The 72,089-nt window shown below is 41.8% G+C and overlaps 1 protein-coding gene across 2 annotated transcripts; it reads left to right on the top strand.

Moving 5' to 3' along the window:
• The first annotated feature begins 23,970 nt into the window (after window positions 1–23,970).
• On the top strand, window positions 23,971–47,957 carry Ywhaz (tyrosine 3-monooxygenase/tryptophan 5-monooxygenase activation protein zeta). 2 transcript variants are annotated; one of them, XM_063257629.1, is made up of 6 exons: window positions 23,971–24,142; window positions 26,394–26,698; window positions 42,064–42,187; window positions 42,685–42,848; window positions 42,927–43,022; window positions 45,933–47,957. In XM_063257629.1, the coding sequence occupies exons 2-6, from the start codon at window positions 26,405–26,407 to the stop codon at window positions 45,990–45,992; spliced, it is 738 nt and encodes a 245-aa protein (XP_063113699.1). In that variant the 5' UTR covers window positions 23,971–24,142; window positions 26,394–26,404; the 3' UTR covers window positions 45,993–47,957. The 2 variants fall into 2 exon arrangements, with proteins under 2 accessions (XP_063113699.1, XP_063113700.1); XM_063257630.1 differs by lacking the exon at window positions 23,971–24,142 and adding an exon at window positions 24,291–24,432.
• Window positions 47,958–72,089: the final 24,132 nt, after the last annotated feature.

Raw genomic sequence — 72,089 nt, 5'->3', positions numbered from 1 at the left:
TTACAAGCTGCCGCGCCATCTACTTAACACATATTTCTTTCTTAAATGCATGCAAATGTGTTTTTGAATATATGGACAGAACAGCTTTTCTCTAGGACAGAGGAGGGGAACAAAGAGGCACACAGTAAGGGAGATGGAAGAATCCAGGAAGAATGCAGGAAATCCAGCAGATTCTCTAGGCCGAGGTGTACTTCCTGGGGGCTGGCTTTCAGGGGTGGGTGGCTTTGCAAGGGTGAGGCTTGACCTCGGAAAGAACTGGTTCCCAAGGCCAGACTTGCATCCAGGCCTTTGTTTTTCCACTTGGCTAACTTGAATACTAGATAAAATTTAGGGCCCTGGAAAACCTGGAATCCTGAGTCTTTATGTCTGTTTGAACTCTTGATGTTACCATATGTAAACCTGGACTTAGTTTCTAATAAAAATAATATATGTGGCTTGCTACTTGGGTTTGGAAAATTCTATCTATGGATACAGCAATAACTGACAAGATCAAAATGTAAAGATATGGCACTTTGAGGGGAGGGAGAGTGTTGGGGATTGTAGTGCCTTAGGCACGCTAGAGAAGTGTTCTACCCATGAGCTACTCTCAGCTAAAGATGCAGAGCATTTTTTATTCCCAAGGAAGGCTCATTATACCCTTCCTATGTCAAAACACCCCATCCCACAAGAGGAAACCGTGATCAGCGAATTTTGTTTACCTTTGAACTCTACATCCCTTGCAGCATACAGTAGATACTCATTTGCATCTGTCTGGATTTATACAGTATCTCACATCTGTGAGATTCCTACAGGTTGCTGTAGACAGCAGTAGTTTGTTATCCTTTATTATTGTATATTATTCCGCTGATTTACCTGTTCTTAGTTATTGACATTTGAGTAGTATCTAGCTCAGGACTACTATGAACAAAGCTGTCTTGAACATTTGTCTAAATGTTTTTTGGTGGTTTGTATATTCATTTGCCTTGGTAGTAGGAGAAATTCCTCACTGATAAAGGAAGTACACAGTCAGCTTTTAGTAGATACTGTGGGGAACATTTTTATAGTGTTTGTACCATTATATAATCATATCACTGCTCCACACTGCTTCCTGCCTTAAAGAAAGGGGGAGAAGCAACTCAGTCATGAAACAAACACATTCCTGTAGTCACCCTACATTCTCAGGCTTCATGTACAAATCAAAAGGGCCACCAGTCACCACCAAGAATAGTTGGGACCTGTTGTTCTTTCTGCCTGGAACACTCTGTCACCAGTTATTCCCAGGACCAGTTACTTCTAGTCATCCAGATGCCTGCAAAGCCTCCTTGACCATGTAAACTAACCCTCCTCCCCAGCCCATGTCTCTCTATTGCATCATCCCGCTCTGTGTCCTTTCTGCCACTTGCCCTGTTAACCCATCAGTTTACCCATAATTTCCCCTCACTAGAAAGGGCTCTAGGGGATGTATCTTCTATACATTCACTACTATATCACACCACCCATACTTAGGGCAGTGCCTAGACATTGTGAACACTTGCAGATGATAACCAGCTTGCAAGATGCTCCTGTGCTGTGATATTCACCTTCCAATATTTGTATTTTTATGCAATTCCTTTCCACATTGAAGAGAGCTATCCCATAAAACCAATAAAATACTGCAGAGGTTACAGTGTGAGACATCTAAGATTAGGCAATAAAAATGGATGGCTTCTGCCTTTTTCTCTTGCAGATCACCTGCTATGAGTGAAACCAGGTGATGAGGACAGCCAAGCAGCTTTAGAAAGGTCCCTATGGAAAGGAACTCAGGCCTTTGGCCAGTAACTTTCATCAGCTCATCTGCCATGTGAGTGACCACCTGGAAAACAGAGCCTTCAGTCACAGTCAAACCTTCAAACAACTGCATCATGGCTGTTAGAGTTTAGATTTCAACATCTCCCTAAAGGTTTCAGAGGTGTTCAGAAGTAGAGCTTTTGAAAAGCTGTTAGATCCTGGGGTGTTACACTCATCAGTAGACTAATCAATTTATGAGTACACAGATAAATGTGTTATTAAGATGTGGAGTCTGATCAGAGACAATCCCCTGGGGCATGATAGACAGGTATATTCTTGTCCCCAGCTCCTCCTTTCTCTCTCTGCTTCCTAGCTGCCATGAGATGAGCAGCTGTCTCCGCCAGGCCTTTCTACTATGTTGTTTCTGTCTTGCAGCCAGCTGACCATGGACTGAATCTTCTGAAACCATGAGCCAAAATAAACAACTTTAAATCACGGATGTTGGATATTTTATCCTGGCAACAGGAAAGTGACTAATATGATAGCTGACATGTCACTTCAGGAGATACCTTGGACCAGAATTATTCTGCTGAACTTTTTCTAAATTCTGGACCCACAGAAACTGTGTATGTGTATGTGTGTGTGTGGGGGGGGGGTATGTTTGTTTTTATTTTAAGCTGCTAAATTCTTAAGTATTTGTGCACAGTAATATTTTTTAAAGAATTGGCACTCATTAAGTATCTGTTGAGCAAGTGAATGAATGAATGAGTGAATTAGATTAAAAGCAACATAAAACATAGCCTCACACCCTCAGTTTTAGTTTGATTAGAGGCACAATCATAATTCTTTCTTGCATGCTATAAGATATAGTTTAAGCTTATGAGTCCAAAGCAGAGTCTTCCATCTTGGAACTTCTGGAGCCAGATAATTTTTGCTTTTTGTTTGGAGATAGTAGTATTCATTGCTGAAGGATGCTGAAGGATCCTTCCTGGTCTCTGCCCCTAGATGCTAGTAGCAATCTTTCCTTTCAACAAAACTGTCACAACCAAGAATGTCCCCAGCCATGGCCACATGTGCTGGAGTATGAAATCTCTTCCACTTAAGAGTCATTCTCTGTAGTCATGATTGAAGAGAAAAATAGAAGTATTCACAATATTGAGTGGGTCCAGAACTGGCACAAAATCCTGTAAGGTTTTCAAAATATTTGATTTACAAAAATCTAATCAGTGAGGAACTATACTGTGTTGTACAAAGTATACCTATACATAAAATAACCCTGCTTATAAATAAATTGCCCAAGTTTCATATATAATTATTAGGTATAAAGAACGATGATATTTTAATATCTTTGTTACCTCTGGATTTGATGGGTGTCCAATCTTTGATTTGTTTGGGCCACGTTGATTAAAACAAACCATCATGGGCCATATATGAAATTTATGATGTAGTTAATGTATATAAATAATAAAACTTTAAAATGTTTCATTATAATATTAAAAAAGAGGGGCTGGGGATTTAGCTCAGCGGCATAAGTGCCTGCCTTGCAAGCAGGCAGTCGTGAGTTTGATCCCTGGTACCGATAAAAAGGAAAAAGACAAAAAAAAAAAAAAAAAAAAAAGAAAGAAAGCAACATAGACATAACTTAGTGGAATACTTGATGGTGTTTTTGTGAGACTAACTCATCAATGTCTGGGTCAGTGGAACTGGTTGTAATTCCCAGTTCTCAAGGTACCTGTCAGAAAATTTTGATCTAGCAAGAGATTTAGCTCATCAGGTCAAGCACTTGCTTGGTAAGTACAAGGTCCTGAGTTCGATCCCTAGTACCAAAAAAAGAGGAAATTTTGGTTTAAGTTTATTCCTCACGTGCTTCAACCTTGAAAATAGTTGTTCACAAATGTATCTACTGCCAAAAAAGCAAGGTATCTTATCTCTAGGAAGACAGGTTTTATAAAAGCCTGCTAAAGAGTCTTACTTTTCATTGAGTTGAAAGATAAACTCTATGCATCCCATTTCAAAATTTACAAGTAAATTTCAATTTCAGTTGAACACATACCAAAAAATCAAACCCTATTCTGAATTCCTTCCAGTTGTGGGGGGCCACATTACTAGCATTACAAGGCCACATGTGACCCGTGAACATGCCTGAAATAACATGTCGAAAAGGCAATTTCTCCCACTAGTCTTTCTTTGGAAGAAGAACAGAAGTTACTCTGGCTCTGGAGCAATCCAAGAAATGAGTCTGCTTAGAATGTGGCTGCATTTTCTGTTCTCTCTGCCCCAAAAGCTTTCTGAAAAGAGCCGTGTGGCTTGCTTTTGTACTCTGTTAAGGCATCTACTTAAATATCTCTTCAATCAGGAAAGCCTCCCAAGATCACCCTTTAAAAATAGCACCCTCGGGGCTGGGGATTTAGCTCAGCGGCATAAGCGCCTGTCTTGCAAGCAGGCAGTCGTGAGTTCGATCCCCGGTACCGATTAAAAAAAAAAAAAAAAAGATTAAAAAAAAAAAAAGCACCCTCTTTGACCTGGAACCCCTTGTCTTCCATATCACTTATCACCGTCTAGCTAGACAGTACATAGATGGGCCTCCACTTCCAGCGGGGTTGTGTCCCATTGTAACTGAAAATACATGTGGTCCACCTGGTCTACCCTGTATCCCAGTTTAGCAACACAGTGTTGAATATCAGCTGCAATGTTGAGGCTGCTTAGGATCATGAGAGAGTGTCAGACCACAAATTGCTAGCTGAGGAAAAGATCGAAATTGAACATGTGAATTATGAATAAAGCTACTATAAATATGTTTGCTACATGAGTATTGCTTCTGACCCTCAGACAGCTGAGGAGTCATAGGCGGGACCGCTGTGAGCCAGTGAGCTTCTGCACTCAGCTTCTCTCTGCTGACTGCTTCTACCCTACTATAATGTCAGTTTCAGAAGGGCAAGGATTTTTGCCTTATTTTCTGTTGTGTCCATGCGCCTGGAAATAGTGCCTGGGCTAAGCAAGTGCTTAATAAACATTTACTCAAATGAGCAAAAGAATGGAAGTGATGGATGGTGGGCAGGGAGGAGTCAAATATAAGGAACTCTTAATGTGCCAAGGATGGGAGGGAGACTTCTTTTTATTTTAAAAGGCCTTACTTTTTTTTTACAGTAGTTTTAAGCTCACAGGAAAATTAAGCAAGAGTACAGAGGTTTCCCATATGTCTCCTGCCTCCCCTTTACCAACATCTCCCACCGGGGTGGTAGACTGATGAGTTTACTTCGATGACCCTACACTGGTACATCATTACCACCCAAAGTCTGTAGTGTCTATTAGGGTTCATTCTTGTGTTATGCATGGTATTAATTTTGAAAAATGTACAGTATAATGTATGTGACAGACTGGAGTTTGAACTTGATTGGCTTTGAGATCTGCCCCAGGAATGGGTGAAACACACTTCTTGGTGTGTCTGCTCGTCATGGAGGCATGGTGATGGGCTCTATGTCTGGTCCCTTACTCCTTCCACTCTGGCATCTTCCCAGCCCCATGAGCTAAGCAACTTTGCTCCATCATCCCCTCCAGTTATGATGCCTCTGCCTTGGAGCCAGCCAAGTCTGTACTGAAACCAGGAGCAAACTCCTGTCCTTTAAATTGTGGGTGCTGAGTGTTGTTTCCAGTGATGAAAATACTGCTTAATACAATGCATGCACTCCCGCCAGCAAACTACAGAGTAATTTCATTGTCCTAAACATTCCCTAAAAATTCCCCGCCATTCATCTTACTTCCCAAACCCCTCCTCCCACTGAGCTTGTAATTTCCAATTTTGCCTTTTCCAGAACATCATATAATATGTAACCTTTCCTCTGGACTTCACTCAGTAATGCGCAGTACGTTTCTTCTATTTCTCTTCAAGGCTTAATAGTTATTTTTTTTTGAGCACTAAATAATGCCCCATGTTTGGATATATCAGATATTACTTGTTAATTCATCTACGGAATTCTATACCATGTATAGAAATTATGAATAAATGTACTATATATATCTATGTGCAGATTTTTGTGTGGTCATACATTTTCAACTCCTTTGGTAAATATCAGAGTGTGATTGCCAGCTTTTACAGGATAAGATTAGGTTTAGTTTTATAAGAAGCAGCCAGGCTGTCTGCAGAAGCAGCCACACCATTTCGCATTTTCATCAGTAACAAATGATTGTCCTGATGCTCTACATCCTCGTCATAATTTGGGGTTTTGCAAAGTTCTGGATTTTTGCTATTTGAATAGGTATAGGGTGACCTCTCACTGTTGTTTCAATTTACATTTTTCTCAGAACATGTGACACGAGGATCTCTTCAGATTTTTACATGCCAACTAGAGATTTTCTTTCAAGAAATGTCTATTAAGGTTTTTGGCTTCTTTTTTTTTTTTTTTTTAATGGTACTGGTGATTGAGCTCCAGGAGTTAATTCCCACCCTGCTATGGTTTCTGTCTGGATGTCTCCCCACAGCCTCATACAGTCATGGGGATAGGCTCCTAGCGTTTGTGATTGATTCATGGTCCAGTGCTGGGATCATGGGTATGACTGCTACACCCACCCTAGTGTAGGTATGGCTTACATACAATATAAGGGACAGAAAGTGTCATTTCATGCACTCCTCCTCTTTTTGCTTTTGTTGTTTTTGCTGTCTTCTACCACTATGAACTGTTGCCCTCTGCTATGCCAACCTGCCTTGGAGTCAGCTGATTAGGAACTGAAATCTCCACAAACTGTGAGCTAAACAAACCTTTCCTTCCTTAATTTTGGGTGTCACATATTTTGATCCAGCAATGAGAAAAGTAATCAATACACATTCCTTTTTGATTTTTTAATTTTGAGATAGGATTTCTTTAAATTGCCAAAGCTGGTTTCAAATTTGCAGTTCTCATGCCTCGGTCTCCTAAGTACTGAGTAGCTAGAGTTACACACATGAACCACTGCACTCATTTTAAAATTAGTTTGGACTAAACTACAGACTTTTATAGGTAAATGGATGCAACTAGAAACCATACTCATAAATGACATAAATCAGACTCACATGTATAAACACCATATTGTCTCATTAATGTAAGAAAATGAAAGTAAGTAAGATCCAAAAGTTATAATAGATGTAGTGAAAGGGAAAGAAACTATTCAAAAGGAAATCAGATTGTTTGATCAATTTTGCTTGCCTGTATCTGGTAACCTGAGTAGCTATTTTGAAGATAACAGTATGCAATATAACAACCCGTGTTAAATTCCTACTCCCTTGTTTTGAAATCCTGTATCACTATTGTTTTTGTTATTGTTGTTATTGGGCTTTTGTTATTGTTTTTCTTGTTTGACTAATTGTTTTTTGATTTTTCTGTTTTTTTCTCTTTAAAATAAAGACAATTTTTAAATAAAAACATAAAATTAGTTTGGTTGTTTTCTTACTTTGAATTGTAAGAATTCTTCATAGAATTTGGATAACAGTCCCTTATCAGATTTTTTTGTTTTTGTTAATATTGTTTCTCAGTCCATGACTTGTCTTTTCATTCTCTTAACAATGTCTTTCACAGAGCAGAGAATTTTTATTTTAACAAAGCCCAATTTATCAATTCTTTTTTCAAAGACTGTGTGTTATATCATTTCTAAAAAATCATTGTTCCAATGTGTTTTGGTACGCATGCCTGTAATTCCAACTACTTGGAAGGCTAAGCATGAGGATCCCAAGTTTGAGACAGCCTGAGCAACTTAGTGAGACCCTGTCTTAGTTACTTTCATACTGCTGGGAAACAATACCTGACACCTACAATTTAAATGAGGAGAGGTTTGTTTTGGCTCACAGTGTGTAGAAATTTCATTCCCAAGTTGCTGGCTTCAAGGCCTGGCCGCATGGCAGCAGAACTGTAGAGGAGAAACAGCTCAACCTCCAGGGGTCAAGGGAAGGGAAAGGAGAGAGACCTTTCCAGGCCACGTTCCCGGTGAGTCACTTCCTCCAGCCAGGCCTGTCTTCCCCACTTCACAGTGAACTATAAACTCTCAGTGCACCAATCCATTGATATTACACACCCCTCTGATCCAATAACCTCCCAGAAATCCCACCTCTAAATGTATGAGGCTTTGGGGGACATCTAGATCTAAACCATAACACTGTCTCAAAAAAAAAAAAAAAAAAAAAAAAAAAAAGCCTTTGCCAAATCCAAATTCATCTATATCATCTCCTATGTTGCTTTCTAAACTTTTAGAATTCTGAAAATTCTTGCACTTAAGACTATGATACTTTTTGAGTTATTTTTGTGTGAAACTTATTAAATCTGTGTCTAGACTTTTTTTTTTGCATGTGGATGTCCATTTGTTGAAAAGACTATCTTGTCTCTACTGTGCTGCCTCTGTTCTCTTGTCAAAAATCTACTGCATTTACATGGCCTTTCCTAGGGAGTGAACTTGTGTCTTTTGAGTTTTAAATCATTTGAAAATAATAGCCACTTAAATAAAAATGAGAAGAAAAACATGATCACCTCCCTCTTTTACCCAAGCGGGGACAAGAAAGCCAGCTTCATCATTTCAACTTGTTTGTACTTAGAAGTCATTGTCATAGCCTCATTTACCTTTAGTGTAAAACTGACATTCCCTCTTGTTATTGTTTGCACAACATAAAATGATGATCGTTACTTACATTAAAAGTCACTCAGCCTCTTCTAAGTCATGCTTCAGTGTTGTTGCAGGCCTTTTAAGTATTTCAAACATACACAGGAGAATCTTTATCTACAGTTTCACTTTCTATGGTTTTAGTTACTCAGTCATTAATGATCTAAGATATAAATGAAACACAATTTATAAATTTTTCAATTGGTCACCAAAATAAGTGGTATGATGAACTATGGCCCTGTCTGCTCTTTCCTGTGTAAATGCTAATCTACTATGTCCCATGTTTCCATGCAGTATTTGCTACCCACCAAATAGTCACTTAGTAGCTGTCTCTGTTATAAGATTAACTGGTGGCATTGCAGTGTGCTGCAGGACCTATGTCATTCACCTCACTTCTCTTCATAGAGACATTGCATCATCTCACTTTATCACAAGAAGAAGATGGATGAGTATAGTCCAGTAAGATATTTTGAGAGAGAGAGAGACAGAGACAGAGATATCACATTCACATTCTTACTACAGTATATTGTTGTCATTGTTATATTTTGTTATTGTTGTTGCTGATCTCTTATTCTGCCTACTACATAAATTAAATTTCATCACAGATATGCATGCATAGGAAAAAACATAATATATACAGAGATCAGTACTATTTTTAGTTCCAGCCATCCACCAGAAGTCCTGCAATGTACTCCTGTGGATAAGGGGTAGTATTATTCTACAAGAAAGAAATAGTATTATCACTATGCATCATCTACAATTATACAGAATAATTTTTTTCTTAAAATTATTTAGTTATTTTTTATGACTTTTTAATTAAGGGGAAAAATAAAAAAAATTAGCAGGATATATTATAGTAACTTTCTGATTTCCTATTAACTTGATTTGAAGTCCTGTAATACTCCCACTGTCTTGTTTTGACTGATTAGACTCTGTTCGGTTCTGTGTAATAGTATCAAGTTTGAGGGTATAGGCAACTACTTTGAAGGCAATAAGATTCACTATGATGCCCATTCTGGTTTGACTATTATCTTCTTTGGAAGTCCTGTAATGTTAACAAGGTTTAGGTTTTATTGGTCTTGTTCTCTACTGTTTTGTTCAACTTTATAATACCTAATGAGATAGACAATTCTTTTTAAGGAAGCAAGAGGCATTATGGTAACCATTGTTGATAACCTTGCACTCTGTTTGCATCATGTGCTATGTCTATCCTTGGTTTTAACTGACAGCTTTGTTTTGCCATATTTGACTTTATTCTCTTCCAAAAAAAAAAGGTAATAAGAACTAAGCAGTAATAAAACCCAAAATGTGTAAATTGTGTTGTAAAAAAGGGAGAGAAAAAAAGTGCTCTAAAGGATACAACTGCAAGTGTGTTTAGAGGTGTTAAATAGATGACCATATTAATGTTTTTGGTTGGATCATTGAACACAACTGTTGGCAGTCTCATTGTTTGAATGTCCACTTTGTATGCTTTGATACTGTGACTTGAGCAACTATCTCTAAGATGATAATATGTAATCTATTAACTGGTTATTTCTTACTTTTTTTTTTCTAGTTCTGTATTACTTGTACTCTTACACCGCTTTGTTTTGTTTTGTTTTTTCTCTTTTTCATTTTAAATAAAATTTTTTAAAGAAGAATAATTTTTTCTTGAAATAGTATGTGTACTTAACTTCATGGCTGCTTTTCAAGAAAAGTATAAATTCAAGTATTACAAAGCAAAGAGTTCAAGTGCGTTATGGAGAAATTCTGAGATGATTCAGTGGTAAAAAATTTTGTTCAAAAAATATTTTTAGGAATTCTGTGCAAAGCAAGAAATAATCCCATATAACTTCCTCTCTCCTATCCTTCACTCTATATAGGTACTGCATTTTTCAGTGACACAATTAAAAGGTAGTATGAAGCCATGATCAACAGTGAAGAATAGGACTGGATCACAAAGATCCTGAAATGCCCTTGCTTACTCAGTGCATCTGAACTCTGGGCAGGATCCATGACATGGGGACAGGAGAATGGGGAGGAGGACAAAAGTGGATGAGCAAATGAATGCGTTAGTGAAAGAAGAGATAGGAAAACTGTTTCATGACAAAGCAGAATAAGAAATGACTTCACAAGTCAGTCCATCTGTTTGAAATTGAATATGAGGGAGTAAAGTAATGCAGAAAAATATCATGTCGATAGTAATCACTTTGGGCGACTTCACGGAGCCTGAAGATTGTTTGTTTTCTGAATGCCATGAAAGTGCAGCAGACAAGTCAGTCTGATGTTCGAAAATTACAGATGGTTCAGCTCCTGCTGTGGAAAAAATAACCCCAGAGGCACAGAGGGAGCTGCCCATGGGCAGGGCTTATCAAAGCTACTCAAATAGAGAAGCAGAGGAAGTTGACAGAGGACCAGCGTGAGTCCTCATCTTTTCTCCACTGCTACAAGGAAGAAATAAACATCAGCAGCAGCATTTTCAAATTGGAGGCCGCATACCCAGATCACCTGAGAGGCTTACTGGGGTTTACTTCAAGGACCACAAAGAAGCAGAGGACAGGTTGCTTCTCAGGGCTCCAGTAGGGCTTTTGGGTCCCACTGCTATCTGGACAGCATCACAGAGCAGGAGAAAAGGCAAACACCAGCTTGGTGTCCTTCAGGGTACAGCCTTGCACATGCTTCCTTTTAGCATTTGAGTCTTCCAAAGAGCATTGAGTTGGTTCATCTTCAGTCAATAGGCGATAGTTTCAAATCAAGCCACTTCAAACCTCACTAGGTGTGGCTGGGAAGATGGTACATCCCTTAGTACAAAGGGCATAACTCATGACAACTTGTGCAAAAAGTAAGCAGGCTGCTTTCAGCAAAAGGCAGCTATCAGCATGGTGAGAAGAGGTTATATGGTGACCAAACCACACTGGTTAGTACTAGTGCTCTCCTAGGTAGAAGAGTTATCTCTGACCTCCTTTGCATATCTGCCAGTCATGGAGGGCTGACAGCCTGCACTCCCTGCTTCTTCTGGCCCCACTTCAGCCTTCAAGTCAAGGTCATGGTCTTAAGCAGTTTTCCATTGCTATAACTTAACCCCATAGGCTGGGTAATTCATAAAGAATACAGGTTTTATTTCTAAGATGGCAATATATAATCCATTAACTAGTGATTTCCTACTGTTCATTTTTTTCTTCTGTAAATCTGTATAACTTGTACCCTTTCACTGTTTTTTTTTCTTTTCTCCTTAAATAAAATAAAAAAAAAATTAAAGAAAAAAAAAAAAAAGAATACAGGTTTGCTCCAGTGCCAGGTCTAGAGGTCTAAAGTCAAGGGGCTGCATCTGATGAGGGCCTTTTTGCTGAAAGGAACTCTTCACAGAGTCCAAAGATAACACAGGGTATCACATGGCAAAAGGGATGCATTCGAGAGACAGAGCCAAGCCGGCTTTCAAAACAGACCCACTCTGCAAGGTAGTCCATTCATTCGTAACTGATAACCTGTAGGCCTAATCACCTCTGAGAGGTACCCCCTCTTAGTACCTTTAACATGAGTTTTGATGGGGGATTTAAACCATGGTTATTATGGTCTATACCTAGATGTCTCCCATCTAGATACCTAGATGTCTCCCATCTAGATACCTAGATGTCAAGAGCTCATAGGTGGGGCTTTTGGAAAGTGATTGGATTATAGGGGTTTATAGATGACTTGCTGTTGGAGGTGGGGTCTAGTCAGATGAGATGGGTCACTGGGGGTGTGACTTGGGTTTATCTCCCTCCTAATCTCCTCCATATCTCTCTGCTTCCTGCACACCATGTTGTGAGCAGCTCTCCTGCACCATGCCCCTCTGCCAACACACACTGCCTTGGAGCTAGTAAAACTCTGGACAGAAACATGAGCCAAAATAAACCTCTCTTTCTTTAAATTATGGGTGTCAGGTATTTTGTCCCAGTAATGAGAAAAATGACTAAGACAATAGCAGTCATGTGCTTCTTGGGGAGATTGTGCCCAATGGCTGAGCAGACAGTTCACAGGTGAATGTTCACTAAGTGTCCCACTCAGACCCTCTGCCCCAGCTGAGGGGCGAGCTCCCCAGACTGCAGCCCCACAGGCCCACCCTGCTCCCTCCTCTCTTTTTAGATCTCACTCACCAGTAAACCTCTTCCACTCAATCTTCTCAGTCCCTGCCCTCAGAGACCTAAGCTGCCACAGGGGCACCTGTCCCCCAACCCACTGGTCAGGACTGCTGGCATTTGGAAAGACCTTACCACATTCCCCCAGAGACAGTAGGAATCACCCCTGACTTTCACCTGGAGAGGTAAAGCCTAAAGACAAACACAAGTCATGTGCTCAGGACTACAATAATCATCTTGAAGAAAAATGAAAGATGGGTACCAACCTCCAGGGTTTGATTCAATATTGAAATTATTTTTTCCTTTGTTTTTTTTTTTCTTTCATTTTTTTCCAACAACAACTAAAATCAGTAGACTAAAACTAAACAACTAAAAGCAATAGAAGCTGGATGTGGTAATGCAGGTTTATAATTCCATCATTCTAGCAGGGTGAGGCAGGAAGCTCCCAAGGTTCAAGGCCACCCTAGGCATCTTAGTGAGACCTTGTCTGAAAATGAAAAGATCTGGGGATATGGCTCCATGCAAAGGCACTGGCTCCAATCATGAGAACCAAGTAAATAAGAGAGAAAAGAGAGACCAATAAAAGATGATGTCACAAGGGATTTTAATTTTTTGAAATTAATAAAAATTTAGTTTGAAAATTAAAATTGTAAAGAGCTCAAAGGTGAAAAGGAGGAAAAATAAAAATTTACAATACTCAAATTTCCACTTTTTTAACTAATACTCAGAGCTATATTAACAAATTCTAGTATTGATTCTCTAGTAATCCTTGGGAATTTTTTAACTGGATAGAACAACATAGACATAGTTTCTGGATCTTAGATCCCATGTAGGAGAAAATTTAGACGTGTTGAACAGATTACGTGTTATTGAAGTTATCCTGTTAAAATTTCAGTGACTTAGGTCAGTAACATCTGAATAATAGTAATAGCAATAAACATGACCGAGAGAAGGTTCAGGGCACGTTAGGGTTTGGATTGAATAAAGTTGAGAATGCCAACAAAACTGAAAGTGAGAGACAGGAGAAGTGGTGGCTGTAACATCAATGTCAGCGTTTGGCTCTGGCTTGAATTCAAGTTTTGCTCTTTTGCTAACTAAAGATTCTTGAACAGGTTACTTTCATTTTGTATGTTTATGTCTTCTCTGAAATATGGATAAACAACTCTATCCTGCTTAGGTTCATATGTAAAGCATTTGACATACAACCTAGTATACAATAAAATGATCTATAATACATTCTAAATTTGAAATTAAAAACATATCATTGTTACATTTCTAATTTTTAAGTGGTGAATTTGTCAGCTAGGATGATTGAAATATGAGAAGAGTTATTGTTCATTGGCTCTCTGAGTTAAACAGTAAGAGGTACTGTATCTATTCTTTTTGCATTTTAATGTATTTATGAGTACCTATTCATTTTACAAAATATTGGGTTTTGATGTGTATGTACATGCATGCAAATAATACACTTTGATCATACCTATCCCATTCCTAGTCCTTAGGATCACTATACTTTTCCCTTTCTTTATTCCTTTCCTGTGCTTGTCTAATAAGAGTATTTTTCCTATTTTCTTGAATTTTTTAAAAACTAAAAGCTACAGACTGAGAGAAAGCATTTGCAAACCACACATCTGACAATGGTCTATTATCTAAGTATGTTAAGATCTTTCAAAATTCAACAGTTAAAACAAAATCCAATTTGAACCTGGGTAAAAAGACATAGACAATTCATCAACTGCACCGTTGGGCATTCATTCACCCATTATGTGTGTCTTTTAATTTTAAAAAGAAAAAAATGATACACAATTTCAAAACAAATCTTGCCTACTGTAGCAGTAAAGGTGGAATATGGATTTGATCGGCTTTGGGATCCCCCTTGTGGGTGTGTCTGGATGGGTCTTGAAGGATGACTGTGGTATCTATGTCTGTTCCCTTGCCTCTTCTGCTGTGGCACTGGTCCCCATAAGTCATGAGCCAGGCAGCTTTATTACCCACACACTTCCACCATGATATTCTTGCCCTGGAGACAGCTATGCATGGACTACATTCCCAGGAAGCATGAGCCAAATTAAATCTCTCCTTTAAGATGTGGGTACCAAGCTTTGTGCCTCGGTTATAGGAAATCTATTACACTTATGTCCACTTGAAAACCAGTACAAAAATGTTTATTATAGCTTTATTATTATAGTCTCACAGTGGAAATAACCCAAATGTCCTTCAAGTGATAAATGATTAAATGAACTGAGATATGGTCATTCCACGGAACACTACAAATACAAAGGAAACAGCAGTCAAAACATGCGGCAACCTGGATGCAGCTACAGAGAATGATGAGCAAAACAAATCTCTGTAAAGCTACATACTTTGATGCCATTCACATAACTGTCCTAAAACGAAAAAATATTAGAATGGGAAACAGACTAGTGGTTGGCAAGGGTTTTGCAGAAGGCAGAAATGGGAGGGAAGAGATGTAGCCATTAAAGGACGAGAGACTCCTGGGACGAAGGGAATGCTCTGCATCTTGACAGCATCAGTGTGGAGTCTTGGGTGTAATATTGCACTATGCTTCTGCAAGAGAGCACCAGAGGGGAAACTGGGAAGAGCAGGCTTGGGATTTCTCTGCACTGTGGCACTAACAGAGAGAAGTCAGACAACTCACCACACACCATGGGATTTCACTTATACAAAATTCCATTGATATAGGAAAAGCGAAACTCAACAGGAAGAAGAAATTCTGCTCATAACAGGAAGAAAGAAAAAGTACATTGAGAAAAAAATTGTAAGTATCTACAGGCCATACTTACATTGCTTCTAAAGTTTTCAAGCCTCTGTCTTCTTGATATATCTGAACAAGAAATATGACATTTCTTAAAAAAATCAAAACCACTCAGAATCGTGCATTGATTCACATTTATTCAGTAAGCATAAATATTTAGTAAGAAACTGTGCTAGGTGCTAAATTATTAAGGCAAAGATATACTGGGAAGGAAAAAAAGGACCTCATTATGAACAATAGGTTTTAAAATCTAATTTATTGATGTGTGATTTTTTTAAATGCATCTTTTTAAAACTTCTATAGAAATGGTCTTTGCAACAAAGGATTAAATTTTGACTTTTAAAATATTAGGCTTTGAGCCAGACAGACTGCTGCATGCCTAAAACCTCAGCACTCGGGAGGCTGAAAGAAGAGGACCACCAGATGGAGGCCAGCCTGGGCTATGCAGCAAGATTCTGTCTCAAAAACAGGAAAAATAAAATAAAACAAAACATAATTTGTTATTATCCTTTAACCAGATATTTTTCAGAAATATACTTAGAGATGATATTTGCATTTTAATAATAGCCCCTTTTAAATGTATGTCTCGAGTCTGCCCCTGATCAAGCAGGTACTCAGGAGGAAACAACTTTCTACGGGGTGCACATCTGTAGCCCCAGCTCCTCAGGTGCTGAGATGGGAGGATCCTAACCTAGGTGAAGCCAGTCTGGGCAACCTACCAAGACCAGGTCTCAAAGCTTAAGGGAGAAAAGGGCTTGTGGAGGCGGGGTGGGGGGGGTGGTACTCAGGGTACAGTGCCTACCTTTTATATACAAGGCCCTGGGTTCAACACCTAGGACTAAGGAGAGGGAGGGAGGGATGGAGAAAAGAAAAAAAGGGAGCGATAAAGACAGGGATCATCTGTTTCTCTTCTTCTTTTTACTCACTCTCATCCCTAATCAAAGCTAGACCCAAGTTTTTTCAAAGGAAAAAAACAAATAAAATTTATACGACTCCTTTTAACAAGAAATATTTCTTACTATTTCCAGGTATGAGTACTTAGAACATGAATTTTATTTATTCATGTAGTGTTACTCATGTTAATACTCACACAGTAATACTCATAGTAGTGTTAGTAATCACCAAAATGCTATTTTCTTCTTTTAAAGTTCATTTACTGTGTGCATTTATTCTTTTATTCAACCAATCTTTACCATTTATCTACAAAAAGAGAGCAATCTTTTTCCCTCTCCCAAATTGTGACCCTATTGTGACCCAGAAGGATCTTTTTCATCTTTCCAATCTCAGCACCTAATATATATGCTATTTAAACAGCTTCTCAATAAATATCTCTTCAAGAATAACTAAAAGAATGTGTGGTCTTTCTGGAACCCGAACAAACAAATGATGTTCTGGTTTTTCCGAAGTCAATGACAACCACCCATGGCAGCACTGAACATTTCCCTGATATTCCAGAATCCCCTGGTGCTGATATTATTTACATCCCCTTCTATAAACAGCCCTGCGAAGTTGTAGGCAAGGATAAGAGACCAGCAGGGCCTCACACTCTCCATACAGTAGGTATCAGGGCTTCGCTGGATTTGGTCATTTATTTATTCTTGGGTCAAGTCCAGTAGCCTCATTGTCTCCCTGTCCTCTGACCCTCGTATCGGGACTTCTCTGTCAGCGGCCGAGGACTAATTGTTCTTGTCAAACCTCGACCTTTATCCCTGACCTCTCATCTTTTCCGAGACTGCCTACCTGAAATATTTTAAATTATTTATGTAGCTTGCATGCATAAACTATGGCTAGCTGAAACAGAGAAGTCACAAAAGAAAGGTGACCTCATATTATAAATGGCTTAGATAGATCTTTGGACAAATGGCAGTTTAGAGAGATGGTTCAGTACTTGTCCTTTTCCTTCATTGGTCACTTTTCAATGAATGTGTTCTCACATTTTTAAAATGTGAGATTGGCCAGGCCTGAAGCCTACCACAGAGAGTATTAGCTTAGCTGAAAAAGAAAAAATCAATGTTTACCAGGTAAGTGAGGTGTTACCTGTGTAGTTAATCATGGCAAAATCACATGTGACCAGCCCAGAAGTAGCATCTCAAGCTCCATGTGGTCGGTTTGGTTTACATTTCCTATCAGCTATCAACCTACTGAAATGTTGAAATGATGCAGCTATTCTTATGGATTTCATAACTAAAACAAGAGTGGGGAATCCTCCTAAAAAACAATTTAAACTTGTGAGCAATTGCCCCGAAGATGGACAAAGGAAGCTAAAATGCAGAAATTCTGCTGTTAGGTCCAAGAAAAATGTTCTATCAAGCCCCAGGAAAATTGCCAGAAATTCACATTATGTCTGATTCCTTTTCCAGATGCGTTTTGCTAGAAAGGGGAAATAAAACAACTTTTTCCTGATATATGTGCATTCTTATTGTATTTTAAACCCTTAATGAATTCCAAATGTTGGAGTTGCTTATTCTTGAGTATTCAGGACCGAAACACAGGCCAAGAAGGGACACGGTCTTCTGAACTTTCTACTCTTTACTCCATCATTGCGTTTCAAAAACTGAGCTGAGCACTTCTGAATTGTAAACGAGTGCACTTGGGAAAGCCTGAGCTCCCAGCAGCCTTTGCCTGCCGCCAGCATTGCCATGGGAGACCCATTCCACTCCTGATAGGGCACCGCTACTTTTTGTCATGTTTTTATAGGGGTTAGTTACCACTCTGTAGAAATGATTTTTAAGTTCAAACAAACTTTCTGGTACGACAAACCAACACCTTCACTTCTGGCCCTGTAATAACTTTCAAAAGCTGCTCCTAACAATTCATACCAAATTCAGGTCTTTATTTTTGCTTGCAAAATGTAAAAATATAATGCAGCAAAATCATTGGCTTAAGAGGTAAATATGGTACCAAGCTAAGTCTTGTTGTAACTTTTCCTTTTTCTCACTGAAATAGCTTGAGTTTTTAAAAAATAGTCAACTATAGCCAGGCCTAGTGGCTATGTATTCAAAACACTCTGAGAGGCTGAGGCAAGAGGATAACAAGTTCAAGCCCAAAAGTAGCATCTCAAAACAACAACAACAATTGTTTTTAAAAGGGCCAAGGATGTAGCTCATTTGTACTTGCCTGGGTTCAATCCCCAGTACTGGGGCGGGGTGGCGTGAACAATGTGCAAGTGTCTGGGAATGTGTCTCCATTGACTCACTGCACAGGAGCCAAATCAAGAAGCTTTCATGATCGACACCCTCCCTCTGAAAAAAGAGAGCAAAATTTCTAGTAGAAGGTTTCAAGTCCCAGATATGTAAGAGACTGAGGCAGGAGGATCACTTGAGTCCAGAAGTTTGAGACCCAACTAGGTGATATAATGAAACTCTGTCTCAAAAACAGTAACAACAAAAACTCTTTTAACACATTCACAACAGGACTGTAATTTGTATGCTTCACTGCTAAGTGGCTTAAACCACCACCAATACATGCATGATTATCCCATTGGGTAGCTTTTTATTAATTTTATTAGTTTAAAAAACTGATAAAAGTGATTAGATCTGTTTATAACAACAGTAAGCAGTACAAGCCGTCCTACAGGACAATCATGCGTGTACACTGCTGATGCAAGTTGGTGGGAACATGTTAAACTATTATTCATTTAGAATTTAAAAATCTAAACTTCACAACAGAATTATCAACAGCTAAAGAGGGCAGGTTACAAACATGATGGATAGATCCCAAGAATACAGCGCTACAGATAAGGTCAATGTGGAAACACGCTGGCAGCTGATAGTGTTCAAGTTTGTGGTTTTTCCATTCATCAGAGCTGATTAAAGAACCACAGATAGCTTGTGATTCTTGACAACATACATTACCCTCTCTGCACACAACAGGACAGTCAGTCAGGGCAGCCACTCAGGAGGTGATAAATGTGAACAGCTGCTGGGTTCCAAAAGTTAAACAAGGGAGTACACATTGTTACCCTTCTACAACTTTAGATTTATCTGTTTTTAAGAGGAAATAGAGGCAGAGGAAATGTCACCATCTGGGACTTCCTTAGATGGCATATAATAAACAACAATCACTACTGCTGGTATAGGAGCTACCAAAACTTCTACAGCAAAAGGAAACAGAAAGGATATGGATTTGACAACATCAGGGAAAAGCATATATAATGGGAGTGCAAAATATATGGTCAATGTTAAAACTTGAAAAATTATAGTGAAAGAAAGATTGTCACTAATCCCCCTTAAAATATTGATTTTGAACTCACTTATCCCATAAGTCATGCCATTTTTGAAGTACTCCTGGAAATCTACTTTCCTGGGTGTCTTTACAGGGTGTGATCAAAAACATGGTGAATATTGCTTCCAAGTGCCATCCAACAGAAAAGCCAGCTTGTACAAGCATTACAGGGTGTTCTCAACCACCTTACTTATCAGATCTGGCACTGTGCAACTCCTGGCTCTTCCCCAAAGTCAAAATGACCATGAAAAGGTAAATGCAGCTGGGTGTGGTGGTGCACACCTGCAATCTCTGCATGCAGGAGGCTGAGGCTGGGAGCTCAAAGTCAACCTGTGTTAAAAAAACCAACACCAAAAAACCCCACTTAAGTTGTGAATTGATTCAAGGCATCCAAGCAGCCACAAGAGCACAACTAAAAACACCCAAAAAAGATGACTTCCAGAACTGCTTCGTAAAATGACAAGAATGATGGGGTAAGTGCATTCAAACAAGGAGGAATACATTTTTAAAAATGTAAACATTCATTGTAACACACATGACAAAATAATGTACTACGTGAAAAGAAGAACACTTTAGAAAATATCTTTGTATCCCTAACAGGATGTGAAGACAGAAGCCATCAACCAAACAGGGACACACATACGGTGAAAAGGTCAGGAAACCAAAAATCAAAGAAGTTTAAAATGCTATTGGAGGCAGGAAAGCAAAACTGACCATGGTGATAATCAAATTAGGCATCGGTATGATGAATATTATCTCTTATTTTAGGGCAATTTCATTACCTTTCCATGAATAGTTTTAATCACAGCTTGGCTTTCTCAAAACAAAGTCACCTTTATTAGCTGGCCCTTCACCGTGCTGCACTGTAATTCACGGAGCATCTGTCTCTGTTCCTAGACTGTGAATACCTTCAAGGAACAGGCATGAATTTCCTGTTACAATTTGGATCTGAAATTTTCAAGACCTACACACTAAAGGCTTGGTCCTTAGACTACGGCACAAATGGGAGATGACAGAACCTTTAAGAGGTGGGTGAAGTGGGAAGAAGTTAGAACTTTGGTGGATGTGCCCTTGAAGAGGCTATTGTTGGGTATTTTGTCACAGTAAAAGAAAAGCTGATGAACACACTCATCTTTATCTGAAATTACTATCACATCCTCTGGCCAGTGAGGTACGTATTCCCAAATACTTGAAATAAGAGGGCATAGTCAACCTGGCTTTCTTGTTTTTGTTTTATGAATCAGAATGGAAAAGTTAATTTGATCAAAATATCATAGACCATAGAGCTTAAGTCTGGGATAGACAGTTAACAGATACGGAATTAAAACTTAAAAAAAAGAAAAAGAAAAACCAGGCTTAGACAATAGGAATGAGAATGATATCAAGTAAGTTGTAGTTAAGTACAGAGGCTATTAGAGCCAGTTACAACTACGTGAGGAAATGTTCCTTGTCTAAGGCTATTCTAGAGTCAACAGGTCAGGATACTTATACTTAACTGCAGTGTATTACAAGAATACCTTCTCTTTCTCTCACTTGTCTTTTTTCCCCCTTTTAGTTTTCCATTTTCATTTTTAAAAATCTTTATCGTGCTGTGGATTTGCTAATGACAGCAATATTATAGCACTATCTGATATAAAAAACAAACCTCAAATTTCTTGTCTTAAAAATAGAAGTTACCCTTCAGTAAACTCCAATATGATCAAAGCAGGTCCTTCAGGTTTTTAAGGACACAGGGTCTCTTGTGGGGAGCACATCACTTTGGTCATGTCCCACTAGCTAAACTCAGTCGCAGGGCCACTAACTGCAAAGGAACTTGTGCAACGGCATCCAGCTGTGGCAATGATAGGGCAGAAACAGCTTCGCTGAACACTTAGCTGCCTCTGACACCAGCTCCCGGTCATTCCAGCAACTGATAACCAAGTCACCACAGCACCACACCACTCACCTTATTTTTATCACTTAATGACAGCCTGATGGGATTAGGAATTAGTATATTCAGTTTCATAAGCTCAGGTCACATCCTTCACAAGATAAACAAAGGTTAGGTCCACTTCTGCCTGCAAAGCTGTCTGTGCTATGCCAAATTATCCACTAAAATGCTGAGATTATAGTCTGCATTTTGATTACACCTAAAAATCACACCATGACATCATCATCGAGTTCATTATTTGAGATGGTTTTCTAATCGGAGAGATGGATTTATGCTACTTCTCCTGAATTCTTTCCCACTTTTAATATGTAGCATATCCCTGAAAAGGACAGTACAACTGGTCTCCTTAGTACTAAGGAATGACATGAACATACATTTCAAGTGTTCTCCAACCTGTACACTGTTAAAAGACGTTTCAGAAAGTTTCATTTTTTCTCTACCTTTTGAATTGTGGAGATACCAACAAGATATATCCATTTAGAAATAATAGCTAAGGACTGTGCAAGGAATGTTAAACACATGTGCATATGCGATCCTGTGTCAGCTAATGAGCTACACATTTTTATTACTACTGTTTTATTGCTGTGGATACTGAGGCACAGAGTTTAAACATTTGATTGACTCAGTCACGAGTTGAGCAATGAAGAAAACAGGTCAGCCTAAGTGAAAGTCTCTGATAATTTCCCCAAGGTTCAAGTCCATAGGTTTTATTTATTGTTTTGTTTTCGCCAAAGACTCATCTTCAAAACACCCTGAGGGTTTCCAAGATACCCTATTGCTTCCCTGTGGCCTCCTTACACCTCCTGTGAAAATGATGTTTGTGAACCCTAAGGGCGCCAATTTCACTAAAAAACACTGGGTGCATAAAGTGTGAGGTAAAAACTTATGTTTCCCTAAATAAACCTGTAATTTATTTATGCAGAGAAATCCCTTAACTTTCTCTAAGTCAAAAAGCATTTCTAGATCTGTATTTCAAACACTAAATATCCATTTCCAGTGTTTAAAATATCGACCGTAGTACGTTCTCTCAAATTTCTAGTACCTACCATGAAATTGTAAAGAGCTTATTTTAAAAAGCTTTTAAAGAACTTATTTTAAAAAGCTTAAAATATTTGTCATTTTCAATGAGTTACTCCCTGAGAGAATTTGAGAAGCAAAGCAAGTTTCCAAAATATCAGAAATAAAGCCTCTGGCAAACTGATGAAAACTTGGCAAGGGCGGGGGGTAAAAACAGAAATCAAATTTGTCACCTTAACTATAGGTCTACACCACCTAGCCAGCTGTCATTGCAAATCAAAAAATAGAAATAAACAAAAATCGTCCAAATATTTTATCCACCACACAGATCGGGAAAGATGAGCACTCATTTTGTGTCTGCTGCTGAGGAACTGAATCCTCTAGAGGACTGAGGCCAAATTCCTGCCGTCCTTTGGCGGCTGCTCTGGGGAGGCTCGCAGGAGGCGCTCAGGGCGGATGTGCGGGAGCATCAAGGTGTGTAGCCATCACACCGGCAGCCCGGCTCCCAGCTCTCCGGACCCCTCCTGCCCGGGCTCAGCGGGCGAGAGCGATCCCAGCTCAGCCACTCAAAGGGGCAGGGGCAGCGGACCGCGCTGCCCGAGCTTCCTTCCGCGCCTGGGCGTAGGCCCCGCGGCTCCGCACCTGCAATTTCCGCCCTGCCCCCTCCGGCTTGCGGGGTGGGGACGCCGACGCCCTAGCCGAAAGGAGACCAGAGGGTCGGAGCTTTAGGTTTTAAATCACTGCACTATGAGGTCTCTGAGCGGCCCCCAGAGCGCCCGAGATGTTCCTCCCGCGACCCGCGCAGCACTCCGTCTTCTAACCGGAGCCCGCTCCCTCGGGAGCTGCCTCCCCGGCCAGGCGCACTACGCCGCCTGCTCGAGGACCCCGGGTCCCCGATCGTGAAGCCACAGCATCGCCCGGACACCCGCGGGCCTGACAACTTGCTCTGGCTTCTGAGCCTTAAACGGTCCAGAGCTGCCACCCCGGCAGTGCCGGGCCGCCGGCCCAGGTGAAGCCACAGGCGGGCGAGAGGCGTAGGCCCACCGCCCCGGCCCCCTCACAATGCTAGGATAGCCGCGCAGCCGGCCCCCGGCGGCCCCGGCCAGTTTCCCCCACGGAGCTCGGAGGGCGGGGCGCCGGCAGTGGGGAGGGGGATGTGCGAGGTCCCGGATGTGACTGAGCGGAGCCCCCGCGGGAGGCAGTGCCTGGCGCCGGCGCAGAAGCCGAGCAGGAGCGGAGGTGGGGGTGGGGCGGCTTCCTCCCCGCGGGCTTCGAGGAAGCGCGAGTTGGTGGTGGTGGCCGGGGAAAAAGGTGTGGGGACCCGAGGGATAGGCGAGGAGGAGGGGCAGAGGCAGAAAGGAGCACACGTCCTGCCCGGGCGCAGTCGGGAACGGGCACCCAAGTTGGGAATAGGGGCGGGCAGGCGGGCGGGGACGCGCGTTCCTCAGCTCGCTTCTAGCGCGGGCGGACTGGTGCGCGCTCTGGGGAGCGGCGGTTGCGCGGCGCCCCGAGAACTGTGGGCACCAATCAACGGTTGCCATAGCAGCGTTTGACGTCATCGTGCGTGTGGTGCCCCTGCTGCCGGGGCTGGTGATTGGAGGAAACCCCGTGTCTGCGGAGCGGCTGTAGCCTGTGAGCAGCGAGATCCAGGGACAGAGTCTCAGCCTCGCCGCCGCCGCCGCCCAGAGACCGCTGCGTCCGTCCGTCCGCCGCTACCCACCCAGGACACAGGTAAGTTCCCGGCGGACGCCAGCTCCGCCGGAGAGGGAGCCGTCGCCCCCGCGCTCCCAGCCGCGCTTGCCCTCGGCGGCGGCCCCTCCTTCGGCGGGCGCTCGCGGCCGCCCCCCGCTCAGGGCTTCCGGACCGACGCCCCGGCCCCGGTGTGAGGGGCGCCCACGCGCCGGGGCTCGGGCCTGTCGGCTCGCGCGCCGGCAGACTGGTGGGGTGGCCAAGGTCTCGGCCGCGGTCCGCCCCCGCGGCCCGCTTCCGCCCGAGGTAACGCTTCGCGGCCGGCGGCGCAGGTGAGGCCACTCTGCCCGCGCCCCCGCTCCTCTTCTCCCTCGGCGCCCCGCGCGGCTGTGGCGCAGACCCCTCCCCCACCCAAGGCGGCGGCGACCGGGATGGGGACGGAGGTGCCACCAGGTGGGGCGGGCGAGGGCCCCCCCGCGGCGCGGTCTGGGTGGGGCTGGTCGGGACCGAGGGCTCCATGGGGGCCAGGACCCGGTTTCTCAGCGGGAACGGGGCGCGGGGAGCCCGCACATCCTGCTCCGCGGGCTGGGTGTGGTCCGTCCCCTCCCCCGCTCGCTGCCCCGCTGCTGCTGTCTCCGGCCCCGCCGTGGCGGTGTTAGACCCGCGGGAGCGGCAGCTCTTGCTTCTTGCAACCCGGACGGGCGCGGGCTGCGCCTCCCTTCCGCCGTGGCGAGCCAGAATGAGCGCGGGGCAGTAGGTTGGGCTCCCTGACACTGATCCGCCATGACAAAGGAGTCGGGGACTGTGCGGAGGCACCAGCCGGGGCGGAGCCACGCAGGGGAGGTGGCTGCGGATGGCGCGCTTGGAGGTTTTGCACTTGAAAGTCACGGTCTGCGAGGTTCCGCTTCGCCCTCGCGACGCGGCGGCCGGCGAAGGGTTAATTGGGTGTGGCGAGGCTCCCGCAGTGTGCGGCGAGGCCTCCAACCCTGCCACCCCGTGAGAAACCCAGGCCACTTCCCCTTGGGTCGGAGGACTGGGGAGGGAAACCTTTGTCCTGGTTTGAAATCATTTTTCATTAGAGGCAACACTAACCAGAAAACGTTCCTGAGTTCCTAGGGGAAATTAAGTCACAGACACACGTTTTTTAGTTTACCCCTTGAAACAGTACACCTTATACAGTACGCCTTGCTGATTTCTTGTTTCCGTGGTCCGGACTCCTTAATTTGGTTGGGGAAAGAAAACGAGATTTCCCTGGGAAAGGTAATCAATTCCCATGATAAAAGATTCTTCTGTCCACTTTGTAATTTAGTAGAATGGTTCAGACTGTATATTTTTCCTTAAAATCTTATTTTGTGGACAAATTTTATGGCTTGGTAGCATCTTTCCCTGTGGTAACGTCTTACGGAGGGGTGCCTTTGAAGAAAAAATGTAGAGGTACATTAAAGTCTGGGAACCTTAAGAGGAAAGAAAATTATGGGGGAGACACGGGAAAAGGCAACCTGAGTAACCCACAGGTTGTGACTACTGCCCAGAGAAATAAAAATGTACGTTAAACTTGACATTGAAACACTCAAAACTTCCAGTGTGACATGTTAGTTGTCACAGTCAAGGATATTCTGGGACACAAGGATATTTTGTAAGTAAATGTGCATATAACAAGACAAGGGGGTTAGGTACTGATCCTTCGTGGTTTTATATTCATATTTAAAGTCCCGATTCAGTGATCTTCCCTAGAAAGTTGTCATACCATGATCAGCTGGCAGATGTAAAGATTTAATAATAGATTTGGGATGGGGATAATACCAATTAAAGTTTAACGACAAGACTAAATATGAAAATTAAAAGATATGCATGCACCAGACCGACATTCAGAATGCTGAAAGTGTGGTAAAAATTTTAATATTGTGGGTTTTGTGGGCATTTTTGTATTGATGGGTCAGAAGCTGCTTAAATTTGGCTCATTTGGTGATACTGGAAACAAGCTAAGGTCTTGAGCAGGTAGGAGCTTGGTTTTTAAGGTAACCCTTTTGCCCAGATGTGCTTTGAAAACCTTTCAGGGATATTAGGATCTTCAAAAGAGATGAGCTAATCCAATTTTAATTAAATCTTATATTGATATGCTGGTTTTTCTTACTCTTACTATCTTTTTATGAAGCTGCATTTCCTCTTACGAAGAATCTTTCACATGCCATGAATCTTGGGGCATTTGTACGATTATTAACCCACAAGTATGATTTAGGATGTGTATTTTAATGAGAAAAAATTTCTAAGTATTCCTTTTTTCTCCCCACAGAACATCCAGGCATGGATAAAAACGAGCTGGTACAGAAGGCCAAACTGGCCGAGCAGGCTGAGCGATATGATGACATGGCAGCCTGCATGAAGTCTGTAACTGAGCAAGGCGCTGAATTATCTAACGAGGAGAGGAATCTTCTCTCCGTTGCTTATAAAAATGTTGTAGGAGCCCGTAGGTCATCTTGGAGGGTTGTCTCAAGTATTGAGCAAAAGACGGAAGGTGCTGAGAAAAAGCAGCAGATGGCTCGAGAATACAGAGAGAAAATTGAGACTGAGCTAAGGGATATCTGCAACGATGTACTGGTGAGAATCGAGCTTTACTATATAGGAGTGCTACCATGAGTGTCAGATTTTTCTTTGATTTTTCTTTTCATTTTTAAGAAAATCAAATGTTTATTTAGAAGCTTTCAGGGTGATGTTTAAAAGATTTTGAAATAATTGTAATTTATATAAAATAAATGCAATAATGATTTTTACATAGTTTTGCAAAACAGTCCATTTGGTAATCTATTTTCTAGTTGAAACAAAAAACTGGGTTATATTGCCATTCTGATTGTGGTTAGAGTATTTGTAGTACTAGAGCTGATTGCTTAAACATCCCTTTGTGAGTGTGGGAATTTTACACATCTTGTATTATGTGTGGAGTGTAACAGGAGACTCATTGTAGACACAGGGAACCTTCTCTGGATTAGCCACTGTTACGCTGATGCAATGAGTCAGCTATGTGGAAAGCTCTGGTCCCTCAGTTGCTGCTTTCTCTTGGTTTAAATGTTGAAAGTCAGCTTTGAATACTGAGAACCATGGGGAAAGGCTATGACTAACTCAAACTTGATTTTCTAGGTTCAAAAGTAGTGCCTGCTGTATTGAAACTGTATCTCTTTAAAGCTTAAAAAAATTGAACATCTTGGTTGGTTTTCAATGTCTTTCAAATAAAAAATCGAGAATATTCTAGTAGAAAACCCAACCAGTTAACATAATGTTTCAGGCAGATGAGTACTAGTTCTTTGCGGGGAGCTAGGAATTTTCGGGATAAAACCACAAGTGGGTTTACGAAATAATGGCACTTGCAGAACTTAATGTTACACCATGTCTGTCAGTATGGCAGGGCTCTGCTATGCAAAAATGGAGAGTATCCTACTTTCTAAAGACAGGCTGCAGAATCTGATCAGTATGGAAATGCAGGTGCGGTATATATGTTTTGTTCATAGAAAAACTACTGAAATGAGTGACGTGGGACATTTTCTTCAGACCATTTTCAAAGATTCTTTTTTTTATTCTCATTTAAAATGGGCTCACATTCCCAGTGTCTCTGTGGTATCTGTCTTGGGTGCAACAAAAAGTTGTAATTATTTGAATTATGACAATTTATTTCTGATAACATTGTACTTTTATTGAGTCTGACATTTTACGATTTGCTAAGGTAGTTGAGAGTATTTGAATTTTGAAAAACAAATTTATTTTTTTGAGACAGGTGTTACTGTGTAATTCAGGCTAGCCTTAAACTCCCAGTGATCCTAATGTCTCAGCCCCCCAACTGCTAGGATTACAGATGTTTATCACCACGCCCAGCTGTGGCTTTTTTTTTTTTTTTTTTTTAATCTGTTTGAGGACTGGGTCTCCATACTTAGTTCAGGCTGACCTTGAGCTCACTTTATAGCTCAGGCTGGTCTCAGACTCTCAGTGATTCTCTTGCCCCAGCTCCAATGCTGAGATTATGTGTGTGCCACCATGCCCAGTTAATTTTTTTTAATAAAATTGGGGGGGGTGGTTTTGGTTTTTTGCAAGATTAATAAGGAGGTCCATGTTTGTTCATTAGTAGTCAGGTATACCTTTTTTAGAGTAGGACCAGGTTCTAGTGAAGTCTAAATGAAATTTTCACTTTAAAAGTTTGGCTTGTAAATGATTTAGAGACTACAGAGTGGTAAGCCTGTTACCTTTCCGCAGTTCATAATATTGTGAATACTCAAGTACTGGGTAAAAGCAGGAAGGGCTTCTTTGGAGAAAGAAAAACAGAATTAGGTTGTCAATGCTGCTAATTTTCTAAAGCCTTTTTTTTCTGTCTGGGAATATTCATTGTTTATAGATCTTTTGATTCTTTGCAAGTGGACTTTCTCACCATGTTTTCCAATGAGATCATACTGACAGAAACATTTTGCATAAAATTTTTCTCCTTTCTAGTAAAATGCTACATTATGTAAACAGAGTGGATACTCTTGAAGAAAAAAAATTCTTCAACTATTGTACTTGATGAAAGTGTGTACTTTATAAATAAGTATAATACTTTCACAGAATTAATGTACCTGGTTAGTAGCATCAGTGATAAACTGGATTGCATTATTTTGATACCCGTATCATAATGACTAAGAAAATACCCTCTTTGCTGGAGTAGAAAACAAATAAACAAAAGTAGCCTAATTGCTAGAGTTCCAGTTTTTCCAAAGATGTCTTTAGTAACTCATTTTGATATGTTATCAGTTGTTCATGCTGCTTCAGAACAGATTCTTTCCTTGTAGGAAGGAGTTGGAGAGCATTACTGTTATTGTAGGGGATGCTCAGTGGAGTAGTCTTCACAGTGTGGACTTTGTTGTATCCAAAAGAGCTTGAGACTGGGGTAGGGTTTTTTTTGTTTTTTTTTTTTTTAAGTTAATTTGAAATTGAATTATTTGAATTAACACGGTCACCCTTCTTGCCAGGTGCTTAGGACAAATGGGGTCTTGGTTGGGAGAAACTCATCACTACACCTAATACTTCTGTATGAATCGAAGATGCAGTCAAAATTGGGTAATTTTTGTTTTGCCAATAATAATGAAGTGAACAAAAATGAGGGGATATATACAAGAAAGCTTTATTCAGATCAAAAGGCATATTGTTTAAAAAGAGCTCAAAATTTTGATTCAACCACAGTTTTATGTTGTGGTATCTCTGAGAAAACTGAGCTCAATAAAATTTTAGGAATAATACCCACTACACAGGATTGTTGTGAAGAGTGAGAGTCTGGGACTGCACCTAGATAACCTTATTTTGGGTTCTGTGTTCATAACAAGTGATGAGCATGCATGTAATAGTGTAGGGATCTCATGCAGAAATCCATGTGAATGAGATTTAAATGATCCAGGAAGTGTGTTTCTGGGGCAGAGTCAGTTTCACCTGTCAGACTTTCAAATGTTTCATTTAAAGTTTTGAAAGCCACTGATGCAAGGCAAGTACTGGCTTCCTGTGCTTATAAATGGCCTAGGAGAGGAAGCTGTATAAAGTCTGTCTTCATCTGACTATAGTAGTGACTCAGTTAACTTGACTGAGGTGTGTTTTATTTGCCTGGGAATTTTAAGGTGTGGTTGCTGAGCACTGATCAATCTCCTGCCCGCAGAACTGTACTACTCTAAGTAGGAACAAGAACAGATAGGAAACCAGGCAACTTTTGGGTGTTCCCTACTCTGAATTCAAGCAGTATGTTTCTTGGGCCTTTTAAACTGCTATACGAGGTTTTTAAGCTGAAAATCACTACTCACCCTTCTAGAAGAATTTTGCAGTGATACACGCTAAATTCCAAAGAACCTACATGATGAAGACACCTACAGGGCCTTCCAGGAAGGAATAGATTGAAGAGTACCTTTTTGGTAATTAATTTCAGTACTCTTAATAAGAGTACTCAGGTATTTTGTAAAGTTGGAGGACTGAGAAATATGGAGTGGAAATGATAGAAACAAAAGATGAACACAAAGGTAGGTGTTCTTTGTTTGGTGTGGAGAAAAATTACAACTGGATCAAGAGCAACAGATTAACCTCACATACTAAGCCATATTTGCAAGAGAATCAAGTCTTGCCAATGAGTGACACAGATGACCTGGAGATGCTCCGTAATGGGATGAGTTGTGAAAATAGTTACAAGTTAACTAAGAGAAAAAGAGGATTTGTGACTGAAATTAGAATGAAAAATCTGAAAAAACTCCAAGATATAGGAAGAATCTATTCATTATAAAATAATTATTTCCGATTAATTTGTCCAAGACATTCTTTTTAGCTCTAGCATACATATTTGAATTAGGAAAGTGGGGAATAAGCCATCTTGGGGTTGCAGTAGCTAACAGTTTCTACCTTTTGATTTCTTTTTTTTTTTTTTTTTTTTTTGTCTTTTTCCTTTTTATCAGTACCGGGGATCGAACTCACGACTGCCTGCTTGCAAGGCAGGCGCTTATGCCGCTGAGCTAAATCCCCAGCCCCTTACCTTTTGATTTCTTTCGTTTAAAGAGCAGTTTACCATTCAAAGAGATCTTTATTGTACCTCAAACTTCCCAGTTGGTTAATTTAACAAGTTTGAGATCATTTTTAATGGTAAACATTAATTTTAAAGTAAAACATGTATATTTACTTGCCTGTTTTTCATATGAGACTTTCCACATCTTTTTATAATCTAATTAGTTGACACTTAAGTAATTACCACCAATTGTCATGGAATAGTTTTGAAAACCAACAGACTTTTAGTAAGCGTGTAATTGTGTTTAGAAGCTGAAAGTTGTTCTTGAGGATGTCTGGAAACCCTGATAGCCTGGAGCACACAGCTCCAAATTGTGGGGATCAGTATTTTCCTAGGAATAAAAACCCTATCATAAACCAGAATTACCAGTGAAATGGAATTTGTAAATCTAGCAAATTAAGTGAAGTTTCTATGTGAGAGTTGTTAGATTCCAGAGAACATCAGAAAGGGGCAACTTTACATTAAAACTTTTTTCAGTAATTTTGCAGATGAGACTAGAAGAGATGGATACAGGTCGAAGGTCCTACTATCTGCTATAAAAGTGAAGATTAGAGACTAAAGATCATGGAAAATACTTTTTTTTTTTTTTTTTTTTTTTGGTCTTTTTCATTTTTATCGGTACCAGGGATCGAACTCACGACTGCCTGCTTGTAAGGCAGGCGCTTATGCCGCTGAGCTAAATCCCCAGCCCCGGAAAATACTTTTAAATAAAATAAACGACCCCAACTTTGGCCTCATAGATATAAGGCTGGTAAATATGTAAAAATAGTTCTGTTTAATATAGAAATTTAGAACCTATTATAGCAGAATATGTTCTCAGTGCCCTCCATCAGTTCATCAGTCATGGTTTACCATTTTTACAGAATTGGGGTTGATTTCTGGAGCATATAAGTTTTTGCTCCCAAAATAGCACATATATGCTGTAGAGTAGGTGAGGCAGAGTCAAGTAGTGCTGCTTCTGGTATCAACTAAGATAAACATATAGTCCATTGAAATTCTAATAAGGCCTTTAAAAGTTACTCTAGAATTCCTTGGATCCCTATTTCATTCTCTTTCCCATGGCTCATGCCTCGCATTGAGGACATACTGTTCAAGTTGTTAGGGGACTTGGGACTGGTGTCATTTTCATTGTGTTCAAAGTCAGAATTTGTCTTCTTGAAACTACCCATTTGTTGTTGGGTTTTTTGGTGGTTTTGTTTCGTGTGCTGGGGATTGAACTCACAACCTTGCACTTGCCAGGCAGGTGCTTATGCAGCTAAGTCCCCAGCCTCCATTTGTTGTTGGGTCGCTCACTTGCAGTTGCTACCTTTATTGTTCTTTTGCAGTTCTGTGTTTCATAGATGTCTTCCTGTAATCTGTGTAAAACACTGCTGTTCATCGTTTGCAGTTTCTGCACAGCCATATTAGCTCTAGCTTAGTCTTCTCTCTGTCCCTGCTGCAAATCTTTGCTAATTCTCATTTTTATGCTCTGAGGGTTGCAGCTTCATCATCTTGGTACAGAACTTCATTTTTCCTTGATACCTAAGTCATATTCAATTTTAGGTAACTTGCTTCATTCCTTCATTCTCCTTGAAAAATGGGGCCATTGATATTTGTACACTGAAGGAGTATGATATTTACATTTGATATTTTTAGGTGGTACAAACTTGAATCTGGCCTGGAAGAATGCCATGCTGAACCAGCATAACTCAGCCGTTTGTATTTTACTAGCTGCATTTCTATCCAAGGGTCATTCTCCAGTCCTCTTAATGCTCTGTATCGCATTTTAATTTATAGCAAGTGCCCAATGTATGTACTTTAAGAATTGCATTTATTTGGCTTGTTTGTCAAGTTGGGACATTAAAGTTTGGAGCTGGCTATCTTTTCAGCAATAGTAGCCACACATTTCTTAACAAATGGCTGGGCAGAGGTTGCCCAGAAAACAAAGACATTGAAAAGCATTCAGCCAATACTGTTAAACCCATCAATGTTCCCTACCATCGAAGACCTAAAGATACAGAGGTGTGTATGTGTGGAGGGAGTGGAAATCTTAATTTTCAAAACAGGCCTTAGGATCTGATGTTCTCAAGGCACCCAGTAGTAATTGACATTTCTCATTAATTATAAATGCTTTTCTGAAAGAAACCTGCTTCTTGATCACAGTCCTATGAAACTGTCAACTTTTTTACATACCTCCTCCCCTTAAAATTTTACAAATAACCATTGTCCATGTTTTGGACAATGGTTATACTGGACAGTAGTTATACTGTATTCAATTCAAATTCACCTCAGAGTACATTATTTAAAAAGTGATTCTGTAGGGCTGGGGATTTAGCTCAGCGGCATAAGCACCTGCCTTGCAAGCAGGGGGTCGTGAGTTCAATCCCCAGTACTGATAAAAAGGAAAAAGACACACACACACACACACACACACACACACACAAATTATCAAATCGTTAAACTGTTTTATGGGAATAAAATTATAGGGAAGTGTTGTACAGATTTAACAGTGAAACTTTATTTAATGTTTAATTGACTATCTGTAATTTATTAGCTCTGTGCCATAAAAAACATAACATAAAAGCCCCTGCTTTTAATTATAGACAGCATAGAAAAGAAAAAAAACCACAAATAATAGAAATTGATGGGGTGTCCTGGGTATTATGGTAGAACTTGGAAAAACTGCTCTTTAGCCTTCTTTTAAAAGCATCCGATAGTCTCCTTAGAGAATTTATACATACTTTGCATGTGCAGCTTTCAATTTGCAGTGTTTTAAACAAAACTTTGTGATAGAAATAATGAGAAACAGCCAGATTTGCCCAAGCTGTGGCATTGCTGGCCTCCTGGGCCCCACTGAGTGAAGAGGAAGAATGTTGACCGTGCCACTTACTGTTCGCTCAGTTCTTTTTGGTACTTCTTGCCATTTTGCTTATTTTTAAGGGTTACATTTTAGGTTTGTTTGTACCTATTTGAACAGGCAATTCCCTGAACTTGGCAGTTTTTAGTTCCACTCATCCACCCGGTTGGTTTTTCAAAAAAAAAAAAACACTGCATTTCTAGCAGCTCTAAGTTTTGCACAGATACCTTAATTTTGAGCAGAAATACTAACATTTTGGGGGTAGCATTAATAACTATTAATGGGATAGTATACTTCCGTTGTATGAGATTTCTTACTGATTTTAAGTATTTACATGGTAAGATTTTGCCTCTTCATTGTTGGAAAATGAATTCGATTACACAATTAGTGGAAATCCTCTTATCCTTCTGTCTTCTGTCATTGAAGTTAACCAGCTAGGTGTCTCTGTGATCTTCAAGATAGCGCACTTAAAATTCCACTCTGGTCAGTCAGACATTTCTTAGAAAGTTGTCTTTAAAGTCAAAATGCATGCAAACATTTGCTAATTCTTGGCACCACCTGATGTCATTACATTTTGATGGAGTATTTTTCTAATCCATTGGTTGGAAGCAGCTGAGGAATATCCAAGTAAGAGAAAAATGGAAAATTGCTCCAGCCACAAGGGGGAGTAAGAGACTAATTTTCACAGTCATAGGCTCTACTGCAAAATGTAATGGATTTGCTTTCATTTTAGAATTTTAACAGATGTAGAAATGGTACATTGTAGTTTTACAGAATAAAGTAAAATATTTTGAGGAAGGTATCTATTCATGAAAGAATGGTACAAGACCAGAAATCTGAACTCCATTGTGATTGAGAATTATAATGAAATTGTTTCCTATATTTTGGAAAAGAGGATGCTTTGTTTTTAATGAATGACATTTGTGGAACACAGTATTTTATAAGTTTATATGAAATTGAGTAAAGAATTACTGAATTAAGAGTTGAAAGAACATCTCAATGGCATTTTCATTTCATGTTTTTAACCCCATATGTAATACCACCTTATTGAAATGTTAACTATTCTAAGATATATGGTTATAGGAATAGGGATTTTTCAATAGTCAAGAAGTAACTACTACTTGAATTTTATAAAGACAAGGGCTTCTGTTTTAGACTATATCTTCAGAGTTTTATACTGATGAAAATAATGAAAATCAAGGTTGAGGGCTCTTATTCCCCGGGTTCTTGCTACCTACCATTAGCCTCAGGTTGGGAGGTGTGTACTCTGTATAAAAGGAGGCATTTCTGTACCCTGATGTCTTGTGTTCCTGTGGAACAAGCCATGGTAGTACAATCTAAGAAGAATGGGTTATGAAGGATTGGGTTTTTTTTCCTCTAACGTGTTTTGCAGCAGTCTTTGTGAAGCTAAAAATTATAACCCTTAGGAAGACACTCTTAAGGCATATAATGACAGCCTTTTCTCTACCTTTCCTAATTTGCTTAACACATGTATCATTTTCTATGCCATTTCCCTAAGGTTACTCCTCAGAATTTGTTGTTAAATGATTGGCAATATTAAATAGTCATTTGGGGCTGGGTGTAGTGGCATATACCTGTAACTCCTGGAGGCTAAAGCGGGAACATTGCTGGGAGTTTGGGGTGGCCTGAACTATATAGTGAGATACATAGTTGGTAAACTCTCACATAGCCTGTAAATCTACTTAAATTTCACAGATTATCCTCAGTGGTTTCGAGATATAGTGTAAATTTTCTTTTTGTCCCTTAATACGGGTCAGTTTTTCAGTCTTTGCCTTTCATGTCAGCTCTTCATCAAGACTGCTGGCCAGTTATTTTGTGGATTGTGCCTTTGCCAGGTTTGAACTATAAAAGTTGTGTTTTAGGCAGTAGTTTCCAGAACTGATAACTGTGTTCTTGATTAAATCGTATTGGGATGCAAATGATAATATCCATTATTTAGTAATACATTATACTCTTGAATTTAAACAGCAGTATTGAGGATTTCTGAAAACATTAGGTGTTATAAAGTATCCATTGAGTTGTTTAATGTAGACACCCTAGCCCCTCATGGTGGTACAAGCCTGTAACCCTAGCACCTGGGAAGGAGGCCAACATGGGATCATGGGCAAGTTTGTGGCTAGCCTGGGCTACATAGTGAGCTTAAGCCCAGCTTGAAGTACAAAGTGAGACCTTGTCACAAAAAAAGACACCCTACAGTTACAGTTACTTAGTCAAAAGTTAGGTACTAATTGTATTTTTGGTTAAGTGCTTTCCAAATAGGTTGTCACTTAATAAATGAGGTCATTTCTCTAGAGAGGAAAATATAACTTGTAATTTTTCTTTGAAACACATTTTTTGTTACTTTCTTGTACTTTAGTTGGCAGGCTCAAATCCTAGCACTTGGTCCCTAATGGTTTAATTTGAAGTATATAGTGGCAGGTGGCCATTTTTTAGCACTGAAGTAAACATAAACTACTTCAAATTAGGTACGTGTTCTTACTGATTTTTTTTTTTTAAGTTTATTCTAAGTTTTCTTAGTCCGTAAAGTCTCAGACTCCCTTTGACTCCCTCTTAGAAAGGCAGGATGGGAGGCATTGTGACCATGAATACTCACACTGGCTTGAACCACTGGTGGCCACCCAGCCTCGTGACATACAAATTAAGGCCCTGTCATGAGCATGGACACGTTAAACACCGTCTAAAGGATAGTTATGGGATAGGAAGTGGTTAAAGCATTTGAGACCCTTTCTTGGAACAAAATAGGAGGGAGTTTAATGCTATATAGTGAAATAAAAGAAGGATAAAGGCTGTCTTAATTGCATCTTAGAATTTCTCATCATATCTCTTACGTTAGCTATACCAGTAGCATATCTCTTGACTTCCAAGTAAGTTTATTCACTTCACAGAAGTTTCCAGTCCTCTCAAGTGGGATTGTCTTTGGTCTATTCCTCCTTTAAAGTTACTGTATACAGAGTATTCCAGGGACCCCATAAGCCTGATAGGTACTTAGCCTGCTGATCCTGTTTGTGAATCGTGTGTTTTAAGTGCCCAAACATGTTTCTTTTAAATGAGTGATTTCTGAACATGTTTTTCTCTTGAAAAAACAAAAATACTCTTTAGGAAAATACCTCTTACCTTAACATCGTATTGGCCTAGTAATTTTCTGTCATGTTTGAACTGTTCAGAAGTTTGTAAAGTGATAAACTTTTAATTACTATTTTGGAAAACTAGGCTTCATGGTGCTAAGCTAATTTCCTTTTGTACACTTAAGATTGTTCTAAGTAACATTTGTTTTGTTGAAGCTGTTCGAATTAGGCATACATTGTAAGTAAGTCAGTTAGGATTTAATGTTTCAGTGCTTAAAATGGGTATAGCGGAGGGAGCCTGTGGCACAAATGAGAGGGTGGGGATCACTTGGGCTCACAAATTAAACATGGGCATGGGTGACAGTGAAATCTCATCTCAGAATCAAAGCAGGCAAACAAAGAGTGCTGTATGTAACCCAGGTGTGGTGGCACACAGCTAATCCTAGCACTTCTGGAAGCAGAGTTAGAAACAGGAGGATTGCAAATTCTCACCCACTGGGCAGTTTAGTGGCTTTGTAAGAACCTGTCTCAATTTAAAATTGAGTGGGCTGGAGATGTAGTACAATGTAGATAGCCTTGTTCGATCCCCAGTAGTGCGCCCTGCACCCACCCCCCAAAGAGAAGTGTGTGAAAAGTTAAAGGTGCCAAGCCACAAAATTTTAGATTACACTGTGTGTATAATTTAAGTTAGGATACAGAGTGAAAAAGCTACTGTGACCTCATTCCACCTCATTTGGGATAATCTGTTAATCTTTTGTGCTTTTGGTAGTTTCCATGGCAAGCAAGCCACTGCATCCTTAAATAGGATCGTATCCTCTTACCCTTCTGTAAGTTGGTACCTACACACACACTTCGATACAGATCTGTGCTTCATTCCATGGTGGCATCTGTGTCGCATTCTATTTGTGGTATAGCGTAATGTAGTCTCTTACTGACAGAAATCAGAGGATGTGTTTTTTCTCTGTTGGACCTAAAAATTACACACTAGGCACCAGGATATAGGCAAAATAGATGAAACTGAATAGTTTGTAGGAGTTAGCTTTAAGGAGAACTGAGTTTTGTGAGGGATTTAGGGATTTAATTTCAATTTTTTCCAGCTGTATTGACAAGTTTATATATTTTATCTATAAACATAGCACAGGGGCTGTTAGCTCAGCGGCATAAGCGCCTGCCTTGCAAGCAGGCAGTTGTGAGTTCGATCCCCGGTACCAATAAAAAGGAAAAAGACAAAAAAAAAAAAAAACCAACATAGCACAGATTAGTAATCTTGTGTGTGATTAGTAATTTTGTGTGTGATTTATTTATTTTTGTGCTGGGAGTTGAACTTGCTCTCGTGCTTGTGAGTGAGGCACTGTGCTGCTGAGCTGTGTCCCTGGCACCGTACAGGTTACTTTAAAAGAACAGCTTTGAAAAGTGGTACGCAGAGCCTAATATGGTGGCACAAACCTGTAATTCCAGCACTTGGGAGGCTGAGGCGGGAGGATCACTTGAACTGCATAGTGAAACCCTGTCTCAAAAAGACCAAAAAAAAAAAAAGAAAAAAAAAATGCAGGCCCCTGAGAAATCTTTCGAGCGGCTCCCTGAAGTCGCAGTTTTCATGACAATATTAATTATTATTGACCTATTATGTTCTGACTTTAGTCATGATATAGCAGTGAAAATTGCTACTTCTATAGCACTAATCAAGGCAGTGGTTCAAATAGTACCTAGTAAACATCATATCCTTCACCTGTGCACTCACAGTTGAGAACATGTTCTAGTGTCCTTGGAACTGTAAAATTGTAACAGTCCTTACATCTTTTTTTGTGAGGCAAAATGGAACACAGTTTTCCCTCTGCCCATAGGGATTTGGTTCCCTGGACCTTTCCTCCGTGGCCACTGATGCTCAAATCCCATAGATAAATGATAGTACTATTTGCATGTAATCTTCATATTTTCTCATATACTTTTAGATAATTAGTAAATGCTTACAATTCCTAATAAAATGTAAATGCTGTTATAAGTAGTTATGCTGTATTGTTGGAGAATCATAAGGTGTGTATGTGTGTTACACAGACAGTTTATTTTTTCAAGTATTTTAGTCATGGGTGGAATGAATAGTTATGAAACACATGGATATGTAAGTCTACCTTTGCAATGGAGGTCTCCATGAAGAATGCCGTGATTTTTTTGAATAGCGCACTGAACTAATTGCTTGTTTTAAAAGTGATGCATTTCACAGGTTTATTCAGGTGGCACCTGCACTAATACCTAGTGACATTTCTGTGTTCCTGTGTAACATGGCTTGCTTAAACTTACAGGCGGACTGATGCTTTACCTGTGTACCCAGTGAGCTGGCTCATGGTGGCCGTGGGCAGGCACAGAACTTGAGCCTTTGTAAAGCCTTTTTTAATGGCTGTGCTCTGCTGAGTTTATAAACGGTGAAGCTCAACAGCTTCCTTCTGCACCTATCTCTGGTAAACCTGGATAGAACAGGCTTCCTAGGTCCCTAGTGTTTTTAATAATACTTTGTAGCGTCTTCGCAGGACCAAGGCTACCTCAGGCCCGGTGGCCAACTCTGAAGTGGTGGCTTTTGTTTATAGAGTGTTCTTTTCATTGGAAAGAACTGTAGCCAATACAGATTTACTCACACAGGTATTTGGCATGTCTTAAAAATTAATGACATAAGGAAGATAAATGGTTGGTATGAGCATAAAAGAGATCTTGAACAAATATGAAGCATTTGTTATTAGTTTCTGATTTTTCTTAGAAAGTACCTGTTCAGAGAGAAATCAGTACTATGGTTGAGCTCAAAATAAAATAGTATTTATTTTAAATGAGAAAATTAGTGCTATAGGAAAGGAGTCTCAGAAGTAAGGCAGTTTCTGAGTGAGCTGAACTGGTTGTGGTGTTTTAAAAGTTACTGTAGTGTACCCATTTCCTTATGGTAATTTGATTAACTTAAACAGTACTTAAAGTACGGTGGTTCAGATTTTTTTTCCTTCCCTAAAGCTTACGCTTCTTTCTTGCGTGTCAGGCTGTATTATTCGAAGTGCTTTCTAAACTGTCTGCTGGTAGCCCTCTCTCTCACGAGCACCCTGCAGCCGTTGCACACATTGCAGAGTGGCTTGGCTTTTAGTCAGTAAACAGCCTAGACCTCATTTTATAGTTGAAGTTGTGGCCCTTGACATGCTGAACTGAACATAATACCATACCCACCATTCTTTTCCTTTTAAATTTGGGTTCTCGATCTTTCATAATACTGTTGTAGTGAACAAACTTTTACAATTTCTGGTTTCACAGGATATTAGGAAATGCATTTTGAAACTGGCTATCATTCCTTTTCTGTTTTTTACTTTGCTCAGCTCCATCTTTTCCCATTTTGCTATACTGGTGCTTTTTGATAACGTGTTGCTTCCTTTTGTTCCTTTTAATCTTGGTGTTTACATTTGCTTTTCTCCTGGCTTCTGAATCTGGATAATTAGCTTTCATTACTCTTTGATCCATTTGACAAGATATAACACTTTGTCTCTTTTGTTGTAAATTAACTTGGTGAACTCTATTTCCCTTGAAGAGTTGAAAAAGACTACATCTGATTTTTTAATTTGACTAAAGTGACCCTCTTATTTCTCCTTACACCTCTAAAGAGAACTCGGCTGCTTAAGCAGATGACTGATACCTATTTTGAACAGCTCATAAGTTGTCTCATTGAGCAAAATTCTTTCATCTTCCTAGGTTTAACCAATCTTCGGGAGCCATTTGTGTCCTGCCAGCGCCCATCTTCATGGCACTTGCTAGCGCTTCAGCGTTCTTACTCTTGGTAGTCTGCAGATTGTCAGTGCATTTCTAAAGAACCAGTATATTCTAGACTTGGTCACATTAGACTTAGTCTACATCCTTTTCTTAACTTGCATTCCTAGTTGTATTACGGTATCTTGGGGTTACATCATCCTCTTCTGTAGACATACCTGCCTATTCAGGCAGAAAAATGTAGCATAATATTAGTAATACTAGTCATACTGCCTAGTTGCAGGTTTGCCTTTACAAGCTAGCACTAAGTTTGAGCACATTACATTGTTGGGTTCCACTGTGTTGTGTACCCATTATGCCTGAAGGAGAATGGATTATAAGGGACAAGGCACCAAAGTGAGGGATAATCACAATTTGGGGATGGGGATACAGAACAATCAAACCACAAAAAATAATAAAAAGTGCTGGTAGTGATAATGTTTCAGTTACATAGAAAAATAGCAGGGTCCTTGTCCATTTATCAACAGCTATGTAACAAATCATTCAAAACTGTAGTTTATTCCTTTAATCTGTGGCTTGGCTGAACTATAATTCAAGTGACATTTGTGGACATAGTACCTAAAGAAGTTAAATTTTCAGGTGTATCCTTAAAATTTAACATTTTAAGTGATTCATTAAGTAATTTACATTACTTAATAGCCATATAAGTAGATATAAACTATAAGTGTTTGTCTAATTTTGGTACTGTCGTTTTTTTTCCCCTTAACTAAAAAGAAAACACTAATTTATTGAACTGTCTCTCAGATACAATTATATGCCTTAAATCAGGAGGATAATTTTTAGTATGTTAGAATTAAAGTAAGCTTAAATTTCTAATAACTTTATAATGACATTTTAGTTTTTCCTGTTTGTAATTTGCAAATGTGTCTTACCAGGTAAAAATCATTTTGATTAACTTTTAGAGGACTGCTATTTACATCCATAAATTTTATAATCCTTTCACAGTCTTGGAAAATAAAGCTTTTGTTTTGAGGTATTTTATCTATTCTAAATGTGTTATTATAAATGAAGTTCATTTTGTTCAGCTTCATTTTGTTGTGCTTGCTACACCTAATTCCTGCAGCATGAATTAGTTACATTATTGTTTTCTGCTGTAGTCATTCTCTAGAGTCCCAGAAGGTTCATCTTGTAGCTTCTTTCCTTTTCTTTTCTTTTTTCTGTACCAGGGATTGAACTCACAGCCTTGTGCCTGAGAAGCACTGTGCCACTGAGCTTTATTGCTGGCCTGTAGTTTCTTTCAGGTCATAATTACAGTACCTATATAGAAAATTTGCCTGCTATTTGGTAAATGTTCTTACTGTGAACTGTCTTGCTTAGTGTTCCAAAACCAGCATGTGAACAAACATGGGGACCTATATTCACTTGTGTCACCCTTAAACAACTGAATACTCGTTTCAATTTTCTTTAAACTACTGCTGCCCCAAAACATGCCACTGACTTTTTGATTTTTCGAGACAGAGTCTCACTATGCAATTCAGGCTGGGCTCAAACTTGCAATGATCCTGTTTCCTCAGCCTCCCTCAGTCGGGATTGCAGGTGTGCACCACCGTGCCATGGTCAGCATTCCGCTAACTTACACTACAATGCATGAGTGTTGCTTTTTCAATGATGTTATTGGCAATGACTGACTAGTATGTGCTTAGGAAATGTAGTTACTTTTGTAAATGTTTTATGCTTATTACATCTTTGTTTTCTTCCTAAGTCTCTTTTGGAAAAGTTCTTGATCCCCAATGCTTCACAAGCAGAGAGCAAAGTCTTTTATTTGAAAATGAAGGGAGACTACTACCGTTACTTGGCCGAAGTTGCTGCTGGAGATGATAAGAAAGGTGAGCTGCTTTTGTTCTAAACCTGTTCGCTGAAATTGTGTAAAATATCACAGTGTGAAAATTGTGTGTGTGTGTGTGTGTGTGTGTGTGTGTGTAATTGCTAAGAGCATTGAATAACAAGCAACAAGCAGTGGTGCTTTGTGTGGTCATGATACTGCCTAATGCTGGTATTCAAAAATATCTGCTTTCTAATCAGTTTTGTGTACTAGGATGTTTCCTCATGGTTTTATGAAACTAGCTATAGCATACTACTTTTAATAAGTAGTATAAGCTGCTTACTAAAAATACAACAGTAATGGGATTATGAAGTGTTTTTTCATCTGGACCATTGGCTACTGTGATGTTCCAAGACACACTGGGTTTTTTGGGTTTTGTTTCTTACTCAGGGATGTTACGGCTTACAGTTCAAAAGACACATGGGGTATTAAATAAAATTTGGTTTGAGGAATAAAGGTAAAGTGCAGATTTAGCATGTTTGGGTATGTTCTATTATCCAGGCATTGTGGATCAGTCACAACAAGCATACCAAGAAGCTTTTGAAATCAGCAAAAAGGAAATGCAACCAACGCATCCTATCAGATTGGGTCTGGCCCTTAACTTCTCCGTGTTCTATTACGAGATTCTCAACTCTCCAGAGAAAGCCTGTTCTCTGGCAAAGACAGTATGTATCTTACCTGTTACATAGAAATTCAGCAGTCTTACCCATTGAACACTGAAATGTACTTTTTTAAAATCACAGGCTTTTGATGAAGCCATTGCTGAACTTGATACATTAAGTGAAGAGTCATACAAGGACAGCACGCTAATAATGCAGTTACTGAGAGACAACTTGACAGTAAGTACTGGGCAGAGCTATTAGTGATTAATACTGCTTTACACATTGTTTTACTGCAAGGAATATTTCTGGTCTTCTAAAAATTAAACATATACCATCTGTTAAAACTATATGAAGAAAGCTATGTTACAGAAACTATAATGTGAGCATTGTATTGAACACTTTAATGTTACACATTTATTTTGAAAATTCAAATTACCAAAATTATCGTCCATCATTTTGATATTCAGTGACAAAAGCCATTTATTTTTCGTGCCTTGGATGTTTCTCTTTAGTCACAGAGCAGATTAGTGTTTAGTGTCAAAAGAAAACCAGGGGGCTGGGGGTATAGCTCAGTGGCACAAGCACCTGCCTAGCAAATGTGAGGTTGTGAGTTTAATCCCCAGTACAAAAAAAAAAAGGATAAAAACTGAGGCTGTATTTAAATTCCTTCCAAAATGGGCTTGTATATTGAGTTGCCTCTGTGTATTTATAGAGTTGTCAGGAAATTTAGAAATTTTCAGATACTCTACAGAATCTAAGCAGAAGTAATTACATGTAGCCTTATTTTAAAAAAAAAAAAACCACAAATGACTTATAGGAAGTCATGAATGCCAAAAGAACGAGAGAAGTAAATAGTGATTCCTTAATCATAAATACTTTCTAAATCAAATCTCAGTGCTCTCGAGTTTTGAGCCTTAGGTGAAAAAATTAAGCATCAGGTGGGAGTAGACATTTGGCACTGAAATATAGTGAACTTTAAGGCTTTTTCTCTTAAATGACTTAAACTTTATAGGGTTCACTTCCAAGTTTATGGTAACTTATTTCCAAATAAAAGCTAGCATTATTTTAATAAGTGCAGTTTGGGGTTGTCTATACACTTGTGAGGGTTTTGTTGTTTTGGTTTTTTTGTTTTGGTATTTTTGAGACAGGGTTTTTTTTTTTTTTTGTCTTGTCTTTTTCCTTTTTATCGGTACTGGCAATTGAACTCGCGACCACCTGCTTGCAAGGCAGGTGCTAATGCTGCTGAGCTAAATCCCCAGCCCCTGAGACAGAGTTTTGCTGTATAGTTGAGGGTGGCCTTGAATTCATGATGATCCTGTCTTAATCTTCCCACATGCTGGGATTACAGGTGTGCTCCATCACACGTGGTGAGATTTTGCTTTTATCAAGAAAATAAGTTATGGTAAAGAATGAAAGACTTGCGCCCAGGGCCTTGTGCATGCTAGGCAGGATCTCTGAGCTATATTCTGTACCCACATGAATGAATCGTTGTGTCAAATGACAGCAGCACTTGAACTTGTTAATGGAGTTTAAGAATACTTTTCCGGTTTGAAGTGATGAAATGGCATTTTAAAAGATGGAATTTGAAACTTAGTTACTATGCTCTCTTCTGTGGAGAAGGCCTCATCCATACCTACGCCTGCTGAATTTTGGTGTCAGTATAGCCTGAAGGCCACACCGAAACAGTTGAGTTTAACAAAACAAAGATTCCCCCTTCTGATTCTTACTATATTTTTTGCTAAACCTTAAGGTCAGGTCTTATTTAGGTTGATTTGATCATTTGTGTAGTTAATTTTTTTTTTTTTTTTTTTGTCTTTTTCCTTTTTATTGGTACCGGGGATCGCGCTCACGACTGCCTGCTTTCAAGGCAGGCGCTTATGCCGCTGAGCTAAATCCCCAGCCCCTGATCATTTGTGTAGTAAAGAAACTTGACCAAAACCTAAGTCTGAACATAATAGCCAGGTTATCAATACATTACCCAAGAAAGAGAACTGTCTTGCATCAAGTGTTTATGGAACTTGTATGGAACTTCTTCCTTGAAGGTTAGAACTAGAAAAACGCATTAGAGAGAGACCATTTCAATTTCTTGCACAGCCCCTTGTTTAACTGGATCACACCAGTTACAAGAGGCTGTTTGACTACTTCCAGGACCTTGAAAGCAGTCTTATTTCCAGGCCAGAGATACTGAATTAGTGAAACCTAATACATTATGTGGGAAATTTGTGTTACAGTAAGCCATCTAAATGTTTAGATCATCTTGAGTCAATCTTTTAATAAAATATCTCTGAAAATTAGAATGATTTGGGGGGGGGGGCGGTTACCAGGGATTGACTTACAACCTTGCGCTTGCCAGGCACACACTTAGGCCACTGAGCTAAATCCCTGACAAAAATTAGAATGACTAAGACTTAAAATTTAACCAGGTTTTTGAAGTGTTGTTTTTTTTTTTTTTTTAAACCTGTTAAAAGACTAAAACATTGATTTAAAAAATACTGGAGTTCATAATCCTACCATACCCAGACAGCTTTCATTTTTACCTCTTAAAATATTTTGTTGTAGCCATTTTATTCAGCATTTATTTAGAGTCATGCAAATAGATAAATATAATGTTTTTCTAAGTTAAAGATGTCAGGGAAGCTGAATTTTACATCTTAGCTCAGAAAGCAGATGCTGACCATGCATGCTTGCCTTTCTTTACGTGGGAATCAATGTGTAAGCTCTATGCAGGAAGAATAGCCTTACTAGTTCTCAGGTAAGAGCTGAATTACATAATTCTGGTTGAGTTGCATTCAACTAACCTATTCGTATCTCTGGACAGTGGTGTTCTGGTAGTTACTGAAACTTTTCTAATTTTTTTTTTTCTAGTTTGACTTCTACTTTCTATGAGTAACTAAATTTTTAAAAAATCTATTATTTGAAGACAAATGTAACATATATTCACCATGTCTGCAAGCTGATTAGAGGAACAATAAATATGAAAGTGTTTTATATCTCAAAGCTCTTCTCAATAGTGCTGTATTTCTAAGAATTTTTTCTAATTAAAATACATGGTTATATCCTGGATCCTTGGCCTACATACGGAAGTTGATAATGATGGTTGTTTTTCCAAACTCAAACATTCTGAAAACTCTTCTCTTCTTTTACTAGTTGTGGACATCGGATACCCAAGGAGATGAAGCTGAAGCAGGAGAAGGAGGGGAAAATTAACTGGCCTTCCAACTTTTGTCTGCCTCATTCTAAAATTTACACAGTAGACCATTTGTCATCCATGCTGTCCCACAAATAGTTTTTTGTTTACGGTTTATGACAGGTTTATGTTACTTCTGTTTGAATTTCTATATTTCCCATGTGGTTTTATGTTTAATATTAGGGGAGTAGAGCCAGTTAATATTTAGTGAGTTGTTATCTGTTTTCATCTTGAGATGGCCAATATGGGGAAGTGGAATTTTTATACAAGTTACAGTTGTTCTGCATAGTACTTTTGGTACATTGTGGCTTCACAAGGGCCAGTGTTAAAACTGCTTCCATGTCTAAGCAAAGAAAACTGCCTACATATTGGTTTGTCCTGGCGGGGAGTAAAAGGGATCATTGGTTCCAGGCAGAGGTGTAGTTACTGTGGGTACTTTTAAGGTTTGAGCAACTCGCGGCTGTGGTAGACACCCCACGGGTCCTCTGTGGAGCCCCGTGTTCCCAGGAGTAAGCAGTCGCAGTGTGCACATCCCTGCTGCAGCCGCAGGGTGTTCCCTTAGACAAAGTTGTCAGCCATTTACTCTGGATAAGGGCAGAAACGGTTCACATTCCATTATTTGTAAAGTTACCTGCTGTTTGCTTTCATTATTTTTGCTACACATTTTATTTGTATTTAAATGTTTTAGGCAACCTAAGAACAAATGTAAAAGTAAAGATGCAGTAAAAATGAATTGCTTGGTATTCATTATTTCATGTGTATCAAGCATAGCAGTAAACAAAAACCCATGTATTTAACTTTTTTAGGTTTTTTCTTTTTGGTTTTTTTTTGTTTGTTTGTTTTTTTGCTTTTGTGATTTTTTTTTTTTTTTTTGATACTTGCCTAACATGCATGTGCTGTAAAAATAGTTAATGGGGAAATCACTTGAGATGATGGCTAGCTTTGTTTCATGTCTTAAGGAATCTTCATGAACAATCTAAGCATAATTGTGTTAAGAACATATGTATTAAGTTCATGTAAGTGGAATAAAAGTTTTATGAAAGGACTTTTCAACTACTTTCTCTACAGCTTTTCATGTAAATTAGCCTTTTAGTTTTGAACCTTCTCTGAAGAAAATTGTATGTTCTTGGAAATTTATCTTATTCCCTCTTGGCAGCTAATGGGCTTTTTCCAAGTTTAAAGGCAAAGTTTAATGTAACAAATAGTAGTATAAACTACCATTCTCAACCATGTCCCGTATCTCCCCTTTTCCCCTTTCCCCCTAAAATAATTGGAAAAAATTATTTTATGACAGAGGGGGAGATTGGAAAAAAATTAATGTGTTCCGTTTAAAGTTTTGGTATATGGCATTTTCTAACTTAGGAAGCCACAATGTTCTTGGCCCATCATGACATTGGGTAGCATTAACTGTAAGTTTGTGCTTCCAGATTACTTTCAGTTTTTAAGAATTTCTTAATACTCTTTATAGCTTGCCTTCAATTTTGATCCTTTATTCTTTGTCAGGTGCACAAGGTGACCTTTTTTAGCCTTCTGTCTTGTCACTAACCATTCCTATTTGGTGGCCATGTGCTTGGGAAAAGGCCGCATGATCTTTCTGGCTCCACTCGATGTCTAAGATACCTGCTTCCTTTGCTTGCATCCCACAAACTCCTTCCCTCATCCTCTTCACTGCAGCACATCTCTCCTTAGCTGATGAGGTGGTGTCTGTCTCCCTGTGCACACTCCTATCCTGAATAGTCTGTTGTTGTCCGCTTTTAAAATCCTTTCTCTCTTCTCTAATGATGGGGCTAAGTTATACCCAAAGCTCACCCTAAGAATACTTCCTCAGTACTTTACAGAAAACACCAAACAAAATTGCCGTTTTAAAAGAGGTGTATTTTTTTTTCCTTTTAGAATGTAAGCTCCTCAAGAGCAGGGACAATGTTTTCTGTATGTTCTATTGTGCCTAGTACACTGTAAATGCTCAATAAATATTGATGATGGGAGGCAGTGAGTCTTGATGATAAGGGTGAGAAACTAAAATCCCAAACACTTGTTTTGTTGCTTGTTTTATTATCTCAAAATTAAATTGGGAAATATCGGCCCTCTTGGACAATTGTCCCAAGTACTAGATTCAAATAAAAGTGCAATGGAGGTCTTGGGGTCTTTATTTCCAGGATCTCATACATTTGGGACAACATAATGCATCTTGGTTCATAGCTCTTTTACCTTAACCTATTGGTTTCTCCTGATTCAGGCCAAGGAGGTGAAATAATCAGTTTTATAGCTGAGTTCTCATTCCAGTAAATTATAAATAAAATCTGAAACTAGTCATGTTTTCCGGTTAGCTGTTTGTATGCATTTGACATCTAGTTTGGTTCTTGAAGTAGTGTAAAAAATGTTTAGCTAATTAACTACTTAGTGTTTTCTACATAGTAGTCTGGTAGATTGAGATTCCCAGTCTGAATCCCCCTTTTTGGAACTTGAATAAATTTGTAATTTATATCTCATTGTCCCAAATCAGGGTTTTAGCATGATAGTGAGGAAATTGGAGACTCTAGCAGTGCGTTTTGTGTGAGAAGTACCTGGAATTTTTCAAAAGAAAGGCCTTCAGGTTGCTCTTTGGAGTGGGGAGCAGGTTTCCAGTAGCTCTGACTTTGCGAGTTGATAGGCTTCATTTTGTAAAGATCCTGGGGAGTTGGAGGCATAAGAGAAGTGTTGTCCAGTAACTTAATTACAGGGACTCATCCATTCTTCCTGTTTTTCTGCAAAGTAGTCACCACTCTTTCCATGGTCCCCTGCGAAGGCAGACTTAGAAGCTGAAGTCTTGTCAGATCTCGAGACTAAAACATCAGGAATTCAACAGAAGTTGCAATGCGTTAGGCTGTCAGTGCGAACCAGGGTCTTGGGACATCAGTGACAGCAATCTGAGTTGGTCGCACATTCCTATAGGTCAAGAAGTGCAGAAGTGGACAGAGGTACAATCTTCAGGTGGGTGGCTGAGACTGGGCACCTGGAAAATGGCTAGATTTGGGGTTCGTTTTAGTATGAGATTTAATAAAATGCTTTTTGTGATGATAGAGTCTCACTGGTTAGTTTCCTGAGACTTTGAGGGACCTTGAGACTAGGGGGAGTATGGATTTGTAACTGCCGACAGAGACCCAAATGCTTAATCACCATTGGATCTGTTCCTAAATTCTTTGAAACTAACCAAATCATAGTCAAAAGATTTATTCCCAAAGGCAGGACTCAATGACAGTCCCAGTTACTTTCAGTAGTAGGTCTTATGTTGGGACAATTGACTGTTGGTTGACTGGCCAGCACTGTTTTGTGTGAAGCTTTTCAGAGATTGATTTGTGAAGACTTGAATGACTGCAGGTGGAAGTAATAAAGACTCAAGTCTGTGGACTGTAAAAAGGGATGGCTATGTCCTGCAAAGAAACTGCAGCTGACGGCTGACCACAAGCAGGATGTGAACCCATCTCCAGCCCGTTTTGGGGAGAAGGTCTCACCAGGTCACAAAATTGTCCAAACTGGGCTCAAACTTGATTCTGCTTCAGCCTTTCCAGAGTCCTGGGATTATAGGTGCGTACTGCCACACCCAATTTGATTCCATTTTAGATTATGTGAGTTCATATTCACATTTTTTTAAGGTTACCAGTTTTTGCTCAGAAATAGGCATTATCTTCGGCAAATTTGTCAATGAAAGAAAAGAGTGCCAAAGTCCAAGGTTTGAGCTGAAAGAACAGTTGTAAAACTAGGGATCGGTACAATCCACAAGTTTGTAAATGTTGGCTGGTCACGTTATGTATCCCCAGAAAGGCATTAAAGCTAAAAGTCACCAGAACAGGCTTTTTACCTTAGTGAATGTGGTTTAGCTGGGAAGCATACATCATTTAGGGCATTCACCACATAGGGATGAAGAAGCCTATACTGATGGAAGTTTTTGGATGAATGCTATTTGTGTAAGTGTTCCAGGATTTAAAAGCAAACTTCATAAAATGCAGGTAAGTAAAGTTGCTGTGAAACCATGAAGCTGGGTGTGGTGTGATGTGTGTATGATGCAACCCTGGAAAGGCTGAGGCCCGGATAGAAATAAGACCAAGGGGGCTGGGAATGTGGCTCAGCGGGGTGGTTCTCCAGCATATACTAAGCTCTGGGTTCAGTCCCCAGAAAAGGAAAACGTAGAAAATAAAATTGTGATCAGGGGTTTCATAGAACGAACTACTATGCCAGGAAAAGGAAAATAATGAGAGATGTGAACCAAGATCACAATGAGGTACAACTTTACTGCCATTAGATTAGTGTGGGTATAGTATGGCTATTGCAAATGTTGGAATATGTACTTGAGAGATTTTACACATTACTAGTGGGAGTTTAAACTGGTACATCGTTGTAGAAAATCATGGCAGAGGTTGGACATTCACATCCCTACAACCCAGCAGTTCTTTCCCGTGAAGATCTCTTAGGAAAGCGAAAGCTGCACTGTTTGAATTAGAGAAGAAAATAACAACCCATGTGTATCAGAAGAATGGAGTTACCTCATTTGCCTAGTGTATCTTTAGTAGTGAAAATATACTATAACCAGTTGGTTAACAGATGAACATTACTAAATGTGGAGTGAAAAGCTCCTGTTGACTACACAGCATAATCCTTACAGAATTTAAAAATGAACCAGTCTTTTGCTGAGATGCATGTGTGCGTGATTAGACCATTCTACCAAGGAAGTAAAAGGCAAACAAAAACTTAGAAGTCACCCATAGAAAAGCAAAGGAGAGGCCAGAGCCGGGGAGATGGCAGGTAAATAAGTTGCTGATAATAAGAAATGCTTTCCTCTTGAGGCTGAGCTGGTGGATTCACAAATTAAAGAGACAGATCCATGCAAGAATTATGGTAAATCCAGTTCTGGGCAGGAGAGTATGAAAAGGGAAAAAAATGCAAAAGTACAGTGTGCCAAAAACAGTCCAAGACATGTTAAAACGGTAAAAATAGCATTAGCAGAGAAAATACATGACAGGAAACATGGCAAACTAGAGGCTAAAGAACTGTCTTCCTCTGCACCCAGAGACAGTCGAAGCTTTATTTCCAATCACCAGGGAGGAGCAGAGAGCAAGGACCGGAGATGTGGGCAGAGGAGGGCTAAGCCAGGGAGACGGCAAATGCAAACGCCAAGCCGAGTGGAATGGACCTGTCTGAAACCAGCAGCAGCAGAGTCTCAAGGGCCTCTGGTGGTACACGATGGGAGATTCTGTGTGGGCCCAAGAATCCACAGCATACTGGGCAAACACCTCAGTGAGTTCTGTCTTCAGGCTCCTCCCTTAAGAACCTTTAAGGGTGTTAATTTCTCTGCCCACATCACTGAGGTAGTGATGTGTGGCCAAATATTGGTATTTTCAGTATTTTTTGCTCATGTTCCTTTGGGATTCTTTGAAAGTGCTGCATTAAAGTGAGTTGGTTTTTGTAGGGTAAAGTATACTGACTTCAGAGTTGAACATACTACTTACCCTTAAATGATCAAATAGAAATAATGGTCTTTTTTAATCTTTACAAGGATTTGCAAAAGAGGTGTCTAGAAAATCATTTTTTAATGAATTTATTCACTCGTTAGAAGATATTATAAAGGATCAAACAAGCCAAAAATATTGCACTAAATTTCTTTGGAGAAAGCTAAGTGTTTCTCCCTAACGTCTGCCACCAGTGGCAGAGAAGAGAGGATGCCCACTGAGACCAGCTCCTTAGCTAGTCTGGAAGGTAATCTGTGGAGGACGGCAGGCTGGGGGACAGAGATGGTGGCTGGCTGGCCACGCTGATGGTGGATGGAAGCCACTACATTGGTAACTGGGGAAGCAAAGGATGTGGAAGCTTTTCTAGTCACTCACAGCGAAGAGGTCCATAGCCATCTTGAACTTGGCTTAAAAGAGGGCTGCTGGTTGGATGGGGCAGAAGCTGTGAAACGCAGCAGTGGAAACCGGGGGTCAGCAGGACCTGCAGAGTTGGGGCAGAAGAGACCAGTGCCCAGTTTCCGTCAGTTCCAGTTTGGTTAGACTTCTGCTCTACCTGTGCTACAGCAAGCAGAAACACCAAGACAACACCCATGATTTGAAGGCAGATTTAACATCTGACGGGCACTGACAGGGAATCAATTGTCCCTGAAAATGTCAGGTCCTGAAGGCCCAGAGAAGGAGGTTCTTTTTTTGTCTTTTTCGGTACCAGGGATTGAACTCACGACTGCCTGCTTGCAAGGCAGGCGCTTATGCCGCTGAGCTAAATCCCCAGCCCCGGGAAGGAGGTTCTTATGGGACCTGCAAAGAGGAGGTACAGATATGGCTTTGATGTCTTTGATGGTCTCCTACAGAATGCATCACAGTGGCCAGCAGCGCATCACAGGGTCAGCCATTTCTATGTAACTGGAACTGTTACCTGGGCAACTAAAAAGTGAAAGTACACTGGCTGGGGGTGCGGAGCATTTTTTGCTACACAGCCCAGGTAGAGCAGCCAGGGAGTGAAGAATGAATGGGAGAGGGGAGAAGAGATGAGGCTGCCTGTGGGAGGGAGGGGCAGCAGGAGGAGGAACGGAGGGTGAGGCGGGTAGGAGAGAGGCTCTATCTGGCATGCAGGTCCAAGGCCTAGGACAAGAGGCCATGCTTTCATCCCACTTAGAAGACAATCTCAACCCAGAGTTTTGAGGAAAAAATTGAGGCGAAACTTGTAAGCAATAAACTGAAGGATGCTAACAAACCAGAAACCACTGGGAAGAAACTAAGACGGGGATGGGTATGAAGATGAAGAACAGAACCAAATTGACAAAAGACAAAAAGTGTTTTCATTGTTAGGTAGATGCATAGTCTGGCAGGTGATCTAATTTAGTACTAAAACCTGGGCCACACTAAGAAAACAGTCCTACTCCCTCAATCTGTTTTCATTTTGTCCCTCTAAGGATTTAAAACACCAAGCTGGGAATGGTGGCTCATGCCTGTAATCCCAGCACTTGGGAGGCTGAGGCAGGAGGATTGTTGCAAGTTCGAGACCAGCCTGAGCTACAAGTGAGCTCAAGGCCAGCCCAAGCTGCAGAGTGAGATGCTGTCTCAAAAAGAAAGAAAAAAATTCACCATAAATAATTTTACTCTTCCCAAGAAATAAGATATTTTCTACTTAAGAATGCAAAACAGTGTTTCTTTTCCCAAAGAATAAAGTCTTACTGACTTTTACTTTAAAAGAAATCCAGGGCAAGGCATGATGGCATACTACTGTAATCCAGGCAGTGGGGAGGCTGAGGCAGAAGGAGGGCTGTGAGTTTGCGGCCAGCCCAGGCTGTATAACAAGACTGACCAACCCAGACCTGCCACCAAAAAATTAATACTGACTTTTTAACACACAATGGCGTGTGACTTCTCATCAAAGGACATGCTGTATGCTCAACAGTTTTACAATTGTAGATGATTTGAGGTTAAATGCCTTTTTTGGCTGCACATTCTTATTTTTTTTTTTTCATTTTCTTGAGACAGGGTCTCCCTATGTTGCTCAGGGTGGTCTTGAAGTTGTGGCAAAATTCTTGCCTCAGCCTCCAGCATGCTAAGGCTGCAGGCATGCACCACCGCACCTGGATGATTGTATGCACTTTTAACAGCAGAAAAAAGCAGTAACTATTCTGTCAGGGTTTTTTATTATTATTATTTTTTTTTTTATCGGTACCAGGGGTCGAACTCATGACCACCCGCTTGCAAGGCAGGCACTTAAGCCACTGAGTTAAATCCCCAGCCCCAGGGATTTTTTGTTTCAAAAATTTCAGACATGGTAAAGCTGCAAAAGAGTACAAAGAGTGTTTATGTACCCTTTTACACAGATTTCCCAAATATCAATATTTTTTTTATTTTGTCTCTATAAAGAGTTTTATAAACCCTGCAAATATGAAGCCTCTTTAGCCCTACAGACTTCAGTGTTCATTTCTTTAAAGCAAGTTCTCTCATATAAATTTATAAATTTATCAAAAGCAGAAAATTTACAGCCAAGCATGGTGGCACATGACCGTGATCTCAGTACTCCAGAGGCTGAGGCAGGAGAACTGCTGGGAGTTGGAAGCCAATGTGAGTTCAAGGCCAGCCTGTACTACCTAGTGAGACCCTGCCCAAAAAAAACAGAGAGAAATATGCAGCAGCCCAATATTATTACATTTGCAGCAGTGCACTATAATTACAGGCCTTATTTAAATCCAGTTGCGTCACCTATGTCCTTTGTAGTGAAGGAAAGAGCTTCCTGGGCTCTAGTTACATTTCATTATCCTTTCTCTTCAGTCTCCTTTAACTGGGAACAATATCCTGGTCTTGTCTTTAATGATCTGGATGGTTTTGAAGAATACAGAACAATAAATTCATCAAATGTCCCTCTCTTTCTCCTACTGATGCTTTCTTACAAATTTCAGGGCATACAGTTTATTTTGAGAATTTGGCATCTTACCTGCTCTGTTACTGATACTCTTAAGGAAAAGGAACTTCTCAAAGTAGTGGACACATTGTTTCTAATAATGTTTAAAGCTGTTAGTATGTTTTTCTCTTGGGCCTAAGCCTCTCCTTTTTTTCCCATTAGTGCATGTTTATAATACGTAGCAATCGCATTCCTCATGAGGCGCTGGCACCCCTGCACGACACATTCCGATCCTACTATTCATCCCCTTTGCCTCCTCTTTCTCCTTGTCCCTCCATCTCTTGGTCCCCTTCCCTTTTGCAAAAGCTCTATCTCCCTCTTTCCTATTATGTGTCTTTTAGTTTGTTCATTAATTTATTTATACTTCGGGTCTCTTACATAAGAGAAACTATAGGCTACTTAAGCTTACGTGTCTGGTTTGTTTCACTGAGCATTAGGGTCTCAAGATGCATCTATTTTCCTACAACTTCATCATTTGGAAGAGCGGTACCTCATCGGAGGACAGGTTATGTATTCAACATCTGCATTCATTGCCTTGAAATCATACATCAACTCCCAGCCACTCACTGTGCTTGCCCCCTGTCCCACGGGAAGCCATTCTGATTGCAGGAACCTCCTGCCGGACCTCCAACAGAGTCTTGGTGACAAAGCTGACTCAGGGAGACACAGGGCATGCCTGCCGTTCAGGGCTGACATTCTGTAGATGTTCCAGCCATCGCCACACCCCGGAGAGACAGCATGTGAAGCTTCCAGAAAACAAATGCCATGTCCTTCCTGTTTGTCACCCCTCTTTCAGGACTCTGTGGAGACCCCGCATTGAGCAGATACTGGGCAGATATTTTTAAAGCAGCACTAATCCCGTATTACACCTGTACTGCTCAGTTACAAAAAGACTACCTGTTCTTGCTTGGCAAAACCCTGACAATGGCTTTTTCAGAATAGGTGGTCAAAAGGAAGTGAATCTCAACTGAGTAACTTCAAGACCATGTCTAGAATAAAACACTCCAGCAGTCACGGCCCGTGAGAGGCTGAGGCAGGCGGATCGGCATGAGCTGGAGGTCAGTCTGGGATGCATAGTGAGTTGAAGACCACCTAGAGCTACACAGAGAAGGAAGAAGCAGGGGAGGGTGGATGGAGAAAACTTGCTTTGTTTTGTATTTAACAGCAGTTGGCTTTTTAATGGACATAAGTGATCAATAACACTATTCCTGGGTTTTTGATTAATTTGGAAGGGGCCGTGAGGGACAAGCGTGTTCCCTGCAGCATCTGTCCTGTGTGGTGCTGCCTGGGGGGCTTGTTCCTTCACCTGCTCCCCGCCCAGGGTCCCCCTTGACCTAAGTCTCCTATGAGAATGCAGAGGATAGGCCCTGATGTTCAGGGCTAGCCTGATGGGCCTAGAACAGTGCTGGATATCTGCCTGCTAATGACACACCGTGACACCAACTCACCATCCAGGGCCAAGTGTGCGTACATGGGAAACCCAGAGACTTGGTCCAACGAGAAAGTCCCACTGTGGAAAGGGTAGGTCCTGAGAAATACAGGGATTCTCATACTTGATCACCTGTTAGAATTACCCAGAAACACCCAGACTCCCTGCACACTCTGACCTCCAGTGCTCCGCAGTGTGGCAGGGCCAGCAGCATCCTCACAGGCAGTGTGGGGACCAGGAGATCAAAGCAGGTGCAGGCGGGGGTGAGTGGCAGCAGCCTGGCTGTGCGTGGGCCCCTGAGCTCTTGAGAGGCCAGCAGTGGGCAAGGAAGTGCATGAAATGCATGCTGAATTGAAGATATTTGGTGTAAAAAAACCTGAAAATGTCAATCAGGTTGAAAGGATAATGGTTTGAGTATATACAATGAGCTTAATAAAATGTGCTATTAAAGTTAACTTTGTTTCTTTTTGCCTTTTAAAAAGTGGCTACTAGAAAATGTTAAATTATTTATGTGGCTTACATCCTATTTCTATTCTACAGCTTCTGTGCCTCTTCAGAAAATCAGCTTTGCAGTCCATCCGTCCTATTTGAAGAGACTCTACATTTGCTAGCATTAACTGTGTATAAAAATTCAGTGGGAGGGGCTTAGCCAAAGAAGCAAGAATTTTTCTCCAAACCTAAGTCAGAAGGTAGGATCAGGGGTGTAGCTCAGTGAAAAGGCATTTCCCAGCATGCACGGGGCCTGAGTCCAATCCTCAGTACCACAAAAAAGAAAAAGAAAAAAAGTCTGGAAATGGAGGAAGGCAGGCAAGGTGTGACGGGTGGCTCTGTGGGTCTCCAGAGACCCACTTTCCTCCTGTCTGTCATCCCCTTAGAACATCATTGCTGCATAGGTGGTGGTTACACCTCTAGGTATCCTAAGGTTTCTGAAGTCTTCCTCAGTGGGTGTCACAGTACAGATTTGGAGCCCAGGAATCTGAACTTCAGATGTGTAATCTGCTTGACTCTGATGGAAGTGTTGCGTGGACCATAATTTGCAAAAAAAAATGGCCAAAGTGTAAGTCCTGTGACATAAAAGGGCGTTGGTCAAAAGTACCAACTCCAGAGCAGCCTGTCTGGGGCTGTCCTGGCTCTGCCACTGACTGTGTTGGCTTGGGTGTGTGTCACAACCATGGTGGACTTTACTTCCCTCATTTTTAAGGTGGGGATAATGAGAGCCTCTGTGTCACAGTTGTTGCAAGTGTCGCACCAGCCTTGTGAAGTGCCCAGCCTATAGGAAGTGTGATGTGTGTATCTGTTATTAAGGGAGTAAACAATACCAAGAGCCTCAGGTTGTAAAGTCACACTTGAAAAGCAGGGCAAGGCTGGGACCGAGGCCTGATGGATTCAGGAGGGGAAGACACAACGGGCTAGGCGTGGTGGCACAGACCTGCAGCTCCAGGAAGTTGGCCTGTGCTACACAGTGAGTTCCAGATGAGTTTACATAGCAAGACCCTATCAGCAAAAGAAAAGAAATGAAGAAGAAAGAAAATTAAAAAAAAAAAACAAAAAAAAAAAGGAAAAGTTTATCATAAGATACAATGAGTTCACCACTGCCATAGATGGCACAAAGAAGTCAAAAGGATACCTCCCAAGATTCACACACACACATGCACACGCACACACACACACACACACACACGATGCCACTAAGGTAACACAGCTGTTTGGCTGCCTCTGTCGAGCTGACCGAGAGCTGACCTGAGGTGCCAGGTCAGACAGTGGCAAGGGGCTGAGCTCTGTTTAGGAGGAAGCCAGGTACACAGTCCCCGCACCCCATCAGAATCTGAAAAGCACAGAGAAACCCTCTTCCAGAGACGAGGAGGAGACTCAAGATGACCTTGCAGCGGCTTCTTAGAAGAAACCTGGTAACATCCCAAGATCTTCTGTTGGACTCAGACGAACTGGGGCTCACTCCTATGGCCACACGCAGGGGTGTGCAGATCTCGCTGCGCCGTTGAAGAGCCACGCCTTACACAGAGCCATGCGGTCCTGCACAAGAAGGGCTTTGGTTTGGTAAGTGTTACGGCTTGTGTCTGGACATCCCCACCAAAGCCTCACGCAGTAAATGTGGGGCTTTTTCAGAGGTGGCTGGATCTACAGTGTGTGAATGACTCCTGGTGTAATGCTGGGATTCCAGTGTGTGATTACCAAATCAGCCCACTGATTGCCTTGGCACAGCCCTCATCCCAGCAGTCTGCATAAAATGTAAGGCACAGTAAAAGGCTTTTTTGTCCCATGCTGCTTTGCCACCTTCTCCCTGCCACGAACTGTTTCTCCTCAACCACGCTCCTCTGCCCTGCCATCCTGCCCTGGAGCTGGCCAGCTCTGGACCAAAACCTCCACAAACTGTGAGCCAAATAAGCCTTTCCTCCTTTATAATTGTCAAGTATTTTGTCTCAACAATGAGAGAAAATTAAGCCAGTAAGGAATAAATCATACCCTATAATGGAATGGCTGATGGCTAGAGTTATAAGGCAACTTGGAGGTAGGATTGGCCTTGTTTTATCTGAAAGGTTGCATTTCATTCATTGCCAGAGAAGTGACATTTTGTTTTAAACTAACTTGGAAGTTACTCCTTACTTTTTCACATCAACTCAACTCTTTGGTACTTCAGAACCCAATGTCCTTTACTTCAGTGACTCAACCTGAAAAGGAACAAAAAAGAAGATCCACTGTGAATTAGTCTACCAAGGTCCAGAGGACTATGATCAGATTTTCGTGATAAAAATGAAACAGGAATAATGTGCCAAAGAATATTGAGCCCCCTCACATCTTCCATCCCTGTAGCAAGAGAAAAGGAACATGCTACATGCTCCACACCTCCCCACACTCCACCTTACACCTAGGAGACTCTAAAGCCAAATTCCTTCTAAAACATTATAATGTCAGCCTCAGAACTCCAAGTTCACATCAGCACCTGAGTTTTGATCCTTTAGGATTGGTATCATGACATCACCTGACGTGTGTGTGGCACTTTTGACTTTCTCAAACATTTTCACCATCAAAGGGACACCTGGATGCCCACACCTGCACCGGGAGACCAGATGCCCGTGCTGGTCCTGCTGTTTTGACACCACAGCAGCAGCTGCTGGGAAAGGTTACCCAGCTACAGTGGAACTGGGGACAGAGGGGACAGTGGGGCACCGGAAAGGGCACAGAGCTCGGGAGCAGAATGAGGAGGCCCAGGTTTGTGCATGGAAGCAGGGGGCAGTGAGCGTGGTGAGGCAGCGGGACAGAGCCTGGGAATACACGGGGCCCTGGATGTCCCCTCACCCCTGGGAGGGGGCCTGCCCACGTCCACAGTTCAGGGGAGGAAGAAGCAGGGTCATGTGGCCAGCATGGGGAAGGGAGGACACCTTCCCCCAGACCAGTGTGTGCCACGCGCAGAATCCCAAAACTCCCTGTCCCTCCAGACCCAGGGAAACGCGCATGTCCCAAACGCTGATATTTCAGCAGCCCTGGAGGAGACACTTTGTGCCACTGAGCGGTCACTGACTCCCTCACACAGAGGTCTTGTCGTTTGATGTGACCATCAGGAACCAATCTGAATGGAAAATCGCTGATGTTTACAGAAGGTCTGGTGACCACCGCTTTACTCCACCCTCACTGTCACACAGTGGGACTCCGAGAGCTCCTTCTGAGCCTTAGCAAAAGGGAAGGGGTGCATGACCCCACCCCTTTCTGCTTCACCGAACTGTTGCAGAAAATGACCTGATCCAACTACCTATGTGATATAAGGACCACATATTTACTTACTTGACTGCTAATTTACTCTTTATTAATTGATTTAGCTATTGATTCATGTGTTTGTAATCTTTTTTTTTTTTTTTTTGATACTGGGCCTCGAACGCGTGACCTTGATCTTACCAGACAGGTGCTGTATCACTGAGTTATATCCCGGCCCTGATTCACGTGTTTGATTATTCATTCATTAATTCATTCAACATCTGATAAGAAAGCAACTTAGTTAAGTAGTATGGAGAAGCTGAGATAAAATGCCAAGATGTCATAGTCTGATAAAGATTCAAGCAGAATTATTTTTTATCTCATCATTCATTTATATTAATATTAGTGTTTGATAGGAATATCCACTAATATGTTTCCAGGATGTTCCCTGTCTTAGAGGTTTCCTCCACAGATGGACAGAATCAGCTTCACTGTAGCATCTTGCCCACAGGTCCTGGTTCTGGGGCACAAGTAGACAGACTCCTCCTCCTTATTAAATTGTTGGGTACCCAACAACTAATGACATATATCTCATTGCACTGAGATATGACAAATCCAGTTTGGTGTCTGTGATGGTTCATTGATTGTGTCCCTTTACGTAAGAGAAGCTCAACTAAACTGGCTCAGCAATTCTGTGCCCTTGGTGTGAAGATCCACCAAGGGCAATTTGTCACCTGGGTGATACAAGGGGAGAGGAGGGCAGAGCTGCTTCTGTTTCTTTGGAGGAGCTCCCGTCTTCCCCTCACCCTGGCTTCATCACCTCCTGGCTTCCAGGCAGATCCTTCAGCTTCCGGTGCAGACCCGCTGGCCTCCTGATGTAGACTCACACCGGTCACTGCAAGGAGCTCCAGACCTCTGACTGATTCCTTGTCTCCGTGTTACAGACAAACCCTCTGCACTCTTCCTCCTGTGCCTCTGTCAAAGCCAATCTTGTAGATTTTCATGTGCAAACCTTGTGTTACATGTGTTTTTCTAAGAAACACTGACTGATAGTGTCCTTGCTGATATAAGAATTATTCACAGCCCAGTCTCTCGACTTCGTCGAAGGCTCCCATGACCTTATGTGTGGAAAGCAAGAGTTAGTCACTGCTCTTGTGCGAGTTATCAGGGCCAGTTTCCCTCTCTTCTTCAGCATGTCCAGGCTCTGCATTCCTCGTGTCTCTTGCGGATGCTCAGAAGGGGAGTCTCTGAGCACACTTCTCACACCTTCTATTGCTCAAGATGGACTAGGCCAGCTCTGAAAGCAAGACACCCTGGAAGTGTCACTCACATGGGCCCAAGAGGAAGGTAACGTAGATTCTACACGTCCCCAAATTGTACACGTCCTGACCCTTGTGTCCTGGGCTGCCCAAGGGGAGTGGCTGCCTCAGTTTACAAAGGCAGTGGTGCATCCCTTGCCAGCCTTTTGGCTCCACTTGCTTCGGAGGTGAGCAAGAACCAAGGGAACTCTGCAAGCCACCAGCTGCTGCCAAGCTGTGGCTCCTTCCTATGAGGCGCTGCCCTCCTGGAGGTCAGAGGAACATGGCATGTTGCAGCAGAAGGACGCCAAGACCTTCAGGTCCGACTCCCTCGCTTCATATGTGAGATCCTGCAGCGCATGAAAGGGAGGAGAGGGTTTAAAGGCAAGACGTGGATTTCCAGCAGCTGGCTGCTTTGCATAGAAACAGATGCCCACAGCAGGCATCTGCCTTCCGCTCACACTTGAGCCCTAGGTGAAAAGAGCAGCCTCTGTTTAATGGTGCCAGTCACCAGCATCTACGGACAGTGCTGTGGACAGTCTGGGAACTCACAGTGTGGCTGGTCCAAGTCAGCTATGCTGGATTTCAAAGACAATATGAAAAAAGAATGTCCCACTGACAATGCAAGTTTGGGCAGATAAAATCACATTTTGAAAATTAATTTTACTTTTAAAATGTAACTACTAGAAAATTTTAAATTATACATCTTTATTTCTGCAGTAGAGAGATGATATAAAAGATATGATTCCATGTGGGAGGCTGAGACAGGAGGATTGAAAATCCAAGGCCACCCTGAACTACAAGGCAAGTTCAAGGAGCTGGCCTGAACTATGTAGCTAGAATTCCACCCCCCATACACAAAATTAAACATAAGTAAAAGATCAAGCACAATTATCAAAAAATATATAAAATATAGAAGATAAATAAAATATATAAAATAAAAATATACAAAATGAACATGTGTCAGAGATATTAATTAACTCATTAGTTAATACACTCATTAGTTAATAATAATAATAAAGTTATGACCAGTATTAAAAAACGTAATAGAAGGAGAAAAATGGAAATGAAGCTTTTTTAAATGAGGGAAGGAGGAGCAATAGGGAGGGGAGAAAATAAGAAAAAAAGAAGCAAGAAATATCATGTAAAAGTACAAATTCCCCATGATGAATGTGATCGTTATATATATCTAAAATATATCAATTCAATTTTTAAAATGCAAACAACGTGAGATAGTCTAAGACATTTATAGGTATCTTAAGACAAAATCTTAGGCTACAACTACTGGGTTTAATGTAAAACAGGTTAATTCCCAACAGGTCATGGAGCTGCACCTGAGACCTGCAACTATTAGGGAACAATGGATATTCTAAGTTACAGCCCGCTCGACAGTGCTGGCCAGCAGAAATGTAGGCAAGGCACCTGCGTCATTCTGAATTTTCTAGAAGCCACATTTATTTTTTCTTTTTCTGTCAGTACACATCTGCAGCACATAAAGTTTACATTTTTGTGTGGCAGTGGCACCCGTACACAACGCATTTTAATTGTTTTTCCTCCCTTTCCCTCCCCCGTCTTCTCCCTCCCTCCCCATCCCTTAATCCCCTTCTCATTTGAGAAACCTCTATCTCCCCACCTCCTATTATCCACCTATTATTGTGGTCTTCATTTATAATTTGGGCTTCTCATGTAACAGAAACAGTGCCATATTTAATGCCTTATTTAACCAAATATATCCAAACTAGTGTTTTAACAGGTATTCTATATGAAAAAATCATTGTTATATTCTTGTCATTCTGAGCCATTGAAATCAGATGTGGCTTGTACTTTGGGCCCTTCTCACTCTGACTGCCGTGTCCCAGAGCTATTGTTATGGACACACAATTCTGGGCAGCCCTTGGTGACAATTTATTTCTGCAGTGCTGGGAACAGAACCCAGGGCCTCGCATGTGCTAGGCGACCCTTCCACCACTGATCCTCATCTTGGCCTTTTATGCCCAGTGACCCAGGGAGGGCGTGTCGCCACCCTCAGGGCCTTATTTCCACATGTTGGATGCTTTTTCTGTCAACCCCCAGAGCCACCTAGGAAACAGTGAGAAGGGGGTGCTTGTGGATTGGGCTGGGAGGCAGAGCACCGGGGACCACATCCTCACAGGTACTGGCCGATTCCCTAGGAGGCCAGGCCCCAGGTTGACTCACTGGAAACCCTCCAGGAGCCTCCTTCCTCCGCTCTGTGTCCCCTCCCCAGCCTGGGAGGCACAGTGGCTCAGATGAGTCATCCAGGTGCAGGAATGGCAGCCACTCCCCAAGCAAGGGGCAGAAGTGCAGAGGCCGGCTGAGAAAGCCTGCTCAGAAAGGGCCCACGTGTGGGCCTGCTCATGGGAGCTCTCTGCAGCCTGTGCTGGGCTCACACTGCCTCCTGCTGCCGGTGCTTCCCAGACAGGCAGAGAAGGGCAAAGGAGCTTCCACATCCCCAAGCAGAGGCCCAGGTCCCAGACCCCAGCAGCTGCCAGGGGGCCTGGAGGTGCTGCCCCCCAACCCACCCACCCAACACCTGGTGGGAGTCTCAGAACTGCTCTAGGGGAAGGAGGAAGTGAGGTCACAGGAGGCTGATAGCAGAGGGCCACACCCATCAGTAAGAATCCACACACAAAGCCAGGCTCCATAGCACCGGGAGGACAGCCTGACGTTCCCCATTTCTGCCAGGCCAGCCGCTCACGCACAGGGCCTGCTCTGAGTGGCTGGAGTCTGTGCCATACCACGGTTACTCAAACAGCACTCTGGGCAAAGGCAGCCTCGGCCTGGCCTCTCCAGGTGCCTCGGTTCCCCACAGCCACTCACACTCCAGGCCCCATCCTGCTGGCTGCCCTCTCTCCCTTCTGTATCTACTCCTGTCTCTTCACTGGCTAGAACAACAAAAACCAAAACCCTTCCACAGTGACGAGCCTGACTCATATCCTGTGCCAGAGGGGCTGGATGGCTGACTGTGTCACTCACTGGCTGGGCTAGAGGCCATCACCAAGCCCAGAGCAACAATGGTCACTGGCTGGCTAGTGCCTCAGGCTACCCGGGTTGAAGAGTTGTGCTGGTCAGGCGGCTGTTTCTCTAGAATGGGAATTAATTCTGTGAACTGTGCCCAGGTGCTGATAAAAAGAAAATGAATGGTGCTAATGGATCTGGATTTTAGGCTTGAGGTCCATGGCCGCCATTTTGGGGTCATTTACCAGTGAATGCATGAGCAGAAGCTGGGCCCTGGAGGCTGGAATGACAAAGAGCCACACAGGAGTGGGACAGAAATCTACTCTGGTCTTTAGACTTCCCAGTGGCCTGTTCCACCTCAGATTTTTGTTCCTTGAAACTGACACAGAGACAGACTCCTGGACCCTTAACTGTTTTTCTTTTTTTAAATTGAGAATATGACTTGTGTTTTCTTATGAGGCAGTCAGGCACCTGAAAGTAGTTTTTGGTAAAAACAAACAAACAATGACCCTTCGCACATGCCTCCTAATAGGTAACTAAAAGAACAAAGTTTGAAATTCATTTTGCATGTCTCCTTGACTATCCTCAAACCTTTAGGTCAGATTCTTGCTCTGTTCTGCCTATGGGCCTGTAAGTCATTTAGGGGATGTCTGTCTCAAAGTTGGCAAAACCAGGTTGTTTAGCTCTGAATTTACAGAAATTATGTTAATCCATTTCAAGGCTGAGAATATCAAGAAATTTACAGGGACAGTCAACCATCAGCCAGTGCCCAGAAGTGTCTGGTCATTGCCCTAAACCTAGTCATGTTGGACTCCAGCAGAGCCACTGCTAAATGGAGACTGTCCCAAGCAGAAACTACCATACTAAATTAGTTCCTCAAGCAATGTGGTATTTATACACAATAGAGTACTACTCTGTCATAAAGAAGGATAAGTGAGAATCATTTGTGTAGGAAGATGGACGGACCTTGAGACCATAGTGTTAGGTGAAATAAATCAGATATATGAGTTTAAATATCACACAGTTTCTTTTAAAAAACCCAAAGTAGAAATAAATCAAAATGCAAAATAAAAGATAATTTGAAACAGGAAGATAGATCTCTTACAAATTAAAGGACCTATGAAATACAGGGAGGAGCTAGAGGAAGAGGCAAGAGATGTAAAAATTCAGAGGTGTTAGGCACACACATACCAGCTTCTCATGAGGAGTGTGATCATGTACTGTAAACATGTGCTGATAAAAATAAAATATGAAAAAAAGGATTTCTCCCAAACCATCGTACAAACCAGAGCTGACATCGATCAACTAACCCTAGCCTAAAGAGGGGGGGGGGGGGAGGGGGAGGGGGAGGAGGGGGGAGGAGGGGGGAGGGAGGGAGGAAGGAAGGGAGAGAGAGAGAAGGAAAGAGAGGAATTGCAGTCATTGTAATCCGGGAGTTGTAGCTCTGGATCAGTATTCGGAAGGAGCCGGGGAAGTGAGTGTCACACAGGCCAAAATCTCTTAGATCATTAGACTTACATAAAAGTCCGTTAAAGGGAAACTCCTAGTGAAGTTGGATGAGAATGCAACGGCAGCAACGGCTGTGTATCTGATGACAGATGATAAGGAAAACAATGTATTTAATTGGTAAAAATACCCATAAGTGTCCCGTGAGTATCTGGGTGCAGCCTAATTCCCTGCTCATTCCGGGTGCCCGTTGTCAAAGGAGGAGGTGACCGAGTTCACATTCTCCAGCACAGCTTAAGAGGTGCCTGAATCCTGTTTCTTTAGTGACCACTCTCCCCACCAGCTCCTTGGTGCTTTTTAAATCAGCACTGATGGCAGCAGGTGGGTATTTTTAGTGGAAAGATACCGATTTGAACTGCTAATCAGAGCTTCTCTGGCTGCCCCTCGCCTGACTTGTGAGGCAGTGAGGGGAATAGAGAAGGTGACTGTCCTGTAGGTGCCCAGCTGGTGACATCACTGTGACCACTAGTCAGGCCTCCTGACTCTAAGGTTTTCCTTGTATTTATAACATACATTCTTGCATTCACCTTCATCTGAATGAAACAGATTGTGACACACCCCCCCCCCCACCAAGATGTAAAAATAATCCTTGAAGGCTTTCAGTCCCCACTCTGAGAGTCCTCATGCAGCACCAGGGACGGATCCGCAAATCCAGGACACAGTCTAAGGGACACCGTCTCTCTAGGAACTAGGACAGTGCTGCCGGTCACAGCTTCACACCAGCCCGCGTCTCCCCAGTGTCCCCGGGCCTGTAACCCCCACAGAACCACAGAACTCAGGCTCTGAGCTCCACGGTTCCGCAGCTCCCAGGGCTCCTCCTTGGTTCACCCGCCTGACTGTTCCTGTTCCCCTAGAATAACCTGGATGGAAGCAAGCTTTTCTCGCCAAGCACGGATGCATCGTGTGTTCCTGATGTTACCCTTTAATTCACACGATCCCTAATCAGAGAACCCGTCTCCAGATGGTTGAGGGGAACTCTCAAATCCTAAGCACTCACATTCGTGAATTTTTTTCTATGTATAGATATGCTAGGCGTTAGAATACTTGAAGATTGTATTGTATATTAAACTAATATCCTGGGCACATCTCAGTACTTAATAGGCTAAAATCATTTGGCCATGTCAGAAAACCCTGGAAGCTATCAGGTGTGTCAGGGGAGACAGCTTTTCCTGTGTTCAGCACTCAGGTGTCCACGGGCTCCATCGGGGGTCATTTTTGAAATACACAGAGCCTTCCCTGTGTCTCCCGGATGGGAAGGGAAACACCCCCAGCTGATGGGGAGAAACACCCTCAGCTGATAGGGAGGAGGATGAGGATGAATTTGGTGCTGGAGACTGAGCCCAGGACCTCACCTATGCTAAGCCCAGGCTCTGCCACTGAGTTACTCTTCCAGCCCCCAAATTATAATGCTTTTTGATTTTTTTTTTTTTTTTTACTTTACAAAGCCACTATGTCTTTTTTAAATTGAAGTGAAATTTACATAACATATAATTAAATGTTTAAAGTGAACGCCAGTGGTACTTCCTGCCTCTGCAATGTCTGCAATCCCTGTAGCCCTCTGGTTCTAAAACGTTCTCATCAGGCCAGGGGGGACCCCACAGGTGCTCCCAATCACCCCCTAGCCCCACCCAAGGCAAGCACCACAGATTTACCTAGTGGTAAATAGTGTGGGTTTTTTTTTAATTTTAAAACTTTTTTATAAATACATCATAAAATTCACCATCTTAACTATTTCAGCAGTGTATTCACATCATTGCAAAACTGATCTTGAGAACTTCATCTTGCTGAACTGAAACCCCACACCCCTTAAACAATAAGTCCCCTCTTCTCCCGCCCTACAGCCCCAGGTGACCACCTTCATTTCCATATCTGTGGATTTGATGACTTTAGATGTCTCATGGAGTTGGAATCAGTTTTTGTTCTTCCTGAGATCTTTGATATAAATAGAATCATATAAGATGTGAACTTTTGCATTTGGCTTTTTCACACAATACAACATTTTCATATAATACACAATTCTGGCGCCAGGGATATAGTTCAGCAGCATAAGCACCTGTCTGGCAAATGCAAGGTCATAAATTCCCAGTTCAATAATAATAATAATAATAATACACAATTCTCTTAAGGTTTATTTACCAAATAATGTTCAACTGTACAGCTATGCTACAATATAGCCACTTATCTATTGATAGACATTTGGATTTCTACTTTTTGGCTTTGCTGCCGGTGTTCGTGTGTATTTGTATGTGTTCCTTTCTCTGGGGTCTGTATCTAGGGATAGGATTACTGAGTCATATGGCAATTTAATGTTTAGCCTTTTGAGGTACTGTCGAACTTTTCCAAATTGGTGGTGTCATTTTATATTTCTGCCAGCAGTATAGAAGGGTTTCAATTTCTGTACATCCTCAACAACACTTGTTAGTATTTGAACCGTTTTGTTTCCCAGTGCTGGGGATGGAACCCAGGGTGCATGCGAAACAGAAACTCTACTACTGAGCTGAGTACCTGCAGCCTCTGCATTCATTATTAAAGCCATCCAACTGGGTGTAAAGTGACACTTAATTGAAGTTTTGATTTGCTAATGATGCTGAATCCATTTTTTGTTAATGGATGAATGAAAGAATCACCCATAAATGAATGAATGAATGAATGAACCCTATGTTGGCAACAGGAAACCAGAAGGGTCCCTTTGCCATTGTCTCATTAGGACTTAACTGATGATTTCCTTCCCAGGCTTCTGGCCCGCCAAGGTCTCTCTCTGATCATTCCTTCCATTGTTCAGAACCAATGAAATCAGTTTCTGATCTGAGGCTCCGAGAGAAGCCAGGCCACAGACCCAGGCTCGAGGGCACAGAGCAGGAACCATCTCTCCATGGCACTCAGCTAGAAGTGGAATCAACCCTGACCCTGGCTCAGAAATGTGTGGAGGACATTTTGGTTGTCATGACAACTAGGGTGAGAGAGGGGACAGCCAGAGCTGGCATCAAAGGGGTAGGGGAGGGCTGCTAAATATCCCATGCAATGTATTTTCAAGGACAGCCCTACATAGAGAAGACTCCACAAAAAGCAAATGCTGGGGTGCCCTGGGCTGGCCAGACATTTCTCAGGAAGTGATCTAGCTGTCAGCAGAAATCAGGATGACATTGGTGCAAATCAAAAGTGAAGCCAATGTACCAATGTATAAAAGGCACTGTGGTCTCCCTGCTCACCAAAGCCTGAATGCAAAGGTCTACGCTGTGCATTCTCTCCCTGAATCTTCCTATAGCACACACTTGTCAGCTCGGTGGCTATGACAAAATATCATGAACCATGTGGCTTGAACAATGCATATTTATTTGTCATTGCTCTGCAAGCTGGGAATTCCAAGATCAAGGACATTAATTCCATTATGGGAACCCCATCTTCATGACTTCAAGTATCCCCTATTCTTCCCAAGTTTCCACACCTCCAAATGTTATCACATTGGATATTAGGGCTTCAAAATGACACATATTACAACTGGTGTTCCCATTGCATAGATGGAAAAACTAATACTATGCAGAGGAAATAGCTCATCCAAGGTCACAGTCCTAACAGATCAAGGTGGATTTGAAGGCAGATCTGTTGGATTCTAGAACCGGAGCTTTAACCTCCAGGCTGTGCTTGCTCTGATCCGACCACTCATTTAAACCAATGCTTTGGAGGAACTGCAAAGTTCTGACTCCTGGTGCACAGAGGGCAAATGATTTCCTAGTCCCCCAGTCCTCTCTGTTCAGAGGAACAAAGAGCCTTCAGAACCTCTAAGTCCAAACCTTCATTCCAGGGCTTAGAAAGTGGAATTCTAGAGTGGTGAGTGAGTTGTCACTAGCTGGGCAAAGCCAGGGTTAAACGCCCACATCCCTGAGCCCCTCCGGGGACATTTGCCTCCCTGGCTAGCTTGGCTCTAGAGCCACAACTCTGCTCCATTTTCCAGAATGACGAATCCTCCCACAGCCAGCAGCGTGTGTCACTGCCCACAGCCTGTGCACACCCCCACTCATCCCACTCTGAGCCTCCAAAATGACAAGTTGAATTATCTTTTAGGTCTGTTTTTAACCTCATTTTAATATTAGAAATGAATCTGTTCAGAGTTGAGACAGGCAGATTGGAACCACGCAGTAAGCTCACAGCAGCCTTGCTGTTCTGAGACCACCCAGGCAATCCCACCAACCAAGTGAGGTTCCTTGGCACCCTGTTTTGTGCCTATCATCAATTTAAAAAATGACATCACAAAATGAGACTTCAGAGGGAACCCAAAGCCAGTGATCACTTGATCTGTCATTGTTTTCCATTTCTGAGCCTGTTTTCCCACCTGTAAATTGGAAATAATTGTATTTACCCCCAAATCGAGTTATGATGAAGCCTGTCATTAACTAAAATGAAGCCAAGCTGTGAGCAGCAGGGTGGCCTGGGTTCACCAGGCCTTGCTATCATATAGAGGCTGACTGATACCGTCCTCGGGGATCACCAGCCACCCCCTTGTTCTGGGCACCTAAAGTGCCTCACCACCGGCCTGATGGTGGAAGCACCTTTGGTGCCAGGCACCAAAGGTGAAGGATGTGGCAGAGACTCCACCTGTCACCTGCTGCCATCATCAACCAAGCGCGACCTGCCTTGTACTCATGGAGCCTTGTTGGGAGCCGCGGCCGACACCGGTCGCCTTACTTGGCGGACGTAGGGCCTGTGGGTGGGAGCGGAGCCTGAGCTAGATTGCCCCTCCCATCGAGTGAGCCAAGTTGGCGCCTGCTTCCTGCCCCCTGATTGCCCTGGCGACTTAAACAACCCGCTCTGTAAGATAGTCTGCCTAGCAACAACTGATGTTAGCCAATCAGCCCGCATCGCGCACTTTGAACTGATTGGCTACTGTTGCCCTATAAAAGTGAATGCCTCTCCCGCCACGAGGAAGCACAGAGAGAGATAGAGAAAGTCCACCGGCGAGAAAGGGCTGGTGGCAGAGCGGAGGCCTCGCGGGGCCCACGCGGAGACAAATAAAGACAAGGTTGCACACCGCCAGACTTTGTCGTGTGTCTTTCCTGCCGGCCGGGAGCGACACCGACAGAGCCTGACCCCAGCATGCAAGGTAGAGTACCCATGAGCAGTGACGGGCCAGTCTCCCAGCCCTGGGCATTGACCTCTGCATGGTGGTCTGTTCTCCCTATTGCATCCTGGAGGGAAAAGGAAGGAGACAAACTTGCCCTGGACTAGCAAGAGAGCCAAGGGCTTCTGAGCACAGGGAGTGAAACTTCGGGGTCAGAGCACTGTCTCTCAGGACCTGTGTCTGTGTCTACCACCTACCAGCTGTGTGGCCGAGGAAGGTCACATCCATCAGTTGTCTTTAACTTAATAGTTTCATCATCCATAAAATACAGATAAAATAGTTTCTGGTTTACCCTGATGATTCAAACTGGATGTATTTTCAGTTAGCTACTGATCCTGCTGCTGCTGCATAACAAATCACTCTAGGACATGGTGGCTTAAAATGCACCATTTATTATACCTTGGGAATTAGTGGGTCAGGAATTTAGACCTCTGGCCCAGGTGGGATAGATGGAGCTCACTCAGTGGAACCCAGCTGGTGACGTGCTGGAATGGAGGTTCCGTGTGTTGGTGGGACCCTGCACGGATGGTGGGCTCAGGGGTGGTCCCTCCAGCACAGTGGGCTCATGGCAGCTAGACTCTTAACCCTGGGCTTTCTGAGAGGCTCCAAGAGGTAGCACATGGGAGCTGGTCTTTCTGGAATGCCTGGTCTGGATGCTGGAAGAACATCCTTATTACTGTATTCAGTGGGTCAAGGTAGTGTCAGCCCTGCCCGAACTCAAGAGACATTGTCTATGGCACAAGTGGCCAAGACTTTGCGGCCATGATGAGGAAAATGGAAATCCGTTGTTTCTGTTGCATGCTTAGGTAAGGGGCTGCTGAGTGATAGCCAGCTCCACTTGCTTCACCTCGGCATGACCAGGGTCTTCACTGGCACTGCTGTCACCCCAGCTTCTGTACCTGGAGGGCCACCTCTGGGAGCAGCATAAATCGCCTGTGTTGTTCTCACCATCACAATGCCATGAAGTGTAGATTCTGCTGAACCACATTCCCCAGAGTCCATGTTCCAAATAGTTACTCCCCAGGGCACCCCCATTGAGGGTAGGGCCTGTGGGAGGCTATTAGGTCACACAGCCCTGCCAGCAGGACTCAGGTCCTTATTGAGGGAGTGTGTTGGTTCTTGAGATGTTGTCACAGTAAGAAGGCCCTCACTGGACATAGCCCCTTCCCCCCAGCTCCCCAGCCTCCAGAGATGGGAGCTGAATAAACTTTGCTTGTGAACATTCACACAGTCTGTGCTATTCCACTGTGGCTGCAGACAGACTGAGACAGCCACATCAGGACAGACCAGATGAGGCTAAGCAATCTTCCCCAATGCTCCAGCCTCCACCGTGCCATACAGCTTTTGGATCTGTCTCTGCTTCTTGACCATGTGATCAAGGTGGGCGCTTGGTCTGGACTACAGATCTCACCGTGTCCCTTCCTTGTACACTCAGGCACCTCCAGAAACAATCTGGACCTATGCATCCATCAACAGACAAATGGATAAGAAAGGATGCTATTTATACACAAGGGAGAGCTGATCACCATCATCCTCTCCTCAGAGCATATTCTTTATTCTTCTTGATTTGCTCCTCCAAACAAACACTAGGAAGACATCATCTTTGGGTTTTACTAGAGGATGGGCCCTATCTTGGGGACTTTTCCTGAGCACTAGGGTTTCACGTGGGTTAGCCTTTGAACAT

The sequence above is a fragment of the Cavia porcellus genome, unplaced genomic scaffold, assembly GCF_034190915.1.
Source record: "Cavia porcellus strain 051 isolate PalLab524CR breed Dunkin Hartley unplaced genomic scaffold, mCavPor4.1 scaffold_10, whole genome shotgun sequence".
NCBI classification, from domain to species: Eukaryota; Metazoa; Chordata; class Mammalia; order Rodentia; family Caviidae; genus Cavia; species Cavia porcellus.
The sequence above is the reverse complement of the archived record's forward strand: the minus strand, read 5'-3'. Positions and strand labels throughout refer to the sequence as shown.

Excerpts from the sequence above, each read along its gene's own strand:
- Ywhaz (XM_063257629.1), top strand. The coding sequence starts at position 26,405 with ATGGATAAAAACGAGCTGGTACAGAAGGCCAAACTGGCCGAGCAGGCT. Across the intron at positions 26,699-42,063 it reads ATATCTGCAACGATGTACTG|TCTCTTTTGGAAAAGTTCTT; the intron begins GTGAGAATCGAG and ends TTTCTTCCTAAG. Across the intron at positions 42,188-42,684 it reads TGCTGGAGATGATAAGAAAG|GCATTGTGGATCAGTCACAA; the intron begins GTGAGCTGCTTT and ends TCTATTATCCAG.